Genomic DNA, 67,330 nt, shown 5'->3' with positions numbered 1-67,330 from the left:
TTTGCTGTTGTGCTTTGAGCCCCCCCAGCCCTTGCTGCCATCTCTGGAGCTGCTGCGTTCCCATTTTGGGCTTTTTTTTTACCCCAGTTGCTTGGTGTGTGAGCAGTGTGGCAAGGGCGGGGGGGGTGCCGTGTTCTTATTCAATTTTAATTGAGTTTGGATATTTAAGCACAAAGCCAGGGGCTGGTGCGTTGTTTGGAGTCGTTAGAAGGGGGGTGGCACAGCAAGTGGCTTGTGAGGTCAGGGCCTGGGGCTGAGCAGTGTCCTGGGCCTGGGGGGAAAGGAGTTGGTGGCCAGCGAGCCCCCACCCATGGCCCTCCTGCAGTGGGGGACACTGAAAAGGCATCACCCCCCCCCACCTCAGAGCAGGGTTTGCCTAAAAGCCTGGCAGCCCTGAGTATCGCAGGGCTGAGGCCTGGGGGCCTCATCACACGGGTGGGTGATGGCGCTGGGGAGGGGGCCACAAGCTGCCGGGGGGTGGGTTGCAAACCGCAGTATTTTGTGAGGGTGCAGGATGGGGTTTGGGCTGCACCCCAGGACATGGGGGTCCTCGCTGTGCTCACATGGCCCCCCCATGGCTCCGGGGTCTCCCCTTCCCTCTGCTCCCCCCTTCGGGGATGGCAGCGGTGGCTTCTGCAGGCAGAGCGCAGGCAGAGCGCGGGCAGCACGTGGGACTCGGCGCAGCCTCCTGGGGGGGGCCTGTCCCCACTGGTAATGCTGCGGCTTGGGGGGGGGCTTGTTATAGACTATCTTGCCAAAATGATGCAAGTTAGGACAAATTAAATTTCAATTATTTATTTTAGCAAGCGGCAATAAGCAAAACAGCGCTGGGCGGCCGGGGAGTCCCTGCTCCACCAACGGCGCGCACCCACTTCCCGAGGGTCCGTCTTTTTTATATCCTCCGCCTTCCGGTATCGGGTCTCTCTGAGAGGTGTACCCTGCGTCTGCGCACTTTGCAGCTAGGGGGTCGCTCCATCCGGGTCTTCCTCACGTCACCAGCTTCTCGTATTTCCTACTTTCCTGAGAGTGGCTCACAAAGTCTTTGTTTATATTTTACAGAATATAGACACTACCCCCTTTTTTTTTTTTTTTTTCCCTTTGTCTTTCTCCCCTTTGTCCTTCTTCCCTTTCTCCCTCTTTTCAGTCTTTTGCCTAGTAGGAGTCCTTGCTTCAGCATTTCAACTTAGATAAGCACTTACAGTCAGTTAGTCGTTACACAGTGTAATAGTTAAGATTAAGCTTAGGCCAACATAGTTTATGGAATAACATGTCACGAGCTCCCAGTATCTTCAATGGAATTTGATGAACAAACAGTTTACTGTCTATCACAATCCCCCCTTTTTCTTTTTATCATTTTGTTCATCAAATCGTTGCAATTCTTGTTGACTTAACAGGAGAGTTTTTTTCAATTTAAAGTCATCATCTAATTGATTGTTTTTGGCTTTAATGAGTATTGGACAGGCGACAGACATCAGATATGTTACCCGTTGCATCATTCTCCAAGTTATGACATATAATATTATTGACAAAGTCAAACTGATTAAGATTAATATCAAGAGAACCACAATGGGGTGACACAACTTGTTCAAGATGCCTGTAGCAGTAGGTGACCATCCAAAAAGGGTGTCCCACCAGTTATGTTCTGCATTCTTTTTTGCTCTTTCCAAGACTCGGTGTATTTCTTCCACATTGTGATGAACAGTTATTAGAGTTTTCTGTCCGTTTTCTCTAACTTTCTCTAAAATTCTAACTAAGTCTTTGTGTTGAAGTAACTGCTTAACCAAAGTGAGGTTCATTCCAATGGGTGTAGGTTGTAGATTATGTATTAATGTATAATTGGATTGCAGGAGTTGGTAAGACGTGACCGGGGCTAAATAGGAAAAGTCACATCCGATTACCTTTGTGAAGTTGCAAACACAGAGATTTGAATAATTTTTTGTCTCTATTATGATCTTGTCTACAGTTAAGAATTCACAAACCGTCCTTAAACATACACAACCTTCGCCAATATATATAAGTACTGTTTTAGGATTTTCATTGGGATGGACCTCAAAGTGACAAATATTTTGTTCGGTATCTAAACAAATATTTTGTGCCTCAATTGCATTGCCTTCACAAATGAATCCTTGTTGTTCTCGTACAATGTAGGACTCTAGATTGACAGTTTGCCATTTTTCGTTTACCTTTCGGGCCCATACTCTATGCTCAGAAGGATAGAGTATGGTTCCGTTGTGATTCAGCCCTAATGCAATGATAGGATAAATTTGGTATATGGTGGCATTGTAAATAGTGAGTATAAAGGTAGTAGCTGTGTTTGTGATGGGGTCATAGGTAAAGTTTACCAGGTTCCACCAGGATTGCAGTTTCTTTTCAAAATTAGTAGCACTGTCCCAAATTATTCTTCGAATTTCAGTAGGAAGAATACCTTCTTCACCTTCTCTTATAATTGAGGCAGCTATCGACTGCATCCATATTTGAGCCTGGATGCAGCTGAGAGTTAAAGAGAGGTTATTTTGGAGCACACTGAGTGCGTCTGTAATCAATTCATGATCCTTTATATTTACCTTTTCTCCTTTTGGTAATATATTCGACAACAGCCACTGGTTAGCCCCCAAAGCCAATAAGGAAGATCGCAAAGGCCTTTGTATATTAGTTAAATCACTAATTGAGGTAGTCAATTTGTTCATTATCACCTCCGAATCAATACTATTTAAAACTCCCAATCCTGTTCCCAAAGCACCGGTTAAGTCTCTCTGCGTTCTTTTTGTGTGAGGAGTTTGTTTTTGCAGCCAGGTTGTCCATCCCTCGTAAGAAGTCTTTAGGAAAGGTGAACATGCTGGCTGAATATTTGAAACATTATTTTGTATTAACAATTCAACTTGCTTGAGAGACCACGCCGGGTTAAACAGCATTTGTTGTTTACCTGTATTTCTAATTGCATATGGTCCAATTTTAAAAATTTTTGGGCTAAGCACGACTGTTGGTTGTGTTGGAACAGTATGAGTAGTCTGAGTAGTCTCTTTGGGAGCGTGGGTTGTGATTGTTGTAGTTTCCTCCTGTATATTCAATGGAAATCGGAAAGATATAGCTTGATCTCCTGACCTGGTCCCTCCCAAACAAACTATGGACACCGGTTGGGTTGCAGTAAATGCATACCAACAGGTTTCCGACTCACAACGGGTTTGAGCTATTTTAGATTCCGTTTTGTCTCTGATAACGATTTGAGTAAAAGGGGGCTGACGGACGGTTTGAATTAAAGGGTGCCGACTTATTATCACATTTACATTGAATACTCTGTAGCCTATCTGTATCCCATCTCCTTTTTTAGCTGTCCAGGTATGGGATGAATTCTCCCATTTATATGTTTGGAGTGTTAGGTTATTGCTTAGTATGGCAGTTGCTAACTCTGTCCCATACAAATCTGCATCCATACTTCCTGTATGTCCATAATAAGCATCTGTCCAAGGCCATATAATTTGATTAGTTAGGGTATGTTCAAAAGGTTGGTGGGATTGGTTAGTCGTTCTAGCCCATCCTGGTAGTGTATTCATTGTAGCTAATACACCTAGCTAGACTATCCAATAACTCCAATAGAAGGCTGACGGGATTCTATAGATTTGCATATTTTTTCTTAGTCTCTTTTGTATCGGGGTGTCTGACACTCTCGTCTGGCCCTTCTCCCTCAGAGGTCCTTTTTTCTTCAGAGTAGGGCAGTAAAGTTTTCCCCACTTTGATACGTCTCTGCCTCCTCTGCCTACTCTGTTGCTTAGAGCAGCAGAGTGTTCCATCTTCTCGGCAGCAGCCGTATTCTTCAGGGGTACGTTTGCCTCTACTCCGGGACACATAGGTCTCCCAGTTTTTATCTTTGACCTCGGGTTCACGACAGGGGACCCAGAGGATGTGCTTTCTACAGATCACCCTTAGGATCTGAGAGTGTTATTGAGTAGGTCAATTAGAGTGAGTGCACTCTCTTTAGTAAATATTTTCTACCAAGTTTTAGAATCTCCAGTTTTAGGGCCTGATTAGTTAATCGCTATTCTCGTTAATAACACTGATTACAACTAGACCGAAGATTTATTCCATGTGCATTATGAATCCCCCAGCCTTCTTTACATACATTACACTTTACACTTTATGCATATAAAAGGAAAACAAATATAAGTTTCAATTGGACAAAAATATCAGGGTCTCACTCATCGAGTCCTTCGTAGGTTCTTATCTCACAATGTGTAGAGAGTTTTTTCAGGTTTTCCGAAGGGTGACTCGTAGATCCCCAGGAGGGCTGGTCACTTTCCAGGCCGGATCCTGTATAGGTCCCTTTACTCGGCTTGCGTGTGTCCACCCCTTCTCAGCAGTCCGAACAGCAGTTTCTGTAGTGATAAGAGCAACATAGGGTCCTTCCCAACGGGGGGTCAAAGAAGATTCTTTCCATGATTTGATTAGTACTTTATCTCCTGGTTGGATTTGATGCATGGCCACATCCAATGGAGGCCTTTGTACTACCATCCCCCGAGTCTGTAGTTGTTTTCTCCTTGCCATTAGCTGTATCAGGTAGGACTTTATCTTTAATTCTTCAAGTTGGGGGTGATCCGGTGGCATTTCTAAATCATAGGGCATCCCATATAGCATTTCAAAGGGAGAAATGCCTACATCAGTTCGGGGCTGAGTTCTGATATTTAACAAGGTTAAAGGGAGACACTTTACCTATGACATTTTAGTTTCTAACATTAGTTTGGTAAGTTGTTTTTTTATTTCTCCGTTCATACGTTCAACTTTCCCTGAGCTCTGCGGGTGCCACGGAGTATGGTATTGCCACTGTGTACCCAGGGCAGCCAAAGTCTCTTTGGCTACTCTGGATACAAAGTGTGGACCCCTATCTGAGTCTATTGCTTCTATTGCTCCATACCGAGGTATGATTTCTTCAAGTAATATCCTTGTTACTGTGTGAGCTGTGGTTCGGGCTGTGGGAAAGGCTTCTACGAATTGAGTTAAATGATCTATAATTACTAATAGGTATTTATACCTCCCCACCTTTGGTAATTCGGTAAAGTCTATTTGTATTCTTGCAAAAGGTCTATGAGCCAATTCTCGCCCCCCATATACTCGTTTTCTTATTTGATGTTTATTTACTTTTTGACAAACGAGACATTCTCCTATCACTCCTTTGGCTATATCATATATCCCAATGCACATGTATTTAGTTGCAAATTGATCCACTAATGCCTGAGTTCCCCAATGAGTGTTTTTATGGAATTGCTGCATTATCTTGGTAGCTATGGGTTTTGGGAGAACTTCTCGGCCATCCGGGAGTTCCCATTTTCCATTAGCTTTCTGTTTAATCCCCATTTGATTTAATTTTGCTTGTTCTTGAACAGTAAAACTTAAAAGTTCATAGGATTTTCCATGGAAAAAGCACCACTTAAACCCTGGTCTTTCACATACACATTCTATACCGTCTACTCCGTATTCTTTCCAGCAACCATAACAGGGGAGGTAATTATCTCCACAATTAACACACTGCTTTCTGTCCTCTATCGGATCATCCAAGTCCAGTGCTGATAGCGCTGCTCTCTTTGCCTCTTGATCAGCAAGGTTATTTCCCCGTACTAAAGGATTTAGCCCCCTCTGGTGTCCTTTTACGTGTACTACCGCAATTTCGCTGGGCCCTCGTATAGCTTGCAAAATTTGTGATATTAACTCCTGATGTACTAGGCTCTTCCCCCGAGAATTGATTAAACCTCTTTCTTCCCATATTTTCCCAAAGGTATGTACTATTCCGAAGGCATATCTAGAATCAGTGTATATAGTTCCCACTTTTCCATTTAGTAATTGTAAAGCCTTTAATACTGCATATAATTCACATGCCTGTGCTGACCAGCTGGGACTCAAGGGTCCTGATTCTATCACCTTAAAAGTTTTTCCATCAATTATGGCATACCCTGATTTTCTTTTCCCTTCTACCACTCGAGAGGATCCATCTACAAATAATTTTTCTCCTTTCCCTAATTCCTCCTCTTCCAAATCTGGTCTTATCTTAGTCTGCTCCTCGATGTTACGGAGGCAATCATGAAAAAGATCTTGACTAGGTTCTCCATACAAAAATTGGGCTGGATTTTGTAACGATGTTGTTTCAAGGGTCAGGTGGGGGGACGTAATGAGGATTGCCTCATATTTTACTAGTCTAGCATCGGTTATCCATTTTTCTGCTTTTTGCTGTAACACACCTCTAATATTATGGGGTGATAGTACCCTTAATTCACTACCAAAAGTTATTTTATGCGCTTCCTCAACTAACAAAGCAGCTGCCACCACAACTTGTAGGCACGTAGGTCATCCCCGACTTACGGGGTCCAGTAATTTTGAGATATATGCTACTGGTTTCTTTTTTCCTGCCCATTCCTGGGCTAATACTCCAAATGCAGTTCCTTCCTCTGTGTTGACAAATAAGAAAAATGGTCTTTTCAGGTTGGGCAAGCTCAGAACAGGAGCATTTACTAATTCAGTTTTTAGTTCTTTTAACCGTTGATCATCTTCCTGAGTCCATTTTAATAATCCATTTTTAGTTATTTTGGTGTATAAAAACTTTACTTTTCCACTATACCCTTCGATCCACTGCTTACAATATCCAAATAGTCCTAATAGCTGCCGGACTTGTTTTTTAGTTTTTGGACTTGGTAGGGAAAGTATCCCTTTCACCCTTTCTGGATCCAATTTCTTAGTTCCTTGACTTAATCGATGCCCTAGGTATTTAACTTCCTTTTCAACAAATTGCAATTTGGATTTTGACACTTTCAGTCCCTTTAAGCTCAGGAAATTTAACAACTTGATGCTTTCTTCCCGAACCCTTTCCTCATCCTCCCCTGCTATTAAAAGATCATCTACATACTGGACTAGGGTAAGGGTATCTCCTATCTGGTAATCTTGCAAAATTTGTTCTAAAGCTTGCCCAAACAGGTTTGGGGATTCAGTGAAACCTTGGGGTAGGACTGTCCACCGGAGTTGAGTTTTCCTGTGGGTGTCTGGGTCCTCCCACTCAAAAGCAAAATAGTTTCTACACTCCTCTTTTAAGGGACATGCCCAGAAAGCGTCCTTCAAGTCTATTACACTGTACCACCGGTCGTTCGGGCCTAATTGACTTAAGAGAGTGTGTGGGTTAGCTACTACAGGGAATCTAGTTACAGTCCTTTTGTTAATTTCCCTTAGATCATGGACTAATCTGTACCCCCCATCCGCCTTCTTGACAGGTAAAATGGGAGTATTAAAAGGGGACATGCAGGGTTCCAATAATCCCTGCTTTATTAATCTCTGAATTTCTGGTTTTAATCCTTGCCTTCCCTCCAGAGGTATGGGATATTGCTTAATCCTCACCGGTACCTCAGGATCCCGGATGGTTACCATAAAAGGTTCAACATTCAGTTTTCCCACCGTATCCGGAGTGTACCACACTTCAGGGTTGATTTTAGTCTCATCTTCAACCCGTAGGGGGCATAGTTTGATTTCAAGTTTGTGTTCTGTTACTTCCAAACTAATTCCTAATTCAATCATTAGATCTCTCCCCAGTAGGTTATAATCTGCCTCAGGTACTAACAATAAGGATCCCATCCCCACTTTAGAATCTGTTTCAAGGAGTACATCTTTAATTACCGGTACTCCGAATGGTTCTCCTTTCGCCCCAACTACTTGTACTTTTTCTGATGAAATCTTACATCCTTGGGGCAATGATTGAACAGTAGATCTCTCCGCTCCTGAATCTACTAAAAATTCTACCTCCTGTTGCTGAGGACCTACTTTTAACTTTATCAAGGGCTCAGTTCGTTCTCGGGTCCCCAGCAAATAGAGCCCCTGACACCCCTAATCTTCTTTAAACATTCTCTCATCCATCATTCTCCTTCTGCAGCTCTTCTTTGTGTGACCTTTTCTTCCGCAATAAAAGTAGACAATACTCCCTTTTTCTCTCTCTCTCTCCGGTTCCTTTGATCTATAGCCTGTTCTTTGACCTTCTTGTTTTCTCCCAGCACTGTTCACTCTCTGTCCTTCCCTTATCGCAGCTACCATCATTCTGGTATGTTTCTTTTGAGTCTCGTCCTCCCTTCGGACATAGACTTTCTGTGCTTCTCTCAGTAATTCATCCAACCCCCGATCCTGTCAATCTTCTATTTTTTCTAGCTTCTTTCTAATATCTATCCATGCTTTTGCCACAAATTGTGTCTTTAACAATGCCTGTCCCACTGGGGTATTAGGGTCTAGTCCTGAGTAAAGCTGAAGATTTTTCCTCAGTCTCTCTAACCACTCAGTAGGAGTTTCATCCTTTTTCTGATGTTCACTAAAGGCTTTGTTTATATTTTGTCCTCTAGGGACTGATTCCCTTATACCCTGGATTACAATCGTCCTCAGGTCTTGCATATGACCTCTATCGATTTCATTTTGATTATTCCAATTAGGTCGATTTAGAGGCCATTTTATATCTGCTGCCGGACCTTGCTGATGCTGTTGATCCCAAATTCTCATTCCTGCTCTCCTGATCATATCCCTTTCTTCAATAGTGAATAGTATAGCCATTATGGCTTGTATTTCATCCCAGGTATAGATGTTTGGTCCTAAAAACTGATCCACCCGCTCCGCCACACCTAAGGGATCCTCCAATAGATTCCCCATCTCTTTTTTAAATTCTCTGACGTCCCCTGAATTAAGAGGGACAGTCACATATCCCATGCCAGGCTGGGGTCCCCCCATCGCAACCTCCCTTAGGGGGTACAAGCCACTATCACCCCACCCCATTCTAGTTTGACTACGGGTTATTCGTCTCGGTTCTTTCGGGGATTCAGGTGGGGAGTCTGAATTCTCTGGGTCCTCCGGCGCAGTCGGAGGAGGTGAAGGCGCCGGAGGTGGGGGTGGAGGTATGTAAGGAGGAGGAGAGGTGGGAGGTTCGTCCTCATCACGTACCTTCTTTTTCTTAACTTTTTCTTTTAGAGGATATAGTTTTATTCGGGTATCTGATGCTATCCATACCTGTGCATATTCACTCTCCTCTAAATTAAAGGGTTCCCTTGAGTTGACATAAATGTTTAGGGCTTGGCAGACCCATTCTTCAAAGGACCCAAAAATAGGCCAATAGAGATGATCGCCTCTGATTTGTTTTCCTCCCCAAACTTCCATACAATAATAAATCATTTTTGCTTTGTCCTTACCCCGCCTAGAGGGGTAATCTTCCCAATGGTTTAACATCAAGCCTAAAGGGCTATCTGGTGGTATTTGGGGGTACCTCACCTCGGGTCCCAAATCACCCATGGGATCAGAAGGCTTGCTTTTCTTCTGTCCCATCTTCCGGAGCGCCTTCACACACTCACACAATTCGCTTCCCCCTTTTCGTGACCCAGTCCCTCGCGGGATATGGGAACTGCACTACCGAGGGGTCCGCACTCGCTTCGCCCTGCTGGGCGTCTCACACACCACGCTCCGGGAAACCCAACCCCAACCGAACGGTAACCGGCCTATACTCACGCAACCCTGCGTCTTCGTCCGGGGTTTCGTGCACAAAGATTACGGGGTTACCGGTATTTTTTTTTTTTGCTTGTTGCCGAGTTTTGGAGTTCGTCGGTAGAGGGCGTGATGTGATAGCACTCAGCCGGGGCCGCTGAACTCAGCGGGGCGCGCCTCCCCGTATGGGGCTTCCCACCAGATTGCCTCTATCCCAGTCACGGCACCAATTTTGTTATAGACTATCTTGCCAAAATGATGCAAGTTAGGACAAATTAAATTTCAATTATTTATTTTAGCAAGCGGCAATAAGCAAAACAGCGCTGGGCGGCCGGGGAGTCCCTGCTCCACCAACGGCGCGCACCCACTTCCCGAGGGTCCGTCTTTTTTATATCCTCCGCCTTCCGGTATCGGGTCTCTCTGAGAGGTGTACCCTGCGTCTGCGCACTTTGCAGCTAGGGGGTCGCTCCATCCGGGTCTTCCTCACGTCACCAGCTTCTCGTATTTCCTACTTTCCTGAGAGTGGCTCACAAAGTCTTTGTTTATATTTTACAGAATATAGACACTACCCCCTTTTTTTTTTTTTTTTTCCCTTTGTCTTTCTCCCCTTTGTCCTTCTTCCCTTTCTCCCTCTTTTCAGTCTTTTGCCTAGTAGGAGTCCTTGCTTCAGCATTTCAACTTAGATAAGCACTTACAGTCAGTTAGTCGTTACACAGTGTAATAGTTAAGATTAAGCTTAGGCCAACATAGTTTATGGAATAACATGTCACGAGCTCCCAGTATCTTCAATGGAATTTGATGAACAAACAGTTTACTGTCTATCACAATCCCCCCTTTTTCTTTTTATCATTTTGTTCATCAAATCGTTGCAATTCTTGTTGACTTAACAGGAGAGTTTTTTTCAATTTAAAGTCATCATCTAATTGATTGTTTTTGGCTTTAATGAGTATTGGACAGGCGACAGACATCAGATATGTTACCCGTTGCATCATTCTCCAAGTTATGACATATAATATTATTGACAAAGTCAAACTGATTAAGATTAATATCAAGAGAACCACAATGGGGTGACACAACTTGTTCAAGATGCCTGTAGCAGTAGGTGACCATCCAAAAAGGGTGTCCCACCAGTTATGTTCTGCATTCTTTTTTGCTCTTTCCAAGACTCGGTGTATTTCTTCCACATTGTGATGAACAGTTATTAGAGTTTTCTGTCCGTTTTCTCTAACTTTCTCTAAAATTCTAACTAAGTCTTTGTGTTGAAGTAACTGCTTAACCAAAGTGAGGTTCATTCCAATGGGTGTAGGTTGTAGATTATGTATTAATGTATAATTGGATTGCAGGAGTTGGTAAGACGTGACCGGGGCTAAATAGGAAAAGTCACATCCGATTACCTTTGTGAAGTTGCAAACACAGAGATTTGAATAATTTTTTGTCTCTATTATGATCTTGTCTACAGTTAAGAATTCACAAACCGTCCTTAAACATACACAACCTTCGCCAATATATATAAGTACTGTTTTAGGATTTTCATTGGGATGGACCTCAAAGTGACAAATATTTTGTTCGGTATCTAAACAAATATTTTGTGCCTCAATTGCATTGCCTTCACAAATGAATCCTTGTTGTTCTCGTACAATGTAGGACTCTAGATTGACAGTTTGCCATTTTTCGTTTACCTTTCGGGCCCATACTCTATGCTCAGAAGGATAGAGTATGGTTCCGTTGTGATTCAGCCCTAATGCAATGATAGGATAAATTTGGTATATGGTGGCATTGTAAATAGTGAGTATAAAGGTAGTAGCTGTGTTTGTGATGGGGTCATAGGTAAAGTTTACCAGGTTCCACCAGGATTGCAGTTTCTTTTCAAAATTAGTAGCACTGTCCCAAATTATTCTTCGAATTTCAGTAGGAAGAATACCTTCTTCACCTTCTCTTATAATTGAGGCAGCTATCGACTGCATCCATATTTGAGCCTGGATGCAGCTGAGAGTTAAAGAGAGGTTATTTTGGAGCACACTGAGTGCGTCTGTAATCAATTCATGATCCTTTATATTTACCTTTTCTCCTTTTGGTAATATATTCGACAACAGCCACTGGTTAGCCCCCAAAGCCAATAAGGAAGATCGCAAAGGCCTTTGTATATTAGTTAAATCACTAATTGAGGTAGTCAATTTGTTCATTATCACCTCCGAATCAATACTATTTAAAACTCCCAATCCTGTTCCCAAAGCACCGGTTAAGTCTCTCTGCGTTCTTTTTGTGTGAGGAGTTTGTTTTTGCAGCCAGGTTGTCCATCCCTCGTAAGAAGTCTTTAGGAAAGGTGAACATGCTGGCTGAATATTTGAAACATTATTTTGTATTAACAATTCAACTTGCTTGAGAGACCACGCCGGGTTAAACAGCATTTGTTGTTTACCTGTATTTCTAATTGCATATGGTCCAATTTTAAAAATTTTTGGGCTAAGCACGACTGTTGGTTGTGTTGGAACAGTATGAGTAGTCTGAGTAGTCTCTTTGGGAGCGTGGGTTGTGATTGTTGTAGTTTCCTCCTGTATATTCAATGGAAATCGGAAAGATATAGCTTGATCTCCTGACCTGGTCCCTCCCAAACAAACTATGGACACCGGTTGGGTTGCAGTAAATGCATACCAACAGGTTTCCGACTCACAACGGGTTTGAGCTATTTTAGATTCCGTTTTGTCTCTGATAACGATTTGAGTAAAAGGGGGCTGACGGACGGTTTGAATTAAAGGGTGCCGACTTATTATCACATTTACATTGAATACTCTGTAGCCTATCTGTATCCCATCTCCTTTTTTAGCTGTCCAGGTATGGGATGAATTCTCCCATTTATATGTTTGGAGTGTTAGGTTATTGCTTAGTATGGCAGTTGCTAACTCTGTCCCATACAAATCTGCATCCATACTTCCTGTATGTCCATAATAAGCATCTGTCCAAGGCCATATAATTTGATTAGTTAGGGTATGTTCAAAAGGTTGGTGGGATTGGTTAGTCGTTCTAGCCCATCCTGGTAGTGTATTCATTGTAGCTAATACACCTAGCTAGACTATCCAATAACTCCAATAGAAGGCTGACGGGATTCTATAGATTTGCATATTTTTTCTTAGTCTCTTTTGTATCGGGGTGTCTGACACTCTCGTCTGGCCCTTCTCCCTCAGAGGTCCTTTTTTCTTCAGAGTAGGGCAGTAAAGTTTTCCCCACTTTGATACGTCTCTGCCTCCTCTGCCTACTCTGTTGCTTAGAGCAGCAGAGTGTTCCATCTTCTCGGCAGCAGCCGTATTCTTCAGGGGTACGTTTGCCTCTACTCCGGGACACATAGGTCTCCCAGTTTTTATCTTTGACCTCGGGTTCACGACAGGGGACCCAGAGGATGTGCTTTCTACAGATCACCCTTAGGATCTGAGAGTGTTATTGAGTAGGTCAATTAGAGTGAGTGCACTCTCTTTAGTAAATATTTTCTACCAAGTTTTAGAATCTCCAGTTTTAGGGCCTGATTAGTTAATCGCTATTCTCGTTAATAACACTGATTACAACTAGACCGAAGATTTATTCCATGTGCATTATGAATCCCCCAGCCTTCTTTACATACATTACACTTTACACTTTATGCATATAAAAGGAAAACAAATATAAGTTTCAATTGGACAAAAATATCAGGGTCTCACTCATCGAGTCCTTCGTAGGTTCTTATCTCACAATGTGTAGAGAGTTTTTTCAGGTTTTCCGAAGGGTGACTCGTAGATCCCCAGGAGGGCTGGTCACTTTCCAGGCCGGATCCTGTATAGGTCCCTTTACTCGGCTTGCGTGTGTCCACCCCTTCTCAGCAGTCCGAACAGCAGTTTCTGTAGTGATAAGAGCAACATAGGGTCCTTCCCAACGGGGGGTCAAAGAAGATTCTTTCCATGATTTGATTAGTACTTTATCTCCTGGTTGGATTTGATGCATGGCCACATCCAATGGAGGCCTTTGTACTACCATCCCCCGAGTCTGTAGTTGTTTTCTCCTTGCCATTAGCTGTATCAGGTAGGACTTTATCTTTAATTCTTCAAGTTGGGGGTGATCCGGTGGCATTTCTAAATCATAGGGCATCCCATATAGCATTTCAAAGGGAGAAATGCCTACATCAGTTCGGGGCTGAGTTCTGATATTTAACAAGGTTAAAGGGAGACACTTTACCTATGACATTTTAGTTTCTAACATTAGTTTGGTAAGTTGTTTTTTTATTTCTCCGTTCATACGTTCAACTTTCCCTGAGCTCTGCGGGTGCCACGGAGTATGGTATTGCCACTGTGTACCCAGGGCAGCCAAAGTCTCTTTGGCTACTCTGGATACAAAGTGTGGACCCCTATCTGAGTCTATTGCTTCTATTGCTCCATACCGAGGTATGATTTCTTCAAGTAATATCCTTGTTACTGTGTGAGCTGTGGTTCGGGCTGTGGGAAAGGCTTCTACGAATTGAGTTAAATGATCTATAATTACTAATAGGTATTTATACCTCCCCACCTTTGGTAATTCGGTAAAGTCTATTTGTATTCTTGCAAAAGGTCTATGAGCCAATTCTCGCCCCCCATATACTCGTTTTCTTATTTGATGTTTATTTACTTTTTGACAAACGAGACATTCTCCTATCACTCCTTTGGCTATATCATATATCCCAATGCACATGTATTTAGTTGCAAATTGATCCACTAATGCCTGAGTTCCCCAATGAGTGTTTTTATGGAATTGCTGCATTATCTTGGTAGCTATGGGTTTTGGGAGAACTTCTCGGCCATCCGGGAGTTCCCATTTTCCATTAGCTTTCTGTTTAATCCCCATTTGATTTAATTTTGCTTGTTCTTGAACAGTAAAACTTAAAAGTTCATAGGATTTTCCATGGAAAAAGCACCACTTAAACCCTGGTCTTTCACATACACATTCTATACCGTCTACTCCGTATTCTTTCCAGCAACCATAACAGGGGAGGTAATTATCTCCACAATTAACACACTGCTTTCTGTCCTCTATCGGATCATCCAAGTCCAGTGCTGATAGCGCTGCTCTCTTTGCCTCTTGATCAGCAAGGTTATTTCCCCGTACTAAAGGATTTAGCCCCCTCTGGTGTCCTTTTACGTGTACTACCGCAATTTCGCTGGGCCCTCGTATAGCTTGCAAAATTTGTGATATTAACTCCTGATGTACTAGGCTCTTCCCCCGAGAATTGATTAAACCTCTTTCTTCCCATATTTTCCCAAAGGTATGTACTATTCCGAAGGCATATCTAGAATCAGTGTATATAGTTCCCACTTTTCCATTTAGTAATTGTAAAGCCTTTAATACTGCATATAATTCACATGCCTGTGCTGACCAGCTGGGACTCAAGGGTCCTGATTCTATCACCTTAAAAGTTTTTCCATCAATTATGGCATACCCTGATTTTCTTTTCCCTTCTACCACTCGAGAGGATCCATCTACAAATAATTTTTCTCCTTTCCCTAATTCCTCCTCTTCCAAATCTGGTCTTATCTTAGTCTGCTCCTCGATGTTACGGAGGCAATCATGAAAAAGATCTTGACTAGGTTCTCCATACAAAAATTGGGCTGGATTTTGTAACGATGTTGTTTCAAGGGTCAGGTGGGGGGACGTAATGAGGATTGCCTCATATTTTACTAGTCTAGCATCGGTTATCCATTTTTCTGCTTTTTGCTGTAACACACCTCTAATATTATGGGGTGATAGTACCCTTAATTCACTACCAAAAGTTATTTTATGCGCTTCCTCAACTAACAAAGCAGCTGCCACCACAACTTGTAGGCACGTAGGTCATCCCCGACTTACGGGGTCCAGTAATTTTGAGATATATGCTACTGGTTTCTTTTTTCCTGCCCATTCCTGGGCTAATACTCCAAATGCAGTTCCTTCCTCTGTGTTGACAAATAAGAAAAATGGTCTTTTCAGGTTGGGCAAGCTCAGAACAGGAGCATTTACTAATTCAGTTTTTAGTTCTTTTAACCGTTGATCATCTTCCTGAGTCCATTTTAATAATCCATTTTTAGTTATTTTGGTGTATAAAAACTTTACTTTTCCACTATACCCTTCGATCCACTGCTTACAATATCCAAATAGTCCTAATAGCTGCCGGACTTGTTTTTTAGTTTTTGGACTTGGTAGGGAAAGTATCCCTTTCACCCTTTCTGGATCCAATTTCTTAGTTCCTTGACTTAATCGATGCCCTAGGTATTTAACTTCCTTTTCAACAAATTGCAATTTGGATTTTGACACTTTCAGTCCCTTTAAGCTCAGGAAATTTAACAACTTGATGCTTTCTTCCCGAACCCTTTCCTCATCCTCCCCTGCTATTAAAAGATCATCTACATACTGGACTAGGGTAAGGGTATCTCCTATCTGGTAATCTTGCAAAATTTGTTCTAAAGCTTGCCCAAACAGGTTTGGGGATTCAGTGAAACCTTGGGGTAGGACTGTCCACCGGAGTTGAGTTTTCCTGTGGGTGTCTGGGTCCTCCCACTCAAAAGCAAAATAGTTTCTACACTCCTCTTTTAAGGGACATGCCCAGAAAGCGTCCTTCAAGTCTATTACACTGTACCACCGGTCGTTCGGGCCTAATTGACTTAAGAGAGTGTGTGGGTTAGCTACTACAGGGAATCTAGTTACAGTCCTTTTGTTAATTTCCCTTAGATCATGGACTAATCTGTACCCCCCATCCGCCTTCTTGACAGGTAAAATGGGAGTATTAAAAGGGGACATGCAGGGTTCCAATAATCCCTGCTTTATTAATCTCTGAATTTCTGGTTTTAATCCTTGCCTTCCCTCCAGAGGTATGGGATATTGCTTAATCCTCACCGGTACCTCAGGATCCCGGATGGTTACCATAAAAGGTTCAACATTCAGTTTTCCCACCGTATCCGGAGTGTACCACACTTCAGGGTTGATTTTAGTCTCATCTTCAACCCGTAGGGGGCATAGTTTGATTTCAAGTTTGTGTTCTGTTACTTCCAAACTAATTCCTAATTCAATCATTAGATCTCTCCCCAGTAGGTTATAATCTGCCTCAGGTACTAACAATAAGGATCCCATCCCCACTTTAGAATCTGTTTCAAGGAGTACATCTTTAATTACCGGTACTCCGAATGGTTCTCCTTTCGCCCCAACTACTTGTACTTTTTCTGATGAAATCTTACATCCTTGGGGCAATGATTGAACAGTAGATCTCTCCGCTCCTGAATCTACTAAAAATTCTACCTCCTGTTGCTGAGGACCTACTTTTAACTTTATCAAGGGCTCAGTTCGTTCTCGGGTCCCCAGCAAATAGAGCCCCTGACACCCCTAATCTTCTTTAAACATTCTCTCATCCATCATTCTCCTTCTGCAGCTCTTCTTTGTGTGACCTTTTCTTCCGCAATAAAAGTAGACAATACTCCCTTTTTCTCTCTCTCTCTCCGGTTCCTTTGATCTATAGCCTGTTCTTTGACCTTCTTGTTTTCTCCCAGCACTGTTCACTCTCTGTCCTTCCCTTATCGCAGCTACCATCATTCTGGTATGTTTCTTTTGAGTCTCGTCCTCCCTTCGGACATAGACTTTCTGTGCTTCTCTCAGTAATTCATCCAACCCCCGATCCTGTCAATCTTCTATTTTTTCTAGCTTCTTTCTAATATCTATCCATGCTTTTGCCACAAATTGTGTCTTTAACAATGCCTGTCCCACTGGGGTATTAGGGTCTAGTCCTGAGTAAAGCTGAAGATTTTTCCTCAGTCTCTCTAACCACTCAGTAGGAGTTTCATCCTTTTTCTGATGTTCACTAAAGGCTTTGTTTATATTTTGTCCTCTAGGGACTGATTCCCTTATACCCTGGATTACAATCGTCCTCAGGTCTTGCATATGACCTCTATCGATTTCATTTTGATTATTCCAATTAGGTCGATTTAGAGGCCATTTTATATCTGCTGCCGGACCTTGCTGATGCTGTTGATCCCAAATTCTCATTCCTGCTCTCCTGATCATATCCCTTTCTTCAATAGTGAATAGTATAGCCATTATGGCTTGTATTTCATCCCAGGTATAGATGTTTGGTCCTAAAAACTGATCCACCCGCTCCGCCACACCTAAGGGATCCTCCAATAGATTCCCCATCTCTTTTTTAAATTCTCTGACGTCCCCTGAATTAAGAGGGACAGTCACATATCCCATGCCAGGCTGGGGTCCCCCCATCGCAACCTCCCTTAGGGGGTACAAGCCACTATCACCCCACCCCATTCTAGTTTGACTACGGGTTATTCGTCTCGGTTCTTTCGGGGATTCAGGTGGGGAGTCTGAATTCTCTGGGTCCTCCGGCGCAGTCGGAGGAGGTGAAGGCGCCGGAGGTGGGGGTGGAGGTATGTAAGGAGGAGGAGAGGTGGGAGGTTCGTCCTCATCACGTACCTTCTTTTTCTTAACTTTTTCTTTTAGAGGATATAGTTTTATTCGGGTATCTGATGCTATCCATACCTGTGCATATTCACTCTCCTCTAAATTAAAGGGTTCCCTTGAGTTGACATAAATGTTTAGGGCTTGGCAGACCCATTCTTCAAAGGACCCAAAAATAGGCCAATAGAGATGATCGCCTCTGATTTGTTTTCCTCCCCAAACTTCCATACAATAATAAATCATTTTTGCTTTGTCCTTACCCCGCCTAGAGGGGTAATCTTCCCAATGGTTTAACATCAAGCCTAAAGGGCTATCTGGTGGTATTTGGGGGTACCTCACCTCGGGTCCCAAATCACCCATGGGATCAGAAGGCTTGCTTTTCTTCTGTCCCATCTTCCGGAGCGCCTTCACACACTCACACAATTCGCTTCCCCCTTTTCGTGACCCAGTCCCTCGCGGGATATGGGAACTGCACTACCGAGGGGTCCGCACTCGCTTCGCCCTGCTGGGCGTCTCACACACCACGCTCCGGGAAACCCAACCCCAACCGAACGGTAACCGGCCTATACTCACGCAACCCTGCGTCTTCGTCCGGGGTTTCGTGCACAAAGATTACGGGGTTACCGGTATTTTTTTTTTTTGCTTGTTGCCGAGTTTTGGAGTTCGTCGGTAGAGGGCGTGATGTGATAGCACTCAGCCGGGGCCGCTGAACTCAGCGGGGCGCGCCTCCCCGTATGGGGCTTCCCACCAGATTGCCTCTATCCCAGTCACGGCACCAATTTTGTTATAGACTATCTTGCCAAAATGATGCAAGTTAGGACAAATTAAATTTCAATTATTTATTTTAGCAAGCGGCAATAAGCAAAACAGCGCTGGGCGGCCGGGGAGTCCCTGCTCCACCAACGGCGCGCACCCACTTCCCGAGGGTCCGTCTTTTTTATATCCTCCGCCTTCCGGTATCGGGTCTCTCTGAGAGGTGTACCCTGCGTCTGCGCACTTTGCAGCTAGGGGGTCGCTCCATCCGGGTCTTCCTCACGTCACCAGCTTCTCGTATTTCCTACTTTCCTGAGAGTGGCTCACAAAGTCTTTGTTTATATTTTACAGAATATAGACACTACCCCCTTTTTTTTTTTTTTTTTCCCTTTGTCTTTCTCCCCTTTGTCCTTCTTCCCTTTCTCCCTCTTTTCAGTCTTTTGCCTAGTAGGAGTCCTTGCTTCAGCATTTCAACTTAGATAAGCACTTACAGTCAGTTAGTCGTTACACAGTGTAATAGTTAAGATTAAGCTTAGGCCAACATAGTTTATGGAATAACATGTCACGAGCTCCCAGTATCTTCAATAGAATTTGATGAACAAACAGTTTACTGTCTATCACAGGGCTCACGCCCATTCTCGGTGCCCTTGCAGGGATGTGCTCCCAGCAAAGAGAAAAGGCAGGGACTGTGATCAGAGACAGAGAGTATTTGTCGATCAGATAAAGGGTGGGAGCCTGGGTGTGTGCATGTCTGTCTGGCGGGATTTACGCCAAGTCTGCGATTAGCGAGATCCTGTGAAGTAGGCACAGAGATGAGCTGTGCCATGTAAGGGCCAAACCCGAGAGGGTCAGCAGAAGATAACGCAGAGGAAGACGACGACCCCCCTAGCAACAAAAGGCGCAGCCGCAGCTGAAACCAAAAAGGCCCCGTCAGCCCAGAACCTGAAGATTCTAACAAGAGACTGCCAAAGAGGAGGGGCGCGCGCCGTTGGCGGAGCAGCGACTCCCCGGCCGCCCAGCGCTGCTTTACTTGCTCAAGCGCTTGCTGAATTAATAAATTTTATAAGTCACTTGATTTGGCTTCTGAAAGTGATTTTCCCCAATTTATAACAGCTTAATTAAAGCAGCAGGCTTCTGCACCTGGGAATGCTGTTTCTTCCTGCCAGTGATCATCTCGCCTTCACCATGTGGTACTCGCAGCGAAATAAAAGTGCAGGACAGACTGTTTGGCTGATGAACTTGCTTCCCCCCCACTCCTCAGGGTTCTCTGATAGTCTTGTTTTATAAAAATTGTGGTTGCTCTGGGTTTTTTTCTCTTTTTTCTTTATTCCCCCCCGCCCCCCCCCAAGCTGCAGATACTACAAGCAGCACTTTGATGGATCACTCGGGCTCGAAGATTTTTCCCAGTGTTTGAATACTTCCTGGGGCTGTCTGGATGCCTGTGTTTAGCTGCGTTTCTTTTTTTCCCCGCTCTCGCGGCTCTTTGCTTCGGTGCAAGGTGCGAGAAATCTGTGTGTTGATGCAGTCAGCAGCAGCCTTCCACCATTGCCACGTCTGAGGGAGAGGGTAAAATCTGTCATGCTTTTGACACCTCAGCCAATAACTCAATGGAGGTGCTTCCTTGCCGGGACTGGGCTTGTCTGGGAGAGTTTCAGGGGGGAGCAGGGTGCCGGACGGGCAGGATGGTCTCTGTGCGCGGCGCAGCCACGGGCTGCAGGGAGCTGCGTCAAAATATTCGACGTCACCAGTTGTATTTTGTGTCGTCACAGTGGCAAAGGCAGCGGGGAGCCTGGGCCCGGCCCGCCGCCGGGGCCGCCGCGTCGCCTGGCAACGGGAGGCGCTGCGTTATCCCGCCCTGTAAACACGGGCACGTGGGCAGCGGGCTCGGCCAATGGGCAGCGGGCAGCGGCGGGTGGTGGCCAATGAGGAAAGGGAAGGGGCGGGCTCAGGGTGAGGGGCGGGGCTAGGGGAGAGCAGAGCGGCGGCGGGGACGGACGAGTAAGGTTGGGGGTGCGGGCTCGGGAGAGGGGGACTGGGGGGACTGGGGGGACTGGGGGGACTGGGGGGCCCGGGGCGCCCGGGGGGCTGGTGAGAAAGTGAGGCGGGGGGCAGGGGCAGGGGCAGGCAGAGCTGGGTATGAGGCTGGGGGTGGCCGGGGAAGGAGACACCCCTCCCTCTCCCCCAGACAGCCCTGCCCTCGGGGGGTCACCGTGTCACCCGCCCCCCCGCCGCTTCGACCACTTTCTGTGGTGAGGAGGAGGAGGGCGGCTGCCCATCCCTCCCAGCCGCCCAGGTCCCCTCCAGGCAAAAGGGGTGCTGTCGTGTCCCCCCCGCTCAGGCTCTGTGTTTTCGGGCAGGGCAGCAGCCATGGCCGCACTCAGCCTGTCCCAGCTGCTGGACGTCGCCATCGGGACGCCCCAGGTCGGGGCTGTCAACTTCACGGCGCTGCACAGCCTGCTGCAGGCCGTGCTCAGGCACCTGGGCCTGCAGGACCTGCCTGCCCTGGGGCAAGGGCACAGCCCGACCCCCCTCCTGGGGCGGGACCAGCCCCCCGAGGCACCCCCCAGAGAAGAAGGGGGACAGGGCGGAGGCCCAGGCACAGAGTCGCTCACCCCCGCGAAGGACCCGCTGCAGGGGACCGTGAGCACTCCCCAGGACGCCTCCGTGGCTGCTGACGTGGGGCAGATGAAGATAAAGATTGAAGAGAATGAGAGCAGCATCTCCAAGGTAGAGGCTCTTCCCCGTTCCCTGGGTGCCCCCCCGTGAGACACCCCCTCCTCTGGGGTCTGCACCACCATTGTGGTGCCCTTAGGTCTGGTTTAAGCCTGAGCTCGAGGTGGTATGTGGGGCTTACACTGTGGGAAAGGGATGGAGTTTTGGGGAGAAAGAGCTGGGGCTGAAATGCTGCTCCAGTTGCTCTGGGTTCTCCCCAAGTTGCCATCAGCAAGTCGTGGGTCCAGTAGAGCACCCGGTGCCCTCGGCTCCAGCAGCCAGAGGCTCAGCACCTGTGGAGATCCAGCCCTACCACTCTCCATCCCTCCCTTCCCCACTCCTGAGCCACAGCCAGGTACGGCACCCGCTCCTCAGGCAGCTGAGAGGCTCCATCAGCACCTCATGGGCCTCATCTCCCAGCCCAAATCCCCTTGGCTTGCCCGAGGGCTAGACCCAGCCCTGGTGGGGACCGGAGAGGGGCCTCATCCTGCACAACGCTGAGCCGTTTGGGGCTGCGAGCATCCCCAGTGGGAAGAAATAAGCTCAGGTTCAAGGAAACGGTCACCTTGGGTGCTGCAGGGCCGGATCCTGCTGGGGCTGGGACATGTAGGGAGAAGGCAGCAGGGAGGGTTTCCCCGGGTGGCTGAGCTCACCCTCCTCGGGGCAGGCCCCTGCTTGATCGCTCCCCGCTTCGTTAGCCGCGGTTGCCGCTGCCCTCGCGGGCCAGGCTGTGGTTGAGAGGGTGGCAGCAGCTCTTTGCCCTTTGGATCGGCTTCAGTAGTCTTGCCCAGAGCCCGGTGTGGGGGGGCAGGGCTGGATCTGTCCCCGCTTACTTGGGCTGTGCAGTGGGCCCCCCCCGGGGCAGGGTTGGGGGGGGGGGGGGGGTCTCTGGGGAGCTGCTGCCCCTTCTTGGCTGCTGAAGGTGTGATGAATGGTAAGTGCTGCCCGCAGTGCCCCCGGGACTCACCCCCGCCACTGCCCTCTCTCAGGCCGTGGCTCTCTCCCAGGATCTCCTCGAGGAGATCGGCGGGATGAAGGCGGCGCAGTCCCGCATGGAGGAGGACATTCGGATGATCCGCGAGACGCTTGGCATGGTGAGCTGCTGCCGGTGTCCCCAGGAGGCAGCTGGGCCCTCACCCCCCTCCCTGCCTCTGTGTCACCCTGCCACCCCTGCCCCACGGCCCTGGGTGTCACCCGGCGTGAAGGGTGCCAGGAGGGAAGAGCAGGAAGGGTGTCCCAAGGCTGAAGAGGTAACTGCATGCACCAACCAAAGTGACGCTAAGACATTTTTTAACTAAGCAGCTGTAAAGAAAGAAACATGGGTGCTAAGAAGGAGAGGAGATAAAGATCTACCCATGCAACACAGCCACAACCCTGCCTGGCATCCCTCTGTCCTGTGCCCAAGTTAATTTTCGGATGCTCCTTTTCAATCCTGCTCCTGTGTCTGGGCTGCCATCCCTCTCCTTGTCCCGCTCCAGGGGAATCTCCAGGACGCTGCCGGCCAGCTGCCGGCCCTCCGTGACCAGACGGCGTCGGACAGTGACATGGTAGGGCCGCGCGCACGCCCGGATCCTGCTCCGGGAAGGAGGCGGCTGCATGCCCGGGGCACCGGTGCACCCAGTCCCTCCGTGGCAGGGCACGGTCCCAGCAGGGCTGGGCAGCGATGCTGGAGGGGGTCAGTGCTCCTGTGGGTGCCATCTCACCCGGCTCCGTGGCCAGGGTTGACCCCCTAATCCCTTTTCTCCCCAGAAAAAGCTGAAGGAAAGGCTGAGCCTCTACCCAGCCCCGGAGGAGGTGAGCAACATGGTGCGCTGGGAGGTGCTGGAGGATTGCCTGGTGGGCAGCAAAGCAGGAGGAGGAGAAGGAGGAGGAGTAGGAGGACGAGAAGGCCGAGGTCTGTCGGTGGTGAGTGCTGGGGCATCCCGGCTATGGGAGTGGGACTCAGCAGGACCGCAGCCCCCGGGGCCTCGGCGGAGGTTTGCTCAGCACTTCTCTTCCCTGTGCATCCCGCCGGGAGGCAGGACCTGGCACCAGCAGAGCCAGGGCAGCTCCTCGGCTGCCCCAACAGAGACCTCCTCATCGTCCTCATCGTCTGTGCCACCGACAGCCCCCAACAGCCCCTCCGTGGGGCAAGGGAGCGCCCGAAACCCTTGGGGTGACCGCCCAGCCCCCTGTCCTTGCTCAACGTTGGGCAGGACCACGGCTCCCTGCCCTCCTGGTCTCTCTGGGGCTGGTAGGTGGGAGCCGGGGGCAGCGGAGGGACATTTTGGGGCAAACCCCAGCATTCTGCACCATGAGATGGTTTCCAAATCCTACCTGGGGCTGCTGCTCCTGAAATGAAGGCGCAGCCCATTAGGCTGGGAAGCGGGTCTGGTCCAGCAGCTCTGGAGTACAGAATCCCATTGCTGGAGAGAAGAATGCCTTGCTGTTGTGTCAGGTGGCATCGGCAGGGGGTTTGCTGATCTCCAGGATCGGCTGCTGAAATGACTCTGCAGGCACAGAGGTGGCCAAAGGACTAAAGGGACTGGGGAGGGGCCGTGCGGCTGGGGCGCCCGGGGGTCCCTGTGGGTTGGGCAGTCTCTGCCTTTGGGGTACTTGAGTTTGGCTCCGTGAGCTGGGGGGTTTGAGGACAGGGCGGGTGGCCCTTGCCGCTGCACTTCCGCCCATAAACCTGCTCCCCTTTGCCTCCTCTTCGCAGGATGGCAGTGAGGGCCAGGCTGCCCCCGCCGAGCCCCCCACTGCAGACATGGACGCCCCGCATGGGGCAAGCTCAGCGCTGGGACTGAAGGGACCAGGGCCACAGCCTGCACCCAGGACCAGCAAAGGGACCAGCAAGGGGACTCCGCAGACACAGCCTGGCTCCCCGGGGACGCAGAGAGCACCAGTGGCCCCTGAGAAGGGGGCAGGTGCTTCCTCAGATGAGGCAAAGACTTGTGATGCCCGTGCCACCACCCTGGAGACACAGACAGGATCCCCTGGCATCAAGACCACTACGCTGGGGACAGAGTCAGGGGCCCCTGACAGCCAGACCTCCACCCCAGGGGCACAGCCAGGGGCCTCTGACACCCAGAGCGCTACCCCAGGGGTGCAGCCAAGTACCCCCAGCACCCAAACCACTACCCCAGGGGTGCAGCCAGGATCGCCTGGCATCCAAACCACCACACCAGGCATGCAGAGAACGCCTCCAGGGACCCAAGGAGGAGGAGCAGGGGCGCCAGGAAGTGAGAGGCCGGTGGGTTTAAGCCCATTTGCACTGGGAGCATGGGGAGGACCCTGCTGCAGGGACACGCACTTGCTAGCCACAGGCTTCTCTGGACACGCAGCTTCCTCCTCTCTGCCCCGGCCCCCTGATGCCATTATAAAGAACATTTTCCTCCCAGACACAAACCCTCTATTTGTATGTAGACAAAAGAGGGCAACAGAAGTAATCCACAGCTGCACTTCTGCCTGGCGTAACCCCTGGGATTACGTACGAGTTTAGGTTAAAAGAATTGCTGGGTTTTTTCTGAAGAGTCAGAGAAGATTTTTGTAGTATCTGTAGCTTGGGGGTGAGGGGGGGGGATAAAGAAAAAAGAGAAAAAAACCCAGAGCAACCACAATTTTTATAAAACAAGACTATCAGAGAACCCTGAGGAGTGGGGGGGAAGCAAGTTCATCAGCCAAACAGTCTGTCCTGCACTTTTATTTCGCTGCGAGTACCACATGGTGAAGGCGAGATGATCACTGGCAGGAAGAAACAGCATTCCCAGGTGCAGAAGCCTGCTGCTTTAATTAAGCTGTTATAAATTGGGGAAAATCACTTTCAGAAGCCAAATCAAGTGACTTATAAAATTTATTAATTCAGCAAGCGCTTGAGCAAGTAAAGCAGCGCTGGGCGGCCGGGGAGTCGCTGCTCCGCCAACGGCGCGCGCCCCTCCTCTTTGGCAGTCTCTTGTTAGAATCTTCAGGTTCTGGGCTGACGGGGCCTTTTTGGTTTCAGCTGCGGCTGCGCCTTTTGTTGCTAGGGGGGTCGTCGTCTTCCTCTGCGTTATCTTCTGCTGACCCTCTCGGGTTTGGCCCTTACATGGCACAGCTCATCTCTGTGCCTACTTCACAGGATCTCGCTAATCGCAGACTTGGCGTAAATCCCGCCAGACAGACATGCACACACCCAGGCTCCCACCCTTTATCTGATCGACAAATACTCTCTGTCTCTGATCACAGTCCCTGCCTTTTCTCTTTGCTGGGAGCACATCCCTGCAAGGGCACCGAGAATGGGCGTGAGCCCCCCCCCAAGCCGCAGCATTACCAGTGGGGACAGGCCCCCCCCAGGAGGCTGCGCCGAGTCCCACGTGCTGCCCGCGCTCTGCCTGCGCTCTGCCTGCAGAAGCCACCGCTGCCATCCCCGAAGGGGGGAGCAGAGGGAAGGGGAGACCCCGGAGCCATGGGGGGGCCATGTGAGCACAGCGAGGACCCCCATGTCCTGGGGTGCAGCCCAAACCCCATCCTGCACCCTCACAAAATACTGCGGTTTGCAACCCACCCCCCGGCAGCTTGTGGCCCCCTCCCCAGCGCCATCACCCACCCGTGTGATGAGGCCCCCAGGCCTCAGCCCTGCGATACTCAGGGCTGCCAGGCTTTTAGGCAAACCCTGCTCTGAGGTGGGGGGGGGTGATGCCTTTTCAGTGTCCCCCACTGCAGGAGGGCCATGGGTGGGGGCTCGCTGGCCACCAACTCCTTTCCCCCCAGGCCCAGGACACTGCTCAGCCCCAGGCCCTGACCTCACAAGCCACTTGCTGTGCCACCCCCCTTCTAACGACTCCAAACAACGCACCAGCCCCTGGCTTTGTGCTTAAATATCCAAACTCAATTAAAATTGAATAAGAACACGGCTCCCCCCTTGCCACACTGCTCACACACCAAGCAACTGGGGTAAAAAAAAAGCCCAAAATGGGAACGCAGCAGCTCCAGAGATGGCAGCAAGGGCTGGGGGGGCTCAAAGCACAACAGCAAATCATCCCCCAGGGAACAGGGAGACCCCCAGAAGGAAAAAGGAAAAAAGGGAAAAAATGCCCCAGCTGGGGCTCCTCACCTGCTCCAGCAGCACAGGCAGCACCCAAAAAGGGACATGGGGCTGGGTGCTCATGGGGGGGGGGGGGGGTTGGTGTTTATAGGGTGCAGCTGGGTCCCAGCAGCAGCAAATGGGACAGTGGGTGGGAGAGGGGGTGAGCTGGGGACACACACACGCGCACACGCACCAAAGGGCTCAGCCCCAGGTGGGCCAAATCCTGCAAATGCAATTAGTCCCAGGGGGTGGGGGGTGTTTTTAAGCCCATCAATGCCTGACCCCCCCTCCCGGGGTACAAGATGGTCCTCTGCTGGCTCTATTCTAGTGGTGACCAGTTTGCTCTGAGTGCTCCCAGTTATCCCACTGGAGGTGGCACTGAGGGAATCCCAGATCCTGCTGGATCCACCTGGGCACCCCCAACGCGGGTATTTAGCACCTATTTTTCCCCTGAAAAACCAAACCCACCAGGGGAAACATCCCCGGCAGGGGGGGCTCCCTGGGGGCTAAGGTGCCTGGAGACTGCAGCGGGGTGGGCAGGGTTGGGGTCTGCCATTGTGGGGGGGAGGTTTGGGTGCTCCCCCCCCTCGCCCGAATCTGGGGAGAAGATCTACCAGGGGAGCAGTTTTTCCACAGGGCAGCCCCCAAGCACACACCATGGCAGGTCTGTGCCTTCCTCTTTCCATCAATGGCAGCGTTGGAAGAGGGACAAGGGGGTGACAATCCATGAGCAGATAAGGAAACCTGCTCAGTGATGCTCATCCCGCGGGATAAGCGATAGCCAGCCAGCGGGCTTGGGGGGGGGATTCCCTTTCGGCGTTAAAGCCGTGTCCTGCTGCCACCCTTCCCACCGCGGTCCCCATCTCCCACCACCTTCAGCAGCAACGGAGCGTCATCATCCTCCTGCTTTAGTGTGGGCTCCCCCAGACCCTTTTGGGGGCCACAAGCTCCCTGTCAGGGGCCAAAAAGGGGTTCATGGAGGCCAGGGGGTGTCAGGGAGAGCGTGGCAGCACGGGGCCGGCGCAGACCCTGGGAGGGGGGTTGGACAGGGGCTGGTTTCAGCTCCTCTGGCCACACGTGGCCGCAGGACAAGGGATGCTGCGACCCCTCCTTATGCATGATGGGAAGATCCCAGCCCAGGGCCACCCCGCTCAGGCCACGCAGGTGCTTGGCTGCCCATCGCCCTTTATTGCTGCTGGCCAGAGATGCTTGCTCGCCTGCTCGGTGGCCGGGGTGGTGGGGCTTCGGTCGGGGACCCCCGGTCCTGCCTGGCTTCCGGGGTGCTGGATCCGTCCCACGAGGGCTGGAGGGGCACGAGGAGCCCCCGTGCCTGGGAGAGGCGGCCGTGGGAGGAGGCTGGCCTGTGCTCTGGCGAGGTGGGGATGCCTGGGGGCGAGGGGCAGGGGTTAGCCCCCCTGCAGCCCCTGGGGCAGGCACCGCCCATGGGCACCTGCCTGGCCAGAGACACCCAGCAACGGGGTCCTGGCCCCCACCCTGAAGCAGACAGGCTGTTGTCCCACAGTGGCCAGGACCACCCCGCCACGTCCCTCCACCTTGCTCTGGCTCCAACATGGGGATCGATTGCCCCATCTTCCCGTCCTCCCCCTCCATCCTGCTTCCACCCCACTCCACCCCAAACCCCCATCCCACCCTGCTTGCCCCCACCCACCAGGACACAGCAGGGTGCCCTCTCCCCCCACCCCGGTGCCCTGGCAGGGCCGTACCTGGCTGGCTGAGCGACGACGCAGTGCTCTGGGGCCGGGAGAGCAGGCGGCTGGTGTCCTTGGCATCCCACTGCCTCGGGGACAGCTTGGGCTTGGCCCTGGGGAAGTCTGGCAGGAGGGAGCAGAGGGAGCTGGGCTGGGGGGAGCCAGGGAGAACGCACGGAGGGGAAAGGGGGAAAACCTGGCACCCCGCGGGCACCCTGCCCACTCCACTGCCCAGTTCACCCCCGCCAGATCCCCTCCCCAAGCGTGGCCCAGCCGTACCCTCCTTGCCCACGAGCACAGGCAGCTGCCTGACCCGCCGGCCCCTGTAGATGTGGCCATCCTGGCCCGACAGCTCCGTCTCGTCGTGCTGGGAAGGAGAGAGGGGGTTGGCTGAAACACGGGGCCCAAATCAGCATGCCCAGGCAAACCCCCCCACCCAGCTCCCCCTGGGGAAACTGAGGCACGGATCCCCCCACCCCCACCCTGGATGCTCAGCATCACCCTCCCAGCCTCGCTTGCCCCCGCTGTATCCCTACCTTCGTCATCCTTACCTTGATGGGGAGCAGGGTGCGGGGCTGGAGCGGCCGCGGGGTGCTGGGCGGGTGGGGCTGGGGGTGCGGGCAGCGCTGCAGCGGGTGGGTGAGGGTGTGCCGGCCCCCGCATTGCCGCGGCACGCGGGGGTACCTGCACTCGCCCACCCGCTCCCTGTGGGACGGAGCACAGGGATGCTCAGCACCCGGCACCGTGGCACCCCGTGCTTCACCCTACTATGCCAGGGAGGGGGCTGCGGGTGCTCCCCGGTGGGGTATGTCCCTCCCGGGTGCCCTCCGACTGCTGAAGGAGACCCACGCCTGTCCAGCTGTGCTGGATCTGCTCTTTCCCCGTGGCCCTGGTGAGCTGCTCATGGCCATGGCAGGTCCCTGCACCCTACGCGAGGGACACCGGGAGGCAGGAGCTGGGCTGTCCCAGCTGCAGTGTTTAATTTCGGTGACTTGTTTCACAGGAGGCAGCTGACTCCCCAGTGAAGCCTGAGGTCAGGCTGAGACCAGACACAGCTCATCACATGTGGCTTCAGCACCACTGAGACACAGACCTGGGCTAGACAGGGCAGCGCAGGGAGGGCTGTAAAACGCCACAGACCGGGGACAAGCACAGCTGACCCCTCTGCAGCACATCTCTGCTCCCCTGCCCTGCCCAGGCCGCCCCTGCATCCCTTCAGCCCCACCCTGGGAAGGGCTCTCCCTCTCCAGGGCAGGGCCAACCTGCACCCCAGGGGCCGGGTCCCCGTGTCCCATACCTGTGGCTGTGCTGCGGTGTTTGCTCCAGCTCCACGACAGTATGGGAGCGCCCGGCAAGGTGGGGGGGGAGCGGTGGCCTGGATGGGATGGCCGCGATGTGCCTGGGGAGGGCAGGAGCCGTGGGTGGGTGACAGGGGACACACGACCCACCCCAGCTCGGGGCAGTGCCCCAAAACCCACAGGCTTGTACCCCATTGGCATCCCACTGCCCCCAGGGAGGGGCTCAGGAGGGCTGCACCCCCCCAGGCAGACACCCTAACCCCCGTGCCGGGCACAGCGGGGCACTGCCAGCACCCATCTCCCCTCCGAATCACCCACGCACCCCCCGATGCACCGGTGCCGGACGGTACTCACGGGCCAGGCGCCAGCATGCTGAGGGGCCGGTCGCAGGACAGGCAGTGGAAATGGGCCAGCAGCTGCCTGGCGGGGGGGGGAAAGGCCTGGGTGAGTTCCTGGGGGGGGATACAGCCCTGCCTGCACACAGGCAGGCAGCTGGCAGGCAGCAGCAAGGTGCTGGGCACTTCATTGTAATGAGTTATGGTATTTGCGGGGGGAACCGCAGGGTCTTGAGCCTGGCTTACCCCCCACCCCGCCCCAACAAGGTCACAACCCACCGGCTGACTACAAAATCAAGGGGCTACGATGGGGGAGAGCAGTTGGTTGTGGGCTCCCGCTTGGGAAAAAGCTCCACCTCATATTAGGCACCGGAGAATCCACTGAGGGGAGCACCCAAAAACCACCATTATGGGAACTACGCCCACAGGCACGCACAGCACCCCAGTCCCATGGGAACTGGGGGTACCAGCAAGGACAGAATGGGGCTGTTCCTGTACCTCTTGCTGGGGTACAAACGCCGGGCCTGGGGGATGCAGGATTCCCACATTTTTCAGGATGAGTTTTGTCACAGCTGCCCCGAGGACAGGGACACGCTCGCCTCGGTCCTGCGGGCACCTCCGAAACCTGGCAGCTGCCTGTGGCTGCCCAGGGCAGGCAGGGATGGGAGGCGAAGGGCGCAGGCACCCGTAGCTGCCATCCCAACCAGCCCTCACACCGGTTTCATCACTTCGTCAGCGCTAATTACCCCCCCGCCCCTCGCCAGGAGGGCAGGTCACAACCCAGCTCTGCGGCGCCGCGTGTCACAGCCCTGCCCAGGGGGACGAGTCGCCGTTCCCCACCCTTGCTCCAGAAAACCTTTGCACCCACATCCCAGTTTTGGTTCGGGAGGGCTCCATCCTGCAGGTCCCCCTCCTCGTGCCTCCTTTAACATCGGGAGCCTGCTACCGGTGGGAGCAGAAGCCATCGCCACCCCCATCGCACTCACTTCTTCATCCCAGCTGCATCGTCAGCCTCCGTCAGCGGCTCCTTCTCCTTGAGCTGCTCCAGGATGCTCCTCCAGTGCTCCTCCAGCTGCTGCCGGAAAGGCCCCAGCTCCAGGCGGTCCAGCTACGGACAGACACACACCCTCAGCCAGCTGCCCCGGGCTGGGACATCATGTTCCCCACGAAAAGCCAGGAGGGCGGATCCTCAGAGGGACGCTGCCGTAGGCTGCCAAGCCCCGAAGGTGCCAGTTTTGCGCAGCGGGGACGTGCCACCCCTCACCTTGGAGTCCATCTCTTCACTGAGCTGCCGCTGGACCTGGTGCCAGCCCTGCTCCTGCCCCGCCACCCGGCTCAGCGTCTCCTGCATCATCTCATTCAGCCGCTCCATGCTCGCCTCAAACTGGGTGCGACTCACTTTGCCGGCCAGGGCGGTTTTGTCTGCTTTCTAGCAGCGGGGAAAGGCAGGAGAGCAGTGAGGAAAGGATGGCGGGATGACGGGCAGGGCCAGCTCGTGGCAGGAGGACAGGGAGAAGTGGCTACGTGGCCCCACTCGCCCCATCACCCCCGTGGGGTTGGTCACACCAGCTGAAGGGACCCAGGGGAAGACAGAGGCACCTGGGGAAGGAGCCACAGCCAGTCTGGAAATCCTCCCTCCCCCAGGCCAGTTCTGCCACTGAGCCCCCAAGGCACAAGGGGTGTTTGTCACCCTGCCCAGCACCCCCTTGGGTGGTGCCAGGACCCCCCAAGGCCATACCACATCAATCCCCAGCACCAGGTCTTCCTTGTTCGCTTTCTCCTTCTCCAGCCTCTCCAGGGACCGGAACAGAGCCTTCCAACACAGAAAAGCATCCCATGGCACCGCGGCAGGGTTGGAGCTGCCTCCTGGCCAGCTGAGCAACCCCCGCTCCCCCCACCTCACCCAAACCTCCAGGAAAGGTACATTGAACCTCCACAGGGCTGCAAGGTTTGGGGGGGTGCAGACAAATCCCTTGTGGTCCCCAGCCTGGGGTCTGCCTGGAGGATGCTCTGACCCCGAGGGGGTTTCAGCCACCTACCTCCATATCTTTCTCCTTCTGGTGATGGTCATTCAGGAGGTTCCCGGTGACAGAGTTGAGCTTCTCGTAGTCCCCTTGCACCTGCGTGACGGTGGCCTGGATGTGCTTCAGCAGCTTCAGCAGCTCCTCGTCCTGCTTCAGGGAGGAAGATGACAAGGCGGTGCCGTGCAAGGGGGGGGCTGGCTGCCCCCGTGGGGACAGACCCGGCTTACTTGCCCGGTGGCCATGGGCTCTCAGTGCCAACAGGACATTTGCATCAAGGCTTTAAATTCCTTCCGTGCTGCTCACTTGTACGAACCAATCTGGGAGGCGGTGAGGGGCTCCTCCACATTACAGCGAAGCACAACCAGCTGGGGGGGTGCTGGCAACCTCCCAAGCCCCCCATGCCGGCATCTCCTTACCTGGCTCCTCCCTGGCAGCCGTCTTACCACCTTGCCCACTGCCTGCTGCGACATGAAATTGTCCACCACCTCCTGGAGCTTCTCGTAGCACTGCAGGAGCTGCCCCACCTGCTTGCGGATGTCCCCGCTGCAGGCGGGGCACGCTGCCTGCGCCTCTGCCTGCTCCTGCCCTGTGCTCGCCACCATCGCCCTCGGCTCGCCCAGCTGCAGGAAGGGGAGAAGGAGTCGGCTCTGAGATGAGGTGGATGCAGTCAACAAATCCGGGTGCTGTGGAGGCTCGATGGCCCCAGCCAGCCAGGGGATGTGGCTGGAAACCCCTCCAGGACCACCCCACCGAGCTGTGGCGGTGGGAGCGCTGCCCCTGGACCTCACCTGCTCCTGCAGCTCGTCAGCCGTCTTGGCCACCAACCGCTCCAGCGTGGCCTTGGTCATCTCCTGCTGCTCTTCCAGCTCCTTCAGCTTATACCTCATCTCCTGCAGCGTGGACCTGCTCAGTGAGACAGGGGCACAGGCAGGCTTAGCCTCCACAGGGCCGCTCAGGGGGTGTCCCTTGTCCCCCCGGGCTCCTCCTGCAGGGTAGGAAACCCTGTCCGTCCTTTTACCCCAGTTGCAGGGTGATCTGGTCGCTGACATCCCCTTTCCAGTTGGCTCCAGCTACCTCCAGCTTTCCGACGGCATCTTCCAGCTGCCTGATCTGGGAAAGGCAGTGGTGGATGAGTCAGGGCACAGCCCCCTCTGTTGTCCCAGCCCAGGGGCCCTTCAGCTGCCTCCTCCCTGCCCAACTCCCCCCTGGCATCCCCGCAGCCCCCCCAGGGACTGCTGCCAGCTCACCTTCCCATTCTCGCCCTGCAGGTCACTGGTCAGGCCCTGCAGCGAGGACACCCGGCCCTGGAGGTCGGCCAGGACGCTGGTGATGCTCTCCTTGTCTAGATGTGGTCCGAGGGGACATGCTGTCAGTGAGAGGGGGTCTCGCCCTTGAGGCCAGGCTCTGAGCACAATGAGCCCCCAGCCCAGGGTGTCCCCATGCCAAACACCCCCCTGCCAGCCCCCCCAGGGGCTCCTACCTCCCTCCGAGAAGAGCAGGCGCAGCTTCTCAAGCTCGGCGTGGTCTGGCTTGCTGGCTTCCAGCTGGGCCACCTGCTCCTTCAGGCTGGCACAGGGGTGGCTGAGCTGCCCGATCTGGCAGAGAGCCTCCACCGTTTCGGTGCTGGCGATCCCTGGCTGCACCCCTGGGGTGGTGGTTTGGGTGCTGGGGGTACTTGGCTGCACCCCTGGGGTAGCGCTCTGGGTGTCAGAGGCCCCTGGCTGTGCCCCTGGGGTGGAGGTCTGGCTGTCAGGGGCCCCTGACTCTGTCCCCAGCGTAGTGGTCTTGATGCCAGGGGATCCTGTCTGTGTCTCCAGGGTGGTGGCACGGGCATCACAAGTCTTTGCCTCATCTGAGGAAGCACCTGCCCCCTTCTCAGGGGCCACTGGTGCTCTCTGCGTCCCCGGGGAGCCAGGCTGTGTCTGCGGAGTCCCCTTGCTGGTCCCTTTGCTGGTCCTGGGTGCAGGCTGTGGCCCTGGTCCCTTCAGTCCCAGCGCTGAGCTTGCCCCATGCGGGGCGTCCATGTCTGCAGTGGGGGGCTCGGCGGGGGCAGCCTGGCCCTCACTGCCATCCTGCGAAGAGGAGGCAAAGGGGAGCAGGTTTATGGGCGGAAGTGCAGCGGCAAGGGCCACCCGCCCTGTCCTCAAACCCCCCAGCTCACGGAGCCAAACTCAAGTACCCCAAAGGCAGAGACTGCCCAACCCACAGGGACCCCCGGGCGCCCCAGCCGCACGGCCCCTCCCCAGTCCCTTTAGTCCTTTGGCCACCTCTGTGCCTGCAGAGTCATTTCAGCAGCCGATCCTGGAGATCAGCAAACCCCCTGCCGATGCCACCTGACACAACAGCAAGGCATTCTTCTCTCCAGCAATGGGATTCTGTACTCCAGAGCTGCTGGACCAGACCCGCTTCCCAGCCTAATGGGCTGCGCCTTCATTTCAGGAGCAGCAGCCCCAGGTAGGATTTGGAAACCATCTCATGGTGCAGAATGCTGGGGTTTGCCCCAAAATGTCCCTCCGCTGCCCCCGGCTCCCACCTACCAGCCCCAGAGAGACCAGGAGGGCAGGGAGCCGTGGTCCTGCCCAACGTTGAGCAAGGACAGGGGGCTGGGCGGTCACCCCAAGGGTTTCGGGCGCTCCCTTGCCCCACGGAGGGGCTGTTGGGGGCTGTCGGTGGCACAGACGATGAGGACGATGAGGAGGTCTCTGTTGGGGCAGCCGAGGAGCTGCCCTGGCTCTGCTGGTGCCAGGTCCTGCCTCCCGGCGGGATGCACAGGGAAGAGAAGTGCTGAGCAAACCTCCGCCGAGGCCCCGGGGGCTGCGGTCCTGCTGAGTCCCACTCCCATAGCCGGGATGCCCCAGCACTCACCACCGACAGACCTCGGCCTTCTCGTCCTCCTACTCCTCCTCCTTCTCCTCCTCCTGCTTTGCTGCCCACCAGGCAATCCTCCAGCACCTCCCAGCGCACCATGTTGCTCACCTCCTCCGGGGCTGGGTAGAGGCTCAGCCTTTCCTTCAGCTTTTTCTGGGGAGAAAAGGGATTAGGGGGTCAACCCTGGCCACGGAGCCGGGTGAGATGGCACCCACAGGAGCACTGACCCCCTCCAGCATCGCTGCCCAGCCCTGCTGGGACCGTGCCCTGCCACGGAGGGACTGGGTGCACCGGTGCCCCGGGCATGCAGCCGCCTCCTTCCCGGAGCAGGATCCGGGCGTGCGCGCGGCCCTACCATGTCACTGTCCGACGCCGTCTGGTCACGGAGGGCCGGCAGCTGGCCGGCAGCGTCCTGGAGATTCCCCTGGAGCGGGACAAGGAGAGGGATGGCAGCCCAGACACAGGAGCAGGATTGAAAAGGAGCATCCGAAAATTAACTTGGGCACAGGACAGAGGGATGCCAGGCAGGGTTGTGGCTGTGTTGCATGGGTAGATCTTTATCTCCTCTCCTTCTTAGCACCCATGTTTCTTTCTTTACAGCTGCTTAGTTAAAAAATGTCTTAGCGTCACTTTGGTTGGTGCATGCAGTTACCTCTTCAGCCTTGGGACACCCTTCCTGCTCTTCCCTCCTGGCACCCTTCACGCCGGGTGACACCCAGGGCCGTGGGGCAGGGGTGGCAGGGTGACACAGAGGCAGGGAGGGGGGTGAGGGCCCAGCTGCCTCCTGGGGACACCGGCAGCAGCTCACCATGCCAAGCGTCTCGCGGATCATCCGAATGTCCTCCTCCATGCGGGACTGCGCCGCCTTCATCCCGCCGATCTCCTCGAGGAGATCCTGGGAGAGAGCCACGGCCTGAGAGAGGGCAGTGGCGGGGGTGAGTCCCGGGGGCACTGCGGGCAGCACTTACCATTCATCACACCTTCAGCAGCCAAGAAGGGGCAGCAGCTCCCCAGAGACCCCCCCCCCCCCCCCAACCCTGCCCCGGGGGGGGCCCACTGCACAGCCCAAGTAAGCGGGGACAGATCCAGCCCTGCCCCCCCACACCGGGCTCTGGGCAAGACTACTGAAGCCGATCCAAAGGGCAAAGAGCTGCTGCCACCCTCTCAACCACAGCCTGGCCCGCGAGGGCAGCGGCAACCGCGGCTAACGAAGCGGGGAGCGATCAAGCAGGGGCCTGCCCCGAGGAGGGTGAGCTCAGCCACCCGGGGAAACCCTCCCTGCTGCCTTCTCCCTACATGTCCCAGCCCCAGCAGGATCCGGCCCTGCAGCACCCAAGGTGACCGTTTCCTTGAACCTGAGCTTATTTCTTCCCACTGGGGATGCTCGCAGCCCCAAACGGCTCAGCGTTGTGCAGGATGAGGCCCCTCTCCGGTCCCCACCAGGGCTGGGTCTAGCCCTCGGGCAAGCCAAGGGGATTTGGGCTGGGAGATGAGGCCCATGAGGTGCTGATGGAGCCTCTCAGCTGCCTGAGGAGCGGGTGCCGTACCTGGCTGTGGCTCAGGAGTGGGGAAGGGAGGGATGGAGAGTGGTAGGGCTGGATCTCCACAGGTGCTGAGCCTCTGGCTGCTGGAGCCGAGGGCACCGGGTGCTCTACTGGACCCACGACTTGCTGATGGCAACTTGGGGAGAACCCAGAGCAACTGGAGCAGCATTTCAGCCCCAGCTCTTTCTCCCCAAAACTCCATCCCTTTCCCACAGTGTAAGCCCCACATACCACCTCGAGCTCAGGCTTAAACCAGACCTAAGGGCACCACAATGGTGGTGCAGACCCCAGAGGAGGGGGTGTCTCACGGGGGGGCACCCAGGGAACGGGGAAGAGCCTCTACCTTGGAGATGCTGCTCTCATTCTCTTCAATCTTTATCTTCATCTGCCCCACGTCAGCAGCCACGGAGGCGTCCTGGGGAGTGCTCACGGTCCCCTGCAGCGGGTCCTTCGCGGGGGTGAGCGACTCTGTGCCTGGGCCTCCGCCCTGTCCCCCTTCTTCTCTGGGGGGTGCCTCGGGGGGCTGGTCCCGCCCCAGGAGGGGGGTCGGGCTGTGCCCTCGCCCCAGGGCAGGCAGGTCCTGCAGGCCCAGGTGCCTGAGCACGGCCTGCAGCAGGCTGTGCAGCGCCGTGAAGTTGACAGCCCCGACCTGGGGCGTCCCGATGGCGACGTCCAGCAGCTGGGACAGGCTGAGTGCGGCCATGGCTGCTGCCCTGCCCGAAAACACAGAGCCTGAGCGGGGGGGACACGACAGCACCCCTTTTGCCTGGAGGGGACCTGGGCGGCTGGGAGGGATGGGCAGCCGCCCTCCTCCTCCTCACCACAGAAAGTGGTCGAAGCGGCGGGGGGGCGGGTGACACGGTGACCCCCCGAGGGCAGGGCTGTCTGGGGGAGAGGGAGGGGTGTCTCCTTCCCCGGCCACCCCCAGCCTCATACCCAGCTCTGCCTGCCCCTGCCCCTGCCCCCCGCCTCACTTTCTCACCAGCCCCCCGGGCGCCCCGGGCCCCCCAGTCCCCCCAGTCCCCCCAGTCCCCCCAGTCCCCCTCTCCCGAGCCCGCACCCCCAACCTTACTCGTCCGTCCCCGCCGCCGCTCTGCTCTCCCCTAGCCCCGCCCCTCACCCTGAGCCCGCCCCTTCCCTTTCCTCATTGGCCACCACCCGCCGCTGCCCGCTGCCCATTGGCCGAGCCCGCTGCCCACGTGCCCGTGTTTACAGGGCGGGATAACGCAGCGCCTCCCGTTGCCAGGCGACGCGGCGGCCCCGGCGGCGGGCCGGGCCCAGGCTCCCCGCTGCCTTTGCCACTGTGACGACACAAAATACAACTGGTGACGTCGAATATTTTGACGCAGCTCCCTGCAGCCCGTGGCTGCGCCGCGCACAGAGACCATCCTGCCCGTCCGGCACCCTGCTCCCCCCTGAAACTCTCCCAGACAAGCCCAGTCCCGGCAAGGAAGCACCTCCATTGAGTTATTGGCTGAGGTGTCAAAAGCATGACAGATTTTACCCTCTCCCTCAGACGTGGCAATGGTGGAAGGCTGCTGCTGACTGCATCAACACACAGATTTCTCGCACCTTGCACCGAAGCAAAGAGCCGCGAGAGCGGGGAAAAAAAGAAACGCAGCTAAACACAGGCATCCAGACAGCCCCAGGAAGTATTCAAACACTGGGAAAAATCTTCGAGCCCGAGTGATCCATCAAAGTGCTGCTTGTAGTATCTGCAGCTTGGGGGGGGCGGGGGGGAATAAAGAAAAAAGAGAAAAAAACCCAGAGCAACCACAATTTTTATAAAACAAGACTATCAGAGAACCCTGAGGAGTGGGGGGGAAGCAAGTTCATCAGCCAAACAGTCTGTCCTGCACTTTTATTTCGCTGCGAGTACCACATGGTGAAGGCGAGATGATCACTGGCAGGAAGAAACAGCATTCCCAGGTGCAGAAGCCTGCTGCTTTAATTAAGCTGTTATAAATTGGGGAAAATCACTTTCAGAAGCCAAATCAAGTGACTTATAAAATTTATTAATTCAGCAAGCGCTTGAGCAAGTAAAGCAGCGCTGGGCGGCCGGGGAGTCGCTGCTCCGCCAACGGCGCGCGCCCCTCCTCTTTGGCAGTCTCTTGTTAGAATCTTCAGGTTCTGGGCTGACGGGGCCTTTTTGGTTTCAGCTGCGGCTGCGCCTTTTGTTGCTAGGGGGGTCGTCGTCTTCCTCTGCGTTATCTTCTGCTGACCCTCTCGGGTTTGGCCCTTACATGGCACAGCTCATGTCTGTGCCTACTTCACAGGATCTCGCTAATCGCAGACTTGGCGTAAATCCCATCAGACAAAATTCACATTTTTGAGGGAAAAAACGCTTAAAACTCGTGGTTTTTTTTGGGAAAATTGCTTAGTATTCTTTTTGAGGGAAAAAACATTTAAAATTCACATTTTTGAGGCAAAAAACGCTTAAAATTGTTCTTTTTGAGGCAAAACCACTTCAAATCCGCATTTTTGGAGAAAACCGCTTCAAATCTGCATTTTTGAGGGAAAAAACACTTAAAACTTGTGGGTTTTTTTGGGAAAATCACTTAAGATCATTCTTTTTGAGGGAAAAACCGCTTAAAACTCATGTTTTTTGAGGGGAAAACCGCTTAAGATTGTTCTTTTTGAGGCAAAACCCGCTTCAAATTCGTGTTTTTGAGAGAAAAACCACTTCAAATCCACATTTTTGAGGCAAAACCTGCTTGAAATCCAGGTTTTTGAGGGAAAAAACGCTTTAAACTCGTGTTTTTTGAGGGAAAAAACCACTTAAGATCGTGTTTTTTGAGGCAAAAATCGCTTCAAATCCGCATTTTTGGACAAAACAGCTTCAAATAGACATTTTTGAGGGAAAAACCACTTAAAATTCGCATTTTTGAGGGAAAAAACACTTCAAATTCACATTTTTGAGGGAAAAACCGCTTAAAATTGTTCTTTTTGAGGCAAAACTGCTTCAAATCCGCATTTTTGCACAAAACCGCTTCAAACCCGCATTTTTGAGGCAAAAACCACTCCAGCTCGTTCTTTTTGAAGCCAAACCCCCCCAAATCCCCATTTTTGACACCAACCCCCCCCTCTCCCCCCCTTCCCCCCCCCCCAGGCCCCCCGTCCCCACCAAATTCGACTTCGACGACGAACCTGTCGCGCCCAACCGCTCCCTCATCGACCGCCGCCGCGCGCCAGGTACCACCCCCCAAAACCCCCTTTTTTCCCCCTTTCCAACCCCAAAACGAACTCCCATTTAAAAAAATAACAATTTTGAAGCAAATTTACCCAAATTCCGCCCCCCCGCAGGGCCCCCCACGCACGGGCAGAAGCGGGAAGCGCGATTGGACAAAGTTTTATCGGACATGAAGCGCCACAAAAAATTGGAAGAACAAATCCTGCGCACGGGGAGGGACCTTTTCCCGCTGGAAGGAGACGACCCCCCCCCCCTCCAAAACGCCCCCCCGTTTTTTTTCTTCGTCAACGCAAGTATTAAAACTCACCCAAAACGCCAAAAAAACGGTTTAAAAAGCGCCTTTTTGGGGTTTTTTTAGTCGCTGTCACCATCGGAGCTGATGACGCCGCGAAGGCGCGACCGGTCCACTGGAGGGGGGGGTGGGGGGGACCCCCCTGTTTTTTTGGGGGGGCTCCAAGGGCGGCGTCTGCGGGGGCGGCCTGTGGGGATAAAGCACGAGGTTTTGGGGTGTCCGGGGGGGGGGTTTGGGGGGTTTTAGGGGTTTTTGGGGGGTTACCGGGGGTGGGGAGGATGTTGGTGACGTCCAGCGCCGCCAGCTCGGCCGCTTCCTCCCGGCGGCGCTTGAGGCGGCGGCAGCGAGCCAGGGAGGGGGGGGACACCCCCAAATTAATGAACCCCCCAAATTAATTAACCCCAAAATTAACCGCCCGCACCCCAAATTCTCCACCTAAAGCCCCCCAAGTCCCTCTGAGCGCCCCCAAATGCACCCCCTGCCCCCCAAAATTCACCCCCAAACCCCCCTTTTGTCCCCCAAAATGCCCCCCCGCACCCCCAAAACCCCCCTTTGTCCCCCACCCCCCCCGCACCCCAAATTCTCCACCTAAAGCCCCCCCAGCCCCCCCAAAACCCCCCTCCCACACCCACCCAGCCCCCTCCCGCACCCCCAACCTCCCCCCTTTGTCCCCCCCAAACCCCCCGGCACCCCAAAACCCCCTTTTTTCCCCCCAAGTCCCCCCTGCACCCCAAATTCTCCACCTAAAGCCCCCCCAAAGTCCCTCTGAGCCCCCCAAAACCCCCCTCCCACACCCCCCCAGGGGGAGGAGCAGGGGCCACGCCTGCTCCCAATGGCATCAGGGGGCCGGGGCAGAGAGGAGGAAGCTGCGTGTCCAGAGAAGCCTGTGGCTAGCAAGTGCTGCTGTGGGAGCTCTGTCCCCTGGGCGGCACAAGGAGCTTCTCCCCGGGTGCCCGGCAGGTGCAGGCGCTGGAGCTGGCACGGGCACAGGACAAACTCTTGATGGAGAGCCTCCAGCAGCGGCACCAGGAGGACCTGGATCTCCTCCAGAGCACCCACAGGTACCCACAGGCGAGAGCACGTGCTCCCCTCCTCTGCCAGGGCCTTGCCTACAGCCCTGTCCCTCTCCCCGGGGCGGGGAGCGCTGGGGTGCTGCCCAGATCCATCCCTGGGGCGGGCAGGCCCAGAGCCGTGTGGGTGTGGAGCTGGTGGGGGCAGAGAGGAGCCCCATAGGTGAGCCAAGGTGGGGGTCCGCTCTCACCAACACCGTCCCGTGGGGCAGAAGGAGGAGGAGCCGGTCCCAGGGCCAGCACATCCCCAGCCAGGGCTCAGGCTGCGCAGAGTCGCGTGTTTCCCCGCGCCCCCAGCGCCGCCGCTCTGCTCCGAAATCCCCGCGTGCGCTGTGGGTGGAGAGGGCCGGCTACTGCCCTGAAAGTAACACTTCTTCCTGGCCGTGACCTCTGCGGGCAGGAGCCAGGTGAAGGTGCTGGAGGAGACCTGCAGGCAGCGGGAGCAGAGGCTGAGGCAGGAGAAGGAGCAGCTGGCGGCTCAACTCCTGTCGCAGAGGCAGGAGGCAGAGCAGGCGGGGGCAGAGCTGGAGCAGCGGAGCGCGCTGGAGCTGGAGCGGCTGCGAGAGCTGCAGAGGTGAGAGCGGCCCGAGCGGCGCACGCATGGGGCTGGTGCTCCTGGTTGTGGCAGAGGAATTGGGGAGTGGTTTGGGGACACGGTGCCAGGAGAAAGGAGACTCCAGAAGCACTGGGCTGTGGGCAGTTGGGCGGCGTTTGGAATGGGGATTTGCTTTGTAGCCGGACAGAGGGAGATGTGGCTGGAGACGTCCTTTCCGAGTGAATGCACTGTATCTTGAAAGATGCTGAGCCCGGTGTTTTATCTCCCCCAAAGCCCTGTTGTCCAGGTCGGTGAGTCAGTGATGTCCACACACTGGGGGTCAATGAGAAATCAGTTTCTGGTGGAGAAGCCCGTCCCCCCCAGCTGTGGTCCGTGCCCAATGCGGATGCCTGTCAGTGGATGCCCCGGGACAGAGCCCCGTGCCAGCTCAGCTCCTGGGACCTGGTTCTCTGGCCCTTGACCAAGCCTCGTCCCCGCTGCCCGTCCTGGGGAGCCCCGGTTTGTAACAGCCCGTGGTGGGCTCCTTCCCCGTGTCCTGCAGGGTGTCTGTGCAGGAGCTCCGTAGAGAGCACGAGGAGCAGCTCCAGCGGCTGAAGTGGCTGAAGGACCAGGAGGTCGATGCGGTGACCAGCGCCACTTCACACACCAGGTACCGATGGCCGGCGTCGCGTCCCCGCGTTGGTCCCTGGCCACGGTGTTCCCTGTCCTCCGCGGAAGCGGCCTCGCACCGTGGCACCAGAGGCCGTCCCCTCTCCCAGCCCCTGCCTCCAGGGACGCTGAGCTCTACCGATGCAGGAATACTGCTCTGCTCTGCCCCAGAGAGGTTCAGGGCAGGGCTGCCCAGCTTTTGGCCCACCACACGTCCCCCTGCCCATCGCAGGGAGATGAAGTGTGTCCCCCCGGGGTGACCCTCCCCTCGCTGCTCTCTGCAGGACTCTGAACGGCGTCATCGAGCGGATGGAGAAGTTCTCCAGCGACCTGTGTGACGTCTTGCACAGGGTGGAGGCCACGCACCGCAGCACCTCCCGGGAGCTGGCCGTGGGGGTGCAGATGCAGGAGAAGCAGCTCAAGGGTACGTCTGCCGTTCGTCTGCGCCGAAATGGCCGCGGGGTCCCCGCCGGGGCTGGGGACACCCAGGAAACAGGGAGAAGGTGCTCTGAGTTGGCCAGAGGCTGGGAGCCAAGGCTGGCAGAGCCTTACCTGCCTCGGTCTCTGGGCATCTCGGGGTCTTTCCTTTCCCTAACAGTGTCCTGGGGGAGGTGCAGAAGGTGCTGAGCACAAACACGTGCAGTTTTTCTGTGAATCTGGGGTGGCAGAGGGGGGCTTCCCTCTTCATGCTGCTCATGGCCCCACTGCTGCCTCTCCCCAGTGCTCCAGGACAGGCTGTCCCAGCAGCAGAGGGACGCAGAGGAGGAGCGGCGCCGATTCCAGGAGGTGGTGGCCAAAATGGAGGCCAGGCTGGATGAGCAGATTCGGCTGCTGGAGCAGGTGAGCCCAGCCTGTGTCCTCTGCCCGGCTCAGCCCTCCTGTCTGGGGATGGGGAGTAGGTCTCACCCACTGGTGGTCCCTGGCCTGGAGCCTGCAAATGGCATCTGTGTCTCCTCTGTGTCTGAACCCAGGAGCGACAGAGGGCATTGGCAGAGCACTCCAGAGCAGAATCGCTGCAGCACTCGCTGGAGGAGGAGCGGCGAGTGGTGACACAGCAGCTCTTCGTGGAGCGAGCGGAGCTGGAGAGGGTGAAGGTGAGGTGGGGCGGAGATCTCCAGGTGCTTTTCACACGTCCTGTGAGTGTGAGCAGGGCTGAGCAAGGAGCAGGACACGGCCCGAGTGCTGGGGATGGACTCCCAAGGGGAGGGCCCCGTCAGGAGCCTGGCCAAGGTACCGCAGCAGAGCCCCTGCCCGTGGCCTCCAGCACCCCCTTGGCAGGCTGCCGGGTGGGTCCTGCCTACAGGGGAGACGTGGAGTTGTTGGAGGCAGAGACGTGGCTCGGGGTGGTGAGAATCAGGCTGTTCCGGGAGCAGCCCAAGGCTGGGTGGGTGAGGGTGCTGCTGGAGTAGCTGGTGGTGTTGCTCTGCACCCCAGACTGGCACACACGAGAAGCTCCGCAGGGGCAGGTCTTTGCCATCTCTTGGGAAGACACGAGAGAGTGTCCAGGACAGCAGGTCATACGTTGGTTTCCCCTGTGCCCATCCTAGGAGCGGGCAGAGGTGAAGATACGGGTCTGTGCACTGAGAGCCCAGGAGGAGCAGCTGGCGAGAGAGAAAGAGCTGCTGGATGAGGCCTGGCAGGAGCTGAAGGCGGAGAGGGAGGAGGTGAATGGGGCCACGCTGCGCGTCCGGCAGCAGGAGGAGGAGCTGAAAAGCGTGACCAAGGTAAGCGGAGCATCTGCGCTGCCGTTCCCAGCTGCACACGGGCTGGCAGCAAAGCTGGGCTTTCACAGCCCTGCCAAAGCAGGGGCAGAAAGCCTGTCCTGGAAGGGGAAGGAGGGGATGCCCAAAGGAGTCGTGCCCCAGGGAAGCGCGGGTCCCTGTCCCCAGCCTCCCCAGCTGCTCTGCCTTGCAGCTCTCCTCCCAGAAGTATGAGGAAGGGCAGCGAGCCCTGCAGGAGGCACGCAGGGTCGAGTCACAGGACCAGTCGAGGCTGCAGGCCCTGCAGCGGCAGTTGGAGCAGGTCAAGCAGCAGCAAGAGCATCCGCACCAGGCAAATACCCCCTCGCCTTCCCTTGTGGGCCTGGGGCCGCCGTGCCAAGGGCCCGAACCTTTGCCAACAGCTTCTCTCTCTCCCTTTCTCCCCGGGACGGGGCAGGACCAGCTGAGCCCCTGAGAGTGGCTTCTCCAGCATGCTGTGTAAGGCTTTGTGCTTGCTGCTGGTGGGGAGGGACGTGCTGGGGCAGCTGCACTTGTATTCCACTTCTCAGGAGGCTTGGTCTGTTCCTGGGGGCTGTTTTAGTTCCCCTGTATATAAACCTCAGATGGGAGTTGGCCTCCTCGTCCTCTGAAGGAGCTCAGTGAAGCTCTGAGCCAGGGCAGTGCCAGGAGAGGGCAGAGGGGCCAGGAAGGGAGAGGCCGGTGGGTTTAAGCCCATTTGCACTGGGAGCGTGGGGAGGACCCTGCTGCAGGGACACGCAGGCAGCACCCAAAGGGATGCTGTGTCGTCTCCGTCTGCGGTTCCTCTGACGGCGGCAGCCCCACACAATTGGGCTTCTGTTCCAGGCTTTCCACCTCCCATCGGCAGCCCGGGAGGTATCCAAGAACTCCTGGCCAGGGCCAGCTCCGCCGAGCTCAGCACCACCCTGGCGATGATGAATTTCCGAGCCCTGCAGGTGAGTTGGTGGGAGACGGGGGTGGGAAGGGGCTTCAAACCCGCTGGGTGGGAGCAGGGCTGGGTGAAGCCTGATCTGAGCCTGGTAGGAGACAGCCCAGGCTGTGGCTCAGATCATTGCTGAGCTGTGGGGCTGGGAGGGCTTGGAGAAGCCCCGGGCACCTAGAGGAGTGATGGCACAAGCAAGGATGGGTGGATCCTCCTCACAGCTGGTCTCAGGCTGATGGATAATGTCCTCCATGGGGTTGCCCTTGTCCTCGCCCTGTCCCTGGGTGGGAGAAGCCAGCTCTGCTGGCCTCTGGCGTCACGATGTCCCCGTCCTCTCCCGTCAGCCCCCCGATTCCCTGCTGGGCCCTTCCCCAAGCAGGGCTGCTCTTTGAGGCTTCCGCTGTGGGTCTTGCTGAGAGTGTGAGGTTGTGGGCTCCGGGCGGGGGGAGCCCCCACACCCCAGGGGGTACCACGGATGGTAGCTGCCCCCTGCTGACTGCAGGAAGGAGGGTTTGGGATGCTTTCCTCCCTCATGAGTGACACCCGGGACTGTCAGCCCCCTTCTGTGGCACTCTCTGATACCCCTTCCATCCATCCCTCTCTTCTCAGGACCACGCTTACTTAGATAATGAGCAGCTCTTCCTGGAGTCCCTGAAGAAAAGCGTCCTACAATGCTCCTTTTGTGCCAGGCTGAAGGGGTGGCGTCCCCAGGCCGTGCCCAGGGGATGGCTGAGCAATAAACCGATCTTCACACGCTCACCAGAGTTACTGTACTTATTGAGGCCTGGGCGCTCGGGGGACCTTTCCACAAATCAAGGACACCAACAGCAGGTTTTTGTGCTGCTTTTATACACAAAAATCAGAGGCTTTTCCAAATACGCCTATTGGATACGGATTGGTTAGTGATTAACATACTGCATGCTTCTACTACTGCGTGTGCTCAGGGAAAGGGTCTCAACCCGGGCAGCATCTTCTGAACCTGTGTGTGTGTGTGTGGTTTTTAGTATTATAACGAGGGCAGTTCACTTCCAGGACACTCAAAAGTTAGTTTCGTTGCCACGTTAATTAATCGGTTGTTCACTGTGCCAGGTTGTCCAATATTTCATCCCCAGCACAATCCCAGACCTTCTCTTTATGTTCCAGGGTGTTCCACTTGTTTCCTAGGGTTTGGAGATCACGCTCTATCCTGTATGAATTTCTCATCACTAGTGCAGGTTTTCTTGACCACGCTTCAAAGTCCCACTTGCCCGAGCTTCAACCCCTCGGGTGCGGTACCTGTAGCCCCTGGCGCGATCCTGAACCACGGCTACGAGCAGATGTGAAGTGGACTGTGCCAAGAGCCACAGTTTGTCTGGCCTCCATCTCTCTTGCCAGTCAGAGAGGGCATGGAGGTGTTGATTGACAGCCGGCTGAACAGGAGCCAGCAGTGTGCCCAGGTGGCCAAGCAGGCCAATGGCATCCTGGCTTGTATCAGCCATAGCGTGGCCAGCAGGGACAGGGAAGGGATCTGACCCCTGTGCTCGGCACTGGTGAGGCCGCCCCTCGATGAGTGGGTTCAGTTTTGGGCCCCTCACTCCAAAAAGGCCATTGAATGACTCGAGCGTGTCCAGAGAAGGGCAACGGAGCTGGTGCAGGGTCTGGAGCACAGGTCTGATGGGGAGCGGCTGAGGGAACTGGGGGGGTTTAGTGTGGAGAAGAGGAGCTGAGGGGAGACCTCATGGCCCTCTGCAACTCCCTGAAAGGAGGGTGCAGAGAGGGGGGATGAGTCTCTTGAGCCAAGGAACCAGCGCCAGGACAAGAGGGAATGGCCTCAAGCTGCGCCAGGGCAGGGTCAGACTGGCTCTTAGGAAGGATTTCTTTGCAGAAGGGGTTGTTGGGCATTGGAATGGGCTGCCCAGGGCAGCGGGGGAGTCCCCATCCCTGGAGGGGTTGAAGAGTCGGGTTGACCCAGCACTGAGGGATCTGGTGGAGTTCTCCTGCTGTGCTTCGCTGCCCTTGAAGTGTCACAAGTCCTGCCAGCAAACCTGCTCCAGTGTGGTCTTCTCTCTCCATGGCATTGGCTTCCCACAGGGTCTCAACCTGCTTCGGGCATCCCCCTGTTCTGTCGTGGGGTCCTCCCTGGGCTGCAGGTGGAGATCTCCCCCGTTACCCTCCCTGGGTGCAGGGTACTGCTGCCTCACCATGGGCTGCTCGGAGCAAGGGAGAGCTCCAGAGGGACCTGATCATAAAAAATATGAAACTAAAATTAGATGCTTGCATCAGAATGCAAAAAGGAAAAAGAGTTGCTGCTCTGCAGGAGGTGATGGGGAATTGGAATGGCAGTCAGGAGGAATCACTTATTGGGATAATACAGATGAATGGAAAAAAGAAGAAGGGGTGGTGATATCAGTATATACAACGATTACTACCCCCATCCCATGACAGAGAGGTACTTGCAGATCAAACCAGTCTTGTTACATTCAAATAAATTACAGCAGAGGATGTAAGACAGATAGCTGCCGATTTTGGGCCACTGAAAGAAGCTAGAGTTGTGGGTTGGACTGTGGTGCTTTATAGAATCTGCTGCAAACATTTAATAAAGTAGGAATGAAATAGGTAAACTGATTAGCCTTTGTGCTACACCAGCTCTTGGCCAGGTGAATCATTACGCCCCGAGGGATCATTACATGGCCCCCTTGATGACTGCCTCATGCCAAATTGCCCACCAGATAGGTAAGACAAAAATGGTATTGGCAGTGTTAATTAATCCATCAATGGGGAGATGATGGGGGGTCGCTCAGGTGTGGGCAGTCACCCAGTCCTGGTGGAGCACAGGTCGCTCTAGTCCTCTGGCAGCAGCCACGATGAATCACCTTCCTTGTAGCACTGGGGCACCACACTGCATGTTGCAAATGCCCGGGTGGAAGAAAGCAGGGCAAGCTACCTGGGATCAGTGGTGGAAATAATACAGAATATTACTAAGTATTGTGAAGTGGGTTTAGGAGGAAAGGAAGCAAAGGAAAAAAGGGGAAAGTTCCTTATGTGGGCCAAGCAGGAGCAGAGACTTACAGTAACCCAGCAGATGAACAGCAGAGAAGAGGAAGTGTCCAGAGTGGATGAATAGAGAAAGGACAGGTCAAGTAACTGTTGATGACAGGGGTAGGAAAGCAGAAGACATTGATTAAGCCTGTGCAAAGTGGTGGGGAGTAATGAAGTGTTTAATAGAAGATATGGTGAAGTGGAGTGGGAAGAAAACACAGAATAAGCTAGAAAGAGTGATACCACTTGAAGAGAAAAAACTAGACCTAGAGACAGGATTGCCAATTTCCCTTTTTAAAAAAGAATGTATGTATAGAAGAAATTCTGAAGGTATAGTAGACAAGAAAGGAAAGAGAAAGGAAGGTTTGAAACTCTATAGAAACTAAGTGCAATGCACTGAAGCAGTGAAAGCTGAGAGAACTGTAGGGTAAGACTTATGTATGTGGACGTCTGAATGAACAGTAAAACTCATTAAAGCAGAACAGGAGTAATGTTGAAGGAGGTAGAATAAATAAGTGTTGGAGAAGACTTCTATCTGTCTCATAATTTCATTACTGAACCCTGCATTACTCTAAGAGTAAAGATGACATGGTAAAAAAATATATGCAATGAGAATGGTAAAATAAGAATTGTAAAAGTATATACATAAAGGTAACAACGGTAAGATAAACAACATTGTGTGATTCCACTTGTCTGTTACTGATTATTACTTATATATGAATGTTTCCAGGGTGCTTCATCTGGACAGTACTGGAAACTTGTCTTCTCTTGTCACAGGTGAAACTAAGCTGTCAACTCGAAGAGAAAGAAACCATAACATTGCAACTGTGCAGAAGCAAGCAGGCAATTACACTGCAAATAGAAGAACTTAAAAGGCAGCTAGAGGAAGAGATCGAGGTAGTGCCAACTACTGAGCACATGCTAAGGCTTCAAAATATATCAGGGCCTCAGCTCATTTAAAAAATATTTGGAATTCTGTAAGTATTGTCTGCAGTCTAACACAATGAAATTACTACTGGGCAGAATTGTGTACAGCGAGCACTGCGTTTAAACGCTTTGCTAAGGGTGTCCCTGACACCTTAAAAGTGGTTTCACTTTGGGTGAACCTTTTGCATCTTCTTTAACTTTAAAGCTGTGGTCTGTGTGATTTCTTTTGCTTCTATAGCTGTAGGGAAGAAAAGCTACAGCCTATGCCAAGGTGAAAGCATCGCTCTTGGTCTTTTCTAGTGGTAGAGCTGAGAAAAGTTGGTTGCAGCTGAAGATTGCTGCCTGAACAATTATAAACCTCTGGCCCTTTGTCTTCTGCCCACGCTACAGTGACCACATCTTTGGTATGCAAGGTCATGGGGTCACCTGATGGTCACAGCTAACATAAATAAATGATATTATGGGTAATTTTTATGCCAAGAACGCCCTGGCCCACGCTTTGCAGTCAGCTCGGCACGACTGTGACTTGCTCCGGGAACAATATGAGGAGGAGCAGGAAGCCAAGGGGGAGCTGCAGCGTGCCCTGTCCAAGGCCAACAGCGAAGTGGCCCAGTGGAGAACCAAATACGAGACGGATGCTATTCAGCGCACGGAGGAGCTGGAGGAGGCCAAGTACGTGACAGATGAGATGAACTGTCCAGATGTTATGTATGTTGTGCAGAAAATAGACCTGCTTTTAGTAGCCTGACCTAAATTATTTTATTGGCGTTCATATATACACTTAATTAAAAAACTACTTCTGATATTGTACTCATGAAATTATGTACATAATACACTGATTTTTTGAATCATATGCTTGTTTTATTTATATTCCTTAAGGAAAAAACTCTCTCAGAGTCTCCAGGAAGCAGGGCAGCAGGCAGAGACTGTGAATTCAAAGTGTGTCTCCTTGGAGAGGAGTGAGCTGAAGCTGCAGGGGGACGTGGAGGATCTGACTGTGGACATAGAGAGAGAAAACACGTTGGCAGCTGCCTTTGACAAGAAGCAGAAGAACTTTGATAAGGTGATAAGTGATCACAGTATCTTTTAAGTCTAGCTTTCCTGGAAGGCCAAACTAATACTCCCTACTTAAGTCAATACTGAAATCGAGCCTAACAGTTATAAGTTCCTCTAGAGCATGGCAATAGTAATTTGTCCTGTTTTCAGAGTCTGTGGTATTTATCTAGTACAGAAAATGGACACAAGTAAATTAACATTTTCAGTATTATCAGGAAGTGAAACATGATGTCTTTCAGGTTGTGGCAGAAGGGAAGGGAAAGTATGAGGAGAGCCAGCTGGGGTGAGAAGCTCTCTTTAAACAATCATGCTTGCTTTTCAAAGTGAAAAATGCCTATGAGGAAACCTTAGACCAGCTTGAAACAATCAAATGGGAAAACAAGACTCTCAAGTGTAAGTGTTTGGCTCTGATTTCCCATTAGCTGTTCACAGTCCTGCCACAACAAGGCAAGCTCTACAAGCATGCTTGTGTCCACAAGAGGTACACCAAATTACAGGACTCTGTCATTACTATTCTCTCCATTTTAATGAAGAATATAAATGTCTCACCACAAGTTGTCGAGCAAGTTTGTAAAGTGACTAAGTTAATAAAGCAAATGTCCTGGCTCTCCGTTATCTGCTGCAGAGACGTAAGATCAAGGGCGTTTAGGTGCCAGTCCCAGATAAAGGTGGTGCCCTCAAAGGCTGTACAGCTTGCGAAAGTCAATTTTACAGATGCACTGTGAACATATAATGACAAGACCTGTAGTGATACCCTGATGGCCTATGCAGAGACATAAACACATGCAGGTATCTTCCAGGCTCTCTGTAAGGAGGGCTATGAAACCACTCTGATGCCCCTGTGTTTATGAGTTGGCTGTATCTGTTTTTATCTGTACATACATATACAAGCATGGACACATGTACGTATGTGTGTGCGTATGTATATAGCAGGTATACAAAAGAAGTGTTGAACTCAGGCACAAAACATAGAGTTCAGCTTCTCCGGCTACCACAGGCTGATGTCATTCTTGTCTCACAGAAGAAATAGCTGATCTAACTGAGCGAATTACTGAAAATGGCAAAATGAGAGACCTTGAGAAAGCTAAAGAGCAAGCTGAAGTAGAAAACTCTGAGCTGCAGTTAGCTCTGGAAGAGGCAGAGGTGAGTTAGTTTAAATATTACTGGAAAAAGTAGAGACCAGTCTAAACAGCTTTCTATTCTCTCCAGGGCAGTAGTTGCTTGTCACAACAAGCAAGTTGTTTGTGCAAGGTTGATTGTCACAAACTTGAGGAGTGAGTAACATCACAATGATTATGTTCTTTGAAATGTTACATTTGTTTGGTTTTCCCCCTTTTCTTTTAAAGGCAGCTCTTGAACATTAAGAGATCAAAATCCTTGGTGTCAACCAAGAACTGACTTGGATTAAATCAGAAATCATACTGAGAAAGATGAGGAGATATCTAGTTAAAATGAACTGTCAAAGGACTGTGGAGACAATGCAGGGTATTTTGGGTGTTGAGATCAGGAGCAGAAGGGAATTCTTAAGGCTTAAGATGAAGATGGAGGGAGACCTGAATGAAATGGAGGTCCAGCTGAGCCATGACAACCGCGTGGCTGCTGAGACACAGAAACATGTGCATAGCATCCAGGGAGTTCTCAAGGTCTTGTTTTACCTTTCTGGTTGATTTATATTTAAGCAGAGTATCCAAGAAATTCATTAGGACAAAATTGACTCTTCATATTTAGGACACACAGCTGCACTTGGATGATGCTCTCAGGACACAGGAGGACCTGAAGGAGCAGGTGGCCATGGTGGAGCGCAGAGCAAACCTGCTGCAGGCTGAAATTGAGGAGCTACGGGCAGCCCTGTAGCAGATGGAGCGGTCGAGGAAAGTGGCTGAGCAGGAGCTCCTGGATGCAAGTGAGCGTGTGCAGCTCCTCCATACCCAGGTAGTTTGCTTTGCTAAGACAGACATATTTTTGGTCCAGAGATTCACAGAGTAAGAACAAATAGTAATTCATGGTCTCTATGTGTAAGACACTCAAAGCCTCTCTTTTTCTCCTTCATGGAACACCAGCCTTTTCAATACAAAGAAGCAGCTTGAAACTGATATGGCACAAGTCCAAACTGAAATGGAAGATATTACTAATGCAGCAAAAAATGCTGAAAAAGAGCAAAGGAGGCAATCACAGATGTGAGAATGTTACTGTATTTTTCCCTTTGGATTTCCAGGGCTTCCCAGCTACATTGCTGCAGAGTTAATGTCACAAGTTGGACAAAGCAACAATCTGTAGGCCTGGTTGAAGAGGCTACGCGTTGGAGGAGGGTTAGAGCAACACGGAACTTTCCTGCTGATAGATGAGTTATCGGGGCTGTTGTCATCATAATGAACTAAACCCACATTTAGTCAGTCTAAACCAAATAACTTTCATCACTGCTGCATGAAAATGTAAAACACAAAAGAATCCTGTAGTATTGAAACCAGTAGTGTCTAATGTATTTAAATATTTATCTTTTCAAAATCCTATTTAAGAATGTTTCAAATGAGAATTGTGAATTTCCATTCAAAATTGGTGCTATATCCTCCTGTGCAAGGCCAATGAAGCTCAGCCAGGCAATAGGGCTGTTGTATCATGGCACCCAACCTGCTGATGATTTTTGATGCATAGGATCAAAACAAAATCTTAACACTTAAAATCATTATTTGGAGTTAAAATAGAAGGAAAACTTCTCCACTTGCTCATGAAAATTAAAGAAAGATTAGATCATTTGTATTCTGTTTGAATAAAATAGAAATAGAGCATTACAATGAATTATATGCATACACACACACATATATATATAAATTTTCTAATGCCATTTTTTTATTCTCTCATTTTTCAATTTAGGCTTTCTCAGGTATTTTGTTCCCAAAGCAATTTGTTGGATTTTATATTATTTGTAAGTGATGTCACTCAATATTTCACCAAAACGCTTAATTTGATCACGTAGGAAGGAAATGTTTGAGAGCAAAATATATCCTAGATTTGTCTTAAATAACATAGATTGTTTTAAACTATTTTCTGCCTTGTAATACTAGCCATCCAGGCTATTGTGGCAATAACAGGGCATGCACTAAGACACAGCACACAGACTCCATCACACTCCACATGTGCTGTGCAGAGAAGCCTTTCAGCTTTGCTGTGGCTCCTGCCCTGCCCCACGGCACCTGGGTGTCAATGAAGGCCACAGCAATGACCATACAGTGGAACAGAGCATTTACCCTTCCTGTTGTTCCAAGCTCTGCCTGTGAAGCAAGGCGGATTTTTTCCCATCCTTTTTCCTACTATTTTCTATCATGTTTCTGCCACTATCATGTCACAGAAAAAAATGAAGCAGGAAAAGCAGTGGCAGGGATGGTCAGCAGGAACCAGGAAAAGATACTCAGATGGTACACAGCATGCACTGTTCTTTCACATTTTTCCAGTTTCTTGTGTCATTTCCCTTTCAAGGTGGCCATGATGGCAGAAGACCTGAAGAAGGAGCAGGACACCAGCACCCACCTGGAGAGGATGAAGAAGAACCTGGACCAGACAGTGAAGGACCTGCAGCACCGTCTGTCTGTTGGCACTGAAAGGTGGCAAGAAACAAGTCTTGAAGAAGGAGGCCAGAGTGGGTACCAGCACTGAACACAGGTGTCAGAAATACCTTTCTTCTCTGGGTCCCATGTGAGGGCTCAAGCCAAATGTTGGATTAACCAGATCCAAGAGTTAGAATCTGAGCTGGAAGAAGAACATAAGCAGTTCACAGAGGCAAATACAAACAGCATGTCAAAGAGCTTACTTTCCAGGTGGGTATAAATAGAAAGCAATCTCCTGATGTTTTGTCTCCCAAGGACGTATAATTGCACATTCCCTTTCCACAGAATGAAGAACACAGGAAGAACATGATGAAGTTACAAGATCTCGTAGATAAACTGCAGATGAAAATCAAATCCTACAAAAGGCTAAGGCCAACTGTATGAGTTTCACTAAGGCCAAAGGCCGGGTGCTGCCCTTGGGCCACAACAACCCCCAGCATGGCTACAGGCTTGGGGAGGAGTGGCTGGAGAGCTGCCAGTCAGAGAGGGACCTGGGGGGGTTGATTGACAGCCAGCTGAACAGGAGCCAGCAGTGTGCCCAGGTGGCCAAGCAGGCCAATGGCATCCTGGCTTGTATCAGCCATAGCGTGGCCAGCAGGGACAGGGAAGGGATCTTGCCCCTGTGCTCGGCACTGGTGAGGCCGCCCCTCGATGAGTGGGTTCAGTTTTGGGCCCCTCACTCCAAAAAGGCCATTGAATGACTCGAGCGTGTCCAGAGAAGGGCAACGGAGCTGGTGCAGGGTCTGGAGCACAGGTCTGATGGGGAGCGGCTGAGGGAACTGGGGGGGTTTAGTGTGGAGAAGAGGAGGCTGAGGGGAGACCTCATGGCCCTCTGCAACTCCCTGAAAGGAGGGTGCAGAGAGGGGGGATGAGTCTCTTGAGCCAAGGAACCAGCACCAGGACAAGAGGGAATGGCCTCAAGCTGCGCCAGGGCAGGGTCAGACTGGCTCTTAGGAAGTATTTCTTTGCAGAAGGGGTTGTTGGGCGTTGGAATGGGCTGCCCAGGGCAGCGGGGGAGTCCCCATCCCTGGAGGTGTTTAAGAGTAGAGTTGACCCAGCACTGAGGGATTTGGTGTAGTTGTGAACTGTTAATGTTGGGTTGATGGTTGGACTGGAGGATCTTCAAGGTCTTTTCCAACCCAGACAATTCTGTGATTCTGTGAAAAGACAGCTGAGGAAGCTGTGAGTCACTAAACTGAAGCAAATACTTATTTACCATTTTCTAGGACTATCAGTTTAATAGTTGGCTCTGTGCCCCAGCATGTTGCCAGATGGTTTTTAGTACATTTTGTTTTGCCATTTCAGGATGAACAAGCCAATACTAATCTCTCCAGATTCAGAAAAAGGCAGCATAAGCTAGAAGAGGCTGAGGAAAGTGCAGATACTGCTGAGAGTCAAGTAAACAAGCTCAGAGGTAAAACCCTAAAAGTCCCTTCTACAAAGGTAGACCTCTGTTGCAGGAGACAGGTGTGCTATTTGTACTGTTTGCTCGAGCAAGTCAAGCGGTAGATTTGTGCCTTGATGGGGGGTTATAATCATCATTCAGAAAGGACAGTTCTGGAAATAAGGAACTTTGAAGAAAGGCTGAGAGGGTTGGGGTTGTTCAGCCTGAAGAAGGGAAGGCTTCAAGGAAACCTTATTCTAGCCTTTGAATATATAAAGGGGGCTTATAAGAAAGACAGAGAAAAACATTTTACTAGGACCTGGAGCGACAGGACAAGGGGCAATGGTTTTAAACTGAAAGAGGGTAGGATTAGGTTGGAAATAAGGAAGAAATATTTTATGGTGAGGGTGGGGACACACTGGAACAGGTCGTCCAGAGAAGGTGTGGATACCCTATCACTGGAAGTGTTCAAGGCCAGGTTGGACAGGGCTTTGGGCGATCTGATCTAGTGAAAGATGTCTCTGCCCATGGCAGGGTTTTGGATTAGATGATTTTTGAGGGTCCCTTCCAGCAAAAACCATTCTGTGATACTATGATTCTATGACTGGCATTTCAGGCTCTGGTGCTGAGCCTGAGCCTTCTGGCTAGTTTCATCGTATTAGTTTCAGATTTAAGAAACTGCCTCATAAACTGAGCCAACCTAACTCTGAACATTCTTAAAACAACCTTCCTGTGAGCCTTAGGCAGAATTACATTCTGATTGAGAAATTTGTAGCAGTACTGTGTCCTTAGCTGAACTTCCCAGGCACTTGTCTATCTCCAACTCAAGACTGTTTGGTACAAGATCTAGAGCCTATTTTACCTTGTGTGATCTGAGCAGGTGTAACACCTTCTGACTGCACTAGTCTAGCTCAGTTTGTGGTTGGAGGTAAAATACCCTCAGTCCACATTTTGGAAAAATTACTAGTGCCTAGAGCATGTATCTAAGACATGGAGAACCTTGGCTCCAGGATGCCTTCTGCTTATCCACAGCATCCTTCTACTCACACAGCATTTTAACTCTAGAAGAGATGCTATGGAGAACATGCCTTTGCCTGAAGGCTCTGGTCTGAGACTCAATAGACAAAGTTGGTTCTGCCAGAGGCTGGTGTGCAGCTTTCAGTGAGTCACGTAATGCTGTGCTCCAGTAAGAGGCTTTGACTCAGTGCTTCTCAGGGTATCTTGCCAAGACCGCAGGGGAAGTACTTGGAAGTCTGAGTCCAGGTTCCTGAGCAAAGTGTCTAGGTAGGAGATTACCTTATAGAGGGAATGCTGAATCTCTAATTGAATTGAAAGCCCAGACAGGTGCAAGATTTCAGATAACTCCTACTGGGTATCCCCAGGTAAAAGGTTGAACATACTGACTATGTGCAGCTTTCTCTGCAATATGCTATAGTTTTAGATCCTGCTCTGAGGTGCCTGATACTGTGCAGTGTATATGGAGCCTGGGCACCTGGCACGAGTTCTGGATTCTACTCTGGGAGGCCTAAAAATTAAGCATTATAATGCATAAATCTTTGAATAGATCCAGTGGATCAATACATCCTTTTACTCCCTTCCATGCTTTACATTCACTTTTGGAAATGCTGGGATACTCCATGTCCCAGAGGAGGGGGGTGCAGGTTGTTTAAACACTATGGCAGTAAAGTAGCACTTCAGAAAAGCCAACAGATACATTTTTCAGTTTCAATCCATCACTCTGACAGCACGACATTTGATGATGTGTGGTCTTAAACGTTACAGACACCACTACATTGACCTGGGTCCACTTGCACATCCTAGCTGGATGGTGTATTGAGACATGATTTTAGGGACCAAAAGACTCATCTTGACATGTGTGGACTAAACAAAGCCTCTCCTTTCTAGATAGTGTTAAAAAGTGAAAAATGAGCTTCCTCTAGAATAACCAGAACTTGCACAAAGTGTCTTTCCAGCTGTGGATTTGCAGTAGTTAGAGCTACACTGGTAGGAAGTGATCTTCCATTTGCTTACGGACACAAACATTTTCTGTCACTTTGCTGCTGTACCAGTGTAAATAAAGTAGATATCTGCATCTTCCGATGCTCCAAATATTGATGTTGAGATGAGAATAATTTTCTTACTAAGTGTAGTCAAAACTGTGGGTTCAGGTCTTACTGCTGTTATGATCATGTTTAAGCAATTTTGTCCTGACCTTAAAATCTAGGTGTTTTGACAGGCTTCCTCCATACCTTCTGCTGCTTGAAAGCAGATATCCTGACCTTGTTAAATGAATCTGAGAATAAACTGCTGTATGAGCAGATGTAGTATGTCAAACATGCAATGTGAAAAAACTCACCGCCTTCATGCTTAGTTTCACTGCTGTATCTCTGCATGGGAGAACAAGACTGGTACAGCCTGTGAGCCCACAGTCACCTGTGTGCATTACAAGTCAAGTATTTCTAATCTCCTTGTAGTCAAACTGCACCTCACAAGGGGGGCCCACTTCTGAGCTATCCAGTGTTGCATCTCTGAGCAGATGAGACTTAGACTTGCGTGTCTCATATTCTTGTTACATTGGAAATAGTTATCAAGTGGTTTGTAATGTTTGCAACAAAATCTGAGTAGCTGCTAGAAGCTTATCTTCCCGGTGACACTGGGCACAATAATTCTGCTTTGTGTTTCCCAAAGACAAATATGTGTTCAGCTAGTTTGTTATGTATGTGTGGTATAGTTGAAACTGCAGCATCTCAGGTAGTGAGGAAACCCAGACACTTTGGCACTGGTGAAGACTGCTGAGGACATGTGCCTGGCAGCACAGTAAGGGCTAGAGAGGGAATGCAGATATCCCAGTGCTCCGAGAAGATGAATTAGTTTGTGCACAGCACTAGATGCTGGGTCAAATAGGATGCTGACACTGTTGGGAAGTTCCAGCTGACTGCTTCATGTCTGTGTGCCTAGGAAAGGTATATCCAAATGGATCTCACCTTACCTGGCTCCAGGACACAGCCACACCACTGCTCAGGAAGCATTCTGGCCTGCTTCTGCTGTCAGTAACAAGGATGGGAGAGGAGAGACCCAAGATGTTCTGTCACTCCTGTCTGAGAAAGAGTGATGAGCATCACCTCGTTCTGAGTTTTCGACTACAAAGACATTAATAAAACCAGCGGATGCCTGCCACTCCCATGACACCTTTGAAGGTTTCACCAAGTGTGTTTGGTTTGTGTGTGGCGGGGTTTTGGCAGTGGGGGAGTGGGCTACAGTGGTGGCCCCCATAAGAAGCTTCTCAAAGCTCCCCTGCCTCCAAGTCAGACCTGCCTCTGGCCAAATCTGAGCCAATTAGCAACAGTGGCTGTGCCTCTGTGATAACATACTTAAGAAGGGGAACCTGAGAGGAGGAGGAGTTGTGAGGGAAATACCTCTATAAACACCGAGGTCTGCTGAATAAAGGAGGGGGGAAGGTGCGCTGGAGGAAAGGCTTCCCTCAGCCTGTGGTGAGAGGGCTGGCTGTGCCCTTGTAGTCCATGGAGGTCACCAGTGGAGCAGATGCCCACCTGCATCCTGTGGAGAACCCCACGCTGGAGCAGGCAACTGTGCCCAAAGAAAGCCAGGACTCTGTGGGAAGCTCCCACTGTTGTAGTTCTGTGCTGGGAGGACTGCAGCACATGGAAGCGACCCACACTGGAGCAGTTCATGAAGAGCTGCAGCCCCTGGGAAGGACAGATGTTGGAGAAGTCCATGGAGGACTGTCTCCCATGGGAGGGAGCCCACATTGGAGCAGGGGAAGAGTGTGAGGAGTCCTCCCCCTGAGGAGCAAGGGGCGGCAGAGACAACGGGTGATGGACTGACGGCAACCCCAATGAACTGAGTGCCCCCCTGCACCGCTGCAGGGTAGGAGGTAGAGAAACCGGAGTGACGCTGAGCCTGGGAAGAAGGGAGGGATTGGGGGGAAGGGGTTTTTAAGATGTAATGCTTCTCACTGGCCTACTCTGTCTAGAAAATTAAGTGGTGGTGGTGGTGTTCAAATTAGATTGATGTTCTTTTTCTTCCCTTAATGAATCTGTCCTTTGCCTGTGATCATAACTGGTGAGTCATCCCTCCCTGTCCTTGTCTTGATCCGGAGCCTTCTGTTTTATTTTGTCCTCCCCATCCCTGAGGAGGAACAAGTGAGCGAGCAACTGCATTGTGCTCTGCTGTCCTTTGGGCTTAAACCAGGACACCATGGCTCTCTATTAGACCCCCAATTTTTTCCATTCCTCCTCATCCAGTGCACTCACGCTCCTTGGCAAAGAGTCAGGATGGCCCTACCATCATGGTCAATGTCTCTGCCAAATCCTTGCCAGTCCAACATTAACAATGTATGGGCTGCTCCTGTTGAATGGCAGACCTGTTTCTTTTATTGCCACAAAATAATTAGGAGCCTTAATCACTTGTCTGCCACCACACCAGCTCAACAGTTTACTGATTTGTAGCACTGCACCATACCCCTTTGCACTGATGGGGAAGAGTGGCTGGAGAGCTGCCAGTCAGAGAGGGACCTGGGGGGGTGATTGCCAGCTGGCTGAACAGTAGCCAGCAGCGTGCCCAGGTGGCCAAGCAGGCCAATGGCATCCTGGCTTGTATCAGCCATAGCGTGGCCAGCAGGGACAGGGAAGGGATCTGACCCCTGTGCTCGGCACTGGTGAGGCTGCACCTCGATGAGTGGGTTCAGTTTTGGGCCCCTCACTCCAAAAAGGCCATTGAATGACTCGAGCGTGTCCAGAGAAGGGCAACGGAGTTGGTGCAGGGTCTGGAGCACAGGTCTGATGGGGAGCAGCTGAGGGAACTGGGGGGGTTTAGTGTGGAGAAGAGGAGGCTGAGGGGAGACCTCATGGCCCTCTGCAACTCCCTGAAAGGAGGGTGCAGAGAGGGGGGATGAGTCTCTTGAGCCAAGTAATAAGCGATAGGATGAGGTAATGGCCTCAAATTGTACCAGGGAAGGTTTAGACTGGCTCTTAGGAAGTATTTCTTTGCAGAAGGGGTTGTTGGGCGTTGGAATGGGCTGCCCAGGGCAGGGGGGGAGTCCCCATCCCTGGAGGGGTTGAAGAGTCAGGTCGACTTAGCGCTGAGGGATCTGGTGGAGTTGGGAACGGTCAGTGAGAGGTTCATGGTTGGACTGGATGATCTTCAAGGTCTTTTCCAACTGAGATGATTCTGGGATTCTGTGATTCTGTGTGAGATCCTGTGTGCCAGACACACCTGGCCCACCTGACCTGGGATTTGTACTTTGTTGTGCAGCAAGGGAGGTAGAGCTGTGCTATAGATGGGACCCACTGCTGAACACAACCTTGTGCAAACGAACAGTCCCCTGTTGCAGCCTGTTAGTACATCACTTCCTTGCATTGGATAACCTGAAGATTCACATCCCTAGTCCAGTCTGCATGAACTATAAATGGTAGCTCAGTTTGAGAGCAAAAACCTTGAGAGTTCAGTGCCAGAGGTGCTGCCTAGGAACCACTACAGAAACTAAGGTGGCGTGACATGGCTTCCCAGGTTGGCAAAGACCTTGTCATGCCTGCAGAGCACAACAAAGCCCACTGACAGATCAGTCCATCAATCTGTTGTTGCTTGGGCTCCAGGAGATCAAAGGTCTCTAACATTTATCTTTTTTCCACATATTGCAGAATGTTTGAGGTTGAAAGGGATCTCTGGAGGTCATGGGGTCCAAAGCCTCTCCCACCCTGCCGTCACTCCACTCTGCCCCGTAGTAGAAACACAATGTACACACACTTTAGAAAGTGTCTGATATTTAATTTGTTCTAGCAAAAGCTGGTTGCAGTGTATTTTCTAGCACAGATGTTTCTCTCATCATTGACAGTTCTCCCTGCTGTCTGGGCCCTTCTGTTATTCACAAACACAAGCTGAGTTTGTTTGAGGTCTTTAGCCTGCTCTCTAAGAAGGGGCTCACAGGACCCTGCCCTGTTTCTTCCTTTATGTGGCTGCTAATGATCCTGTGATCACTGACTGAATTGACTTGTACTGCAAAGTGGACTCCCAGAGTGTAGGTCTCAGAATCATCGGGGCAGTGTCTGCATTGCTTCCGTGTGTTTTCTAGGCTCTGACCTCTCAACTCCTGGTGGGACATGCTGTTTCGTGTAGGTTCACACAGTAGTTCAGTTATGCCACAAAGAGGAGTCTCTCAGGGGTTCCTTGCTAAATCTAGATCTGATTATTGCTGCTGGAGTTGTTAGAGTGTACCACACAACATAATTTTCTAGGTAGTTTAGTCCACTGGTGAAAGTTTCTTTTTTTTTTTTTCAGCTGCAAGATTTAGAGCATCTGATATTGGGGTAGGAGTTCCGTCAGTTACTCAGTTTCCTTGGCATCCTTTAATAGCTGGAGCATTACAGGATTGCAGGTGAGATGAAAGTTGAGCATCTCGTTTTTATCTCCTGCATTGAGTTGCACCTTCTTGTGTCCTTTCTCAAATCCACACTCTGGGACACTGATGAGTTGCCATGTTTCTGAGTTAGCAAGTCTGTGCAAGCATCACACTTGTACAAGGGAATGAGGCTGTGAGTCCAGCCATCCCCACCTTTTGTTACTGAATACAGAAGGCTTATACATGCATGTGGAGATATGGAGGGCCCTTACTACCACATATTGGTATCCAAAAAGTGCACTGTCTTTTATATATGAAATGCAGTTTAAAATAGATGGGGATTTTTGGAACAGTGAACATAGTCAACACTTTCAGCTTCTGAGTGGGTTTAATCTACAAGTCTAGTTTGGAAATGAGATCTCATTTTGATGGTCCAAACTATGAATCCACCCTCATACCCAGATATTTCTCTGAACCCACTGGGACAATCATGTTTAGTGCTTTGGTTCCTAATCTCAAACCTTCACAACTGTTCATCATGAATGAGTCAAATGCCAAGGTCCTGTAAAGACTGTGGCACTTCTTTGCTTGTGTCCTCAAACCAGAGAGCTTGCAGACCAACTCTGCTGTCATCAGTCAAGTCATTCATTCTGTCCCAAGACCTGGGAAGCAGAGCATCTGCAAACACCAGTACAGGGACTCTGTTTCGCTCAGATAATTAACTATTGCCCTCAGATTCCTAGTCTGAGATAAACAGAACTATTGCCAGGTTGAGCAGGGTTTGGGGTTATTGATTTCTCCTCTTACCTTGTTCTCCAGAAGTCTGTGAAGTATTGCCGTAGTTACAAATGGGTTTTCATATTTCCTTAGGAGTGTTTGATAATGATCATTATGCAATGGCCCAAGCTTTCCTATCACTCTATCCTGAAACTAACCTCGTGAAACACTGAGTTGATGAGCTGCAAGGTCTTCAGCTTGTCTGGATCTTTGATAAACCTTCTCAGTCAGTCTAGCCATTAGTTTCCCCCAAAACTGTCACCCACACCATGAAACTTTCAAGAGAGGCCTCCATCCACTGTTACATGCCTGTGATTTTGGGGAATCAGGATTGAATGTTAGCTTTTCACACCAACTGGGACAGATCTGGGTGTGTTGCTCTTTTGCTCTCTCAAGGGGTAACTTCTGTTTCAGCTCCTGCCGCCTGGAATCAGCGCTTTCCCAGGAGACTACCAGCATCTTGTTCCCAGCAGCTCATTGCACACTGCTGTGCTTCAGGATCCAATCAAGAGTCCTGCTTTGCTCTTAGGTCATGTCATTGAGCTTAGCCCACACTGTCAAATGACTGGTTGCACAGTACAATGATCTACTTCATAGACCTATAGAAAAACAGCTGTAATTTCCTTAGGAGTAGCTGTGCAAAACCAATGGGAAATTACTAACTGCTAGAAAAGTACAGCAACCCTAATCAAGGTCATTAATCATTCCAGAGTATGCAGGCATCATCTTGGATATGTCATGTAAGCCTCCCAGCTCTCTTTCCCACTTTTGGTACTAAATTTGTTGATAGTTCTTGCCCCAGCTACACAGTCCCTGGTCTTCTGAGATTCTTTCCCACCTGCTCAAGCACAGTGAGCAGAGCAGAGCAGAGCAGCCCCAGCAGTCCCTGGGGAATGGACATCTGCAGGGATGTGGCTTTAGCAAGATAATCACCACCCTCACACCACCAGCTCCTTTCTACTGGCAGTGGAACTCTCTCCCATTTCAAAAAGGGAAATTAATTTTCTTTTGGTTTCATGCTTTGGCTCTGACTCACGACAAGGTTGGCTGAATGGCAAGTGGGGGAGCCTGGCTTTCCCACCTGGCAGCCTTGAGTCCCCAGGTTGACTGTATCTGGAGACCATGGTGCCTGCATGGGCATAAAATGCCATCAGTCTGGCTAGTTTGGAACTGAGGATCCTGAGAGCACAACTACAGAACTGGGCTCAGGGCCTGCTGGTAGCAATGCAGCTCTGTGCAAGGCCTGTGCTCTGCTTTGTGTACTGCCAATTTAATGCAATAAGAATAAAACAAACTGAAAGAAATGCATGGTCATGATCACAAAGCTTCACAGCTCAAGTTACTGCAAGGAAGCTTAGCCCATGCTGAGCCATGATGGTTCAGGGCAGCACCAACGGGAGCACTCCGCTGCTGGAGAGCTTCAGAGGAGCACACAGCCCTGTCTGACATCCCCATCACACAGCCTGACACACCAGGGAGAAGGTTTTAAGATCCTGCTTGAGTCTGCACCTGGCAAGGCTGCTCTGCAGGAACCTGAACCTCATCACATGACACCAAGATGGGGGAGTAAAGCCTTTCTCTTTATCTCCAGCCTGCTCTTTAAGTGAGCAGCTGAGGAGGGTCTGTTGACACTGCCCACACCCAGTTGTACTGTCTTGTGATAGACACAGGGAGATGCCCAACTACCGTAGAGGTGCCTGGCAAAGCCAGACTGCTGTGGGTTGTAGGAGTCAGTTTAACTTACTAGGCTGCTGGGAAAATAACCTGACCATGAATGAATAGTTGTGGTTCTGGTCTGCCAGCTGAATCAACTGAGTTTTCATCTGTGGGAGCGCTGGATGTGCCTGGGAAGGGCTCAGAAGGCTGGGACTGTGCCAAGAGGCCTTCTTCCAAGAGCTAGCATCAGATCCATCCCTAAGGGGGTGAGATTGCTTTTGGTGGCGGCAATTTATACGCTGCCTAATACACATTCAATACCGTGACCACTTGTTCCTGCCTGCTAGCACTGCTGCTGTGCATCAGTCCAGCTGAATGTGGAGTCCCGAGAGAGACTGACATGGCCAGTTAATCCAGGTGGAAAGCTTTTCTGGGAGAGTGTTCTTTTTTCCCCAGAGACCTTAATGTGCAGATCCATTTTTCACAAAGCGATGAAAATGAAACTGCAACAAAAAAATGAGACATAAAAATAAATTGGAATTAAACAAATCCATACCAGAACAAGAAAGAGGACGTTAAAAGGATGGGAATAAGTCTGGGAGAGGGTTTTTTATGGCTGGGAAGACTAAAAAGGGCCTCTCAAACATCCATGATGCCGACGAATCTTTGATAGGGAGCCTCAGGTGGTAAGAGGTGAATACCCTCCTGGCTGGGAGGGATTTGTGTTTCACTTGCACGCAGTTACATACCCTCTGGTATCGCTCTAGCTGGCATGGATATAGTTGAAAATAAAGCAGGCAGCCGCATGCCCTAAGCTCAGGGACAGGTGCACACCCTCAGGCAGCACTTGCCATGAGCAGGGCTGGGCAGTGCTGATGGGACTGAGGCCTGGCCTCACGTCCCCAGCAAACTCACAGCTCCCTCCTGGCCCCTGCCTCCTGGGCTCTGCGGTCCCAGCAAATCACCCATCAGCCTTCACAGGAGTCAAGAGGAGGAGACAAGGCCACAGAGAACTCTGGAGGTTGCCCATGCCAGGAGGATCAGCCTGTCACTTGTCTCCCTTCATCCTCAGTGTCAAAAGCTCAAAATAGCCTCGCTCTTGCAAGGCTCCTGCGCAGGGTCATGCCTGTTTGTGTAGATGATACGCTTCCACTAATAGCACTCGAAGACATTCCTCAGCGGGTAGGTTGCCTTCTATATCTCAGCGCAACGTGCTGCCATGCAGGAGCTGGACAACTGTGTTGTGTCCTAAGACGGCAGATGCTATTCTTACCCCAGAGAGACTTGCTGCGGCACAGCTCCTTTCTCAGCTGAAATGTTAAAAATCAGAGTCAGGCCCGAGTGTGTTCTCCCTGGAAAGAGTATAAATCAAGAGCGGCCCCTCTGAAGTGCGTGCGATGACGCTGTGCCAGCCCAGCGCCTGGGTGCTCGCCATGCCCTCCTGGGACGTGCTGTCCCAGGGGAACACAGCAGCTGCCCAGGTACTTCCAGCGGTCAGCTGGGGCTCAGTTTGGGGTGGGTGGGGGCATCACTTATCTTGTAAACCAACAATTTAAAGCAATGCCTGTGGATGCAAAAGCCAATTTTTTGCTTATCAGCAAGAGGCCCCAGTGCATGAATCCTGTCACTGGTGAGATAGACAGAGGCAGGGCTTGCTCCAAGCTTCTTCCAGGACCATCAGTGTTGCAAAAAGCCATGTCCCCTCTCTTAGCCAAGCAGAGCAGGAGCAGCCCATGAACATGTTCAGATCAAATACAGATCTGGAGCCCCAGTGCAGTAAGTGCGATGTGAGCAGCTGAACTCATCTTCATGCGACTCTTGTTGCAGAAAAAGTTAATGAGCTGATACGTGAGAGAGGGTGGAAGTAAGAGTAACCACAGTGCTGAGGTAGGGTTGAAATTGTGCTGAGGAGTGCAGGAAGGAGTCTGAGAGGAGGAAAGTGAGATGGATGTGTGTGAGGAAAAGGGATAAGTGATAAGATGGTAGAGGGTGTGTGGGTGGAAGAAATAACAATTCAGCAGCATTTCCCAAACACAGGAGCACAAGCTGTATTAGGAGGAGGCAGTGAAAAGCCATACCTTCCCAGAGGCTTGAAGACTTTGGGTTCTACTGGCAGTCCCCAGCTGGAGTCTGGAAGTCCCCAAACATGTCCAGACCTCAGCTACCCCAGCCTTCTCCCCAGGCAGGGAAGGCAGCCTGGGGACCCCAGGAGCTGTTGCTGTCTCTGGCGGTGAGTAATTGGAGGGGGATGGTGCAATGTGGCCCACGTTTTGAGCTGTGGCCCACCCCACAGGGACCTAGCTTGTCACTCTGTGTGAGCCCAGCCTGTGGCTACCAGCCATGCATATGCTTTTAGAAGAATCTTCCAAGAAAAAAAATTACCAACCTAGAAGTGGAAGAGGAGATTGGAGCAGAAGCTAAGTGTCTCTGAGTGGTGCTCCCTGCTCCTGCCTGTCCTGGGAGGGGGGGGTAGATACAAAATGGGGAAATGAACAAATTAGCGGTTCTGAGCCAGGGGAGGATGCATGCAGGAGGAGCAAAGCCTGGGAAAATATCCCCACTGACAGCCACTGCTATAAAGCCTGCTGGATTATCAGGGTCAAAGTGGGATACTGATGTGAGGAAGATGAATTGCTCGCTGCTTTGTGGAGAATGAGGGTCATTTTGCATTGACACTATCTGTGGAGTGAGGCTGCCTGTCACCTGATAAGGGCTTGTGCAAAGGTCTTGAGGAGAACACCAGTCCATAGTGGCCATAAACGAACATCTCTGAGAGAAAGTTTAAAATAGATGCAGCTGATGGACTCATATAGAACTGCTGTCCCATATGGATGGCCAGGGATCTCCTGAGCTCAAATGCAGCATTCCAGTAATAGTAGAGCACATGGTTGAAAACATTCCCCTTCAGAAACTCTTTGTCAGTAAAGTCAAATTCAAGAGTTCACACTGTGAACTCCTGTCAGGAGCCCCAGGAGAGGAGGAATAATCTGAGCCTTGCTGTTAGCGTCTCACTACTGCAGTCTTAGAGGCCCTGACTCCCCCCCACCCCCTTGCCAGCAGCACAGCCCCAATGTCAGCACAGTATTCTTGGGAGAAATGCAGTTCTGCACACATGAAGGCTTTGGGATCAGAGCCTAGAGAGGCAAAATCCAAGCTTAGCTAATGTAAGAGGCAGTCATGGGATGAGTCTGCTGTGAGACCCTATGAGGCATCCTGCAAGCTACTGTTCACCTGGAGACACTCCTCAGGGAGCAGCAGGCACTTTGAGGGACTGATTTGGAAGGAAGGCAACATACACTTGTGTTACTCAGCAAAGCAGTGATGGAGTAAAGTCTGCATCTTGAGCTGCAGCAGATTTAGCATATATTTTCTCAGGTCACAGTCCTAATTGAGATGTAAAACACCCTGGATGCTGGCTGTCTGGCGGCAGTCACTGTCATTGCCTTCTGCTGGAGCTGTTCTGCTTCACACAACTGATTTGCCCTTCAGGAGGAGCAGGGACTTGTATCCTTCCCTCCACATCTCAGATGGATGCAGAGAGCAATTAAGGAAACATTTAGGCTGACCACCAAGAAATATATCTGCTGACATAAAATAATGAGGCTGTTGATTAATTTCCTGAGGATGCAAAGGGAACTTTTCTGCAACATAAAAAGTTCAGAAAACGTCACTAGAAAATTTGCTACATATCCTGTTGGTAACTTCACTGCAGTGACTCTGGCACTCAGAAAATTCTGTGGTAATCCAGTCGGCTGTCCTAACCTTGAAAAGTCTAATGCTTAAGGGGAACAGGTTTATACAAATTCCATACCAGTATATTTCCATTTACAGCACTGAAATCTGCCCAGAAGTGGGATTTGTGCATGTCACAAATGAGCGTCAGCCTAGGAAGATATCACTTCATTGCTCTCTTTTTTAGGATACAGTTGTTGCTAGCGCTAATATTA

General features: G+C 51.9%; 6 protein-coding genes and 1 pseudogene across 9 annotated transcripts; 3 read left to right on the top strand and 4 right to left on the bottom strand.

The window, feature by feature from the left end:
* Nucleotides 1-4,217: 4,217 nt before the first annotated feature.
* On the bottom strand, nt 4,218-19,146 carry LOC141933198 (uncharacterized). The gene is made up of 3 exons (XM_074847646.1): nt 18,475-19,146; nt 9,502-13,343; nt 4,218-4,370 (listed from the first exon to the last, which is right to left on the bottom strand). Exon 2 carries the CDS (start codon nt 12,522-12,524, stop codon nt 10,299-10,301), a length of 2,226 nt encoding a protein of 741 aa, XP_074703747.1. The 5' UTR covers nt 12,525-13,343; nt 18,475-19,146; the 3' UTR covers nt 4,218-4,370; nt 9,502-10,298.
* An 8,432-nt stretch (nt 19,147-27,578) lies between these two features.
* LOC141933200 (glutamine-rich protein 2-like) lies at nt 27,579-31,920 on the bottom strand. The gene is made up of 10 exons (XM_074847651.1): nt 31,792-31,920; nt 31,491-31,565; nt 31,017-31,181; nt 30,739-30,860; nt 29,772-29,837; nt 29,417-29,518; nt 28,671-28,824; nt 28,399-28,486; nt 28,135-28,242; nt 27,579-27,796 (listed from the first exon to the last, which is right to left on the bottom strand). The coding sequence occupies exons 1-10, from the start codon at nt 31,795-31,797 to the stop codon at nt 27,597-27,599; spliced, it is 1,086 nt and encodes a 361-aa protein (XP_074703752.1). The 5' UTR covers nt 31,798-31,920; the 3' UTR covers nt 27,579-27,596.
* Nucleotides 31,921-32,070: 150 nt separating this feature from the next.
* On the bottom strand, nt 32,071-33,843 carry LOC141933199 (uncharacterized). Of its 4 annotated transcripts, none has more exons than XM_074847650.1 (5): nt 33,257-33,843; nt 33,024-33,142; nt 32,795-32,886; nt 32,565-32,679; nt 32,071-32,396 (listed from the first exon to the last, which is right to left on the bottom strand). In XM_074847650.1, the coding sequence occupies exons 1-5, from the start codon at nt 33,798-33,800 to the stop codon at nt 32,076-32,078; spliced, it is 1,191 nt and encodes a 396-aa protein (XP_074703751.1). In that variant the 5' UTR covers nt 33,801-33,843; the 3' UTR covers nt 32,071-32,075. The 4 variants fall into 4 exon arrangements, with proteins under 4 accessions (XP_074703751.1, XP_074703750.1, XP_074703748.1 ...); XM_074847649.1 differs by having other exon boundaries at nt 32,071-32,679; nt 33,257-33,409; nt 33,452-33,843; XM_074847647.1 differs by having other exon boundaries at nt 32,071-32,679.
* A 363-nt stretch (nt 33,844-34,206) lies between these two features.
* Nucleotides 34,207-37,001, bottom strand: LOC141932968 (uncharacterized). Its single transcript, XM_074847220.1, has 4 exons — nt 36,532-37,001; nt 35,453-35,557; nt 35,000-35,068; nt 34,207-34,797 (listed from the first exon to the last, which is right to left on the bottom strand). Exons 1-4 carry the CDS (start codon nt 36,889-36,891, stop codon nt 34,207-34,209), a joined length of 1,125 nt encoding a protein of 374 aa, XP_074703321.1. The 5' UTR covers nt 36,892-37,001.
* A 2,294-nt stretch (nt 37,002-39,295) lies between these two features.
* PAGR1 (PAXIP1 associated glutamate rich protein 1) lies at nt 39,296-39,857 on the top strand (the record flags this gene model as incomplete). The annotated part of the gene is made up of 2 exons (XM_074847219.1): nt 39,296-39,380; nt 39,492-39,857. Coding segments are annotated over 2 exons (330 nt in total), but the record flags the coding sequence as incomplete, so codon positions are not given.
* Nucleotides 39,858-40,473: 616 nt separating this feature from the next.
* On the top strand, nt 40,474-43,100 carry LOC141932966 (fas-binding factor 1 homolog). The gene is made up of 7 exons (XM_074847218.1): nt 40,474-40,731; nt 41,141-41,314; nt 41,838-41,945; nt 42,229-42,368; nt 42,666-42,784; nt 42,916-43,038; nt 43,095-43,100. Exons 1-7 carry the CDS (start codon nt 40,673-40,675, stop codon nt 43,098-43,100), a joined length of 729 nt encoding a protein of 242 aa, XP_074703319.1. The 5' UTR covers nt 40,474-40,672.
* A 32-nt stretch (nt 43,101-43,132) lies between these two features.
* Nucleotides 43,133-56,429, top strand: LOC141932965 (uncharacterized; annotated as a pseudogene).
* The last annotated feature ends 10,901 nt before the right edge of the window (nt 56,430-67,330 follow it).

The sequence above is a fragment of the Strix aluco genome, chromosome 21 (genome assembly GCF_031877795.1).
Source record: "Strix aluco isolate bStrAlu1 chromosome 21, bStrAlu1.hap1, whole genome shotgun sequence".
Classification (NCBI taxonomy): Eukaryota; Metazoa; Chordata; class Aves; order Strigiformes; family Strigidae; genus Strix; species Strix aluco.
This window is presented reverse-complemented; position numbering and strand designations above follow the sequence as displayed.

Coding starts and splice junctions, on each gene's coding strand:
- LOC141933198 (XM_074847646.1), bottom strand. CDS start 12,524: ATGAATACACTACCAGGATGGGCTAGAACGACTAACCAATCCCACCAA.
- LOC141933200 (XM_074847651.1), bottom strand. Junction 31,182..31,490: donor TGGTGCTGGGGATTGATGTG/GTATGGCCTTGG, acceptor CCCCGCTGCTAG/AAAGCAGACAAAACCGCCCT. Junction 28,243..28,398: donor TGTGCTCGTGGGCAAGGAGG/GTACGGCTGGGC, acceptor CCCTCCTGCCAG/ACTTCCCCAGGGCCAAGCCC.
- LOC141933199 (XM_074847647.1), bottom strand. CDS start 33,800: ATGGACGCCCCGCATGGGGCAAGCTCAGCGCTGGGACTGAAGGGACCA. Junction 33,143..33,256: donor CCTGCTCTTCTCGGAGGGAG/GTAGGAGCCCCT, acceptor TCTCACTGACAG/CATGTCCCCTCGGACCACAT. Junction 32,680..32,794: donor CAGATCACCCTGCAACTGGG/GTAAAAGGACGG, acceptor CTCACTGAGCAG/GTCCACGCTGCAGGAGATGA.
- LOC141932968 (XM_074847220.1), bottom strand. CDS start 36,891: ATGGCCGCACTCAGCCTGTCCCAGCTGCTGGACGTCGCCATCGGGACG. Junction 35,558..36,531: donor ATGAGAGCAGCATCTCCAAG/GTAGAGGCTCTT, acceptor GCCCTCTCTCAG/GCCGTGGCTCTCTCCCAGGA. Junction 35,069..35,452: donor TCCGCGAGACGCTTGGCATG/GTGAGCTGCTGC, acceptor GTCCCGCTCCAG/GGGAATCTCCAGGACGCTGC.
- LOC141932966 (XM_074847218.1), top strand. CDS start 40,673: ATGGAGAGCCTCCAGCAGCGGCACCAGGAGGACCTGGATCTCCTCCAG. Junction 41,946..42,228: donor AGCGCCACTTCACACACCAG/GTACCGATGGCC, acceptor TGCTCTCTGCAG/GACTCTGAACGGCGTCATCG. Junction 42,785..42,915: donor AGATTCGGCTGCTGGAGCAG/GTGAGCCCAGCC, acceptor GTCTGAACCCAG/GAGCGACAGAGGGCATTGGC.